This window comes from Manis pentadactyla, chromosome 13 (assembly GCF_030020395.1).
Source record: "Manis pentadactyla isolate mManPen7 chromosome 13, mManPen7.hap1, whole genome shotgun sequence".
NCBI lineage: Eukaryota > Metazoa > Chordata > Mammalia > Pholidota > Manidae > Manis > Manis pentadactyla.
The window spans coordinates 52,426,609-52,498,697 of record NC_080031.1 but is presented as its reverse complement, the minus strand read 5'-3'; the positions used below and the strand labels follow the sequence as shown (position 1 = coordinate 52,498,697).

Sequence of the window (72,089 nt, the reverse complement as noted above, 5' to 3'; positions counted from 1 at the left end):
ATTATATTTCAATAAAAAAATACACTCAGAAACATTAATATCACTGATTTTTATTATCTGAATGTTAAAGGAAAATTAATCTGAAACTGTGGGTAATCTTAGCTGAGTGCTACAATTGATCAGTGGGTTTTGTTCCTTTTTTCTGACGGAAGGTAGAATCGCCCTCCACAGCACTATGAACAAGCATTCTGTCACGTGTGTGTTGAATTTGCCTTATAAAATAAAATGAGAGCTCTAGAAATATCTCTGTATAAGTGGCAAAGTACAATCCCTAACATAGCAACGGAAAGCCGCCTGCACCCGTGACTCTCACTCGTTCTCTACCGAACTTAAACTGCTCTGAAAAGTGACTGCCAAGGAGGGGAGCACGGACTCCTCCAGGCAGGGTTACCTGTGCGCGTGACAGTGCCGGGACCTTGAACGCACTGCCGAAGGACACGTTCGCATCCCTCCGTAAGGCACAGCAGTGCAGCTCTACCCATCTTTTACGACTCTATCACTTAATATTTATTTAAAACACCTGGAATCAATGTTGCATTTCTCCCCTCCTTCACATGCTGATAGAACACTTCCCACAGCATGTTTAATCTCTGTGAGAATGGAGCTTACAGTTCATGCACCTCAAAATTGCTTTCCAATGGCTTCTGCTTCTACCTTACCTATAACTTGAGACTTGGTGACGAAAGAGTGAACTCTGAGCATGGAGATCGATTTGTGTATTGATAGGTACAGTCATATTATCATCCACTGTCAGTTACTGGTGACGGGGAGACCTCAGACCTCACTGGCCATCCCTTCTATTTCCCGTAGCTCTTTGACATTAAGTTGGTCAATTCCTATCTTGAGAAACCTGACCTCTGACATCTAAGGGCCACCGAAAGTGGATCAACCACATTCAAGTTCCACACTCGGCTCAGGTGTGAGATCATTGCAAAAGGACAAGTGCCATCTTCTGCATTAGAACGAACCTTTCACGAACACGCATAATGAGGGACCCATGAGCGGTGTCTCATGGGAGCCTGTCCCCAGGCCTTAACTAACCATAGACCCACAGTCAGTGCAGTGCTGTCAGTAACCTCTTATGAAAAACAATCGCTGCTTTTTATGCTGTTCTGTTGGTTTACAAAGTTAAAAAATTATTGTGATTAGGTCTCTAAGGAAATAGGAAAATAACATAAGATTGACTTGGAAAGTTTCTTTAAAATGAATCATATCTGAGAATACAGTGACTACAGTGATACTCCACAGCACACACATGAGAAAGTGTTCACTGGGCAGAGAAAAGCAGTAGCTACTACTCCCACCTGAAATCTTTCCTGCAAATAGAGCAGCAGCTCTGGAGGAAGTGATGGATTCTCCCTGCCCCAGCTGCAAAGCAGAGGTGCAGATTTTGCTCAGTGTGGGAGGCAGATCATGAGAACAGATAGCTCTGAAGCTCCCTCTACAGGAACTGATATTATTTGTAACAAGATGTGAGGAAGTTCAAGTCCCACAGCACTCTTGAAAACAATGGATAATTTGGGGGTAAGAATTTGAAAGAGTTTTACTTATACAGCAGTAACAAGCTAAATTACAGGGCAGGGGTTACACTGTGGAAAACCAAAGACAGATGAGTGCCCCCCTGGATCAGGACAAACTTCAAAATTTAGCCCCAAAAAATACACAAGGTCCCGATTTAATTGGATCATGATGTAGAATAATTTATATCCCAGGTTATAGTAAAAAAATAACAAAATTTTCAACAGGTAATGAATGAAACCTAACAGTTGGTTGGAACATCAACAGAGGGAGACAATTTAAGAGATCCAAGAAAGAGACTAAGGAATCCAGGCTGAAACCCCTGACACCCCAAGACAAACTGTGCATGCCCCAGGAAGCACCCCTCTGAGGGGCACATGCAAGTCTGTATGATGAAAGGAAATAGATGTCACTGAAATACTCCATCCACATCGCTAAACAAATAAGCAAAAACAAGAAGCAGCCCTGGCTTGGGGCCAATGTCCAGAGGTATTACAATATACTATTAAGATTTCCAGTTTTTAAGGACTGAAAAGAAACAGAGAAATGTGACCCCTACACAGGTAAAAATGAAGGCAATGGAAACTACCTGTGTGAAGACCTACACGTTGGAGTTGGCAGACAAATATTTTATAGCAGCTGTTATAAACACGTTAAAGGAAATCAACCTGAAGAAGATGCAGTTATTATGAGCATGTCTCATCAAAAATTTAATACAGAGACACAATTTTTTAAAAACAACCAAATAAAAACTCTGGAGTTGAAAATACCATGAAATGAAAATTATTTACTAGAGGGGATCAACAGTAGATTTTAGTAGGCAGAAGAAAGTATCATTAAACTTGAAACAGGTTGATAAGTTTATACAGTCTGAAGACCAGAAGGAGAGTAAATAGGAAACGGTCTCACGGAGAACATTAATGCACACGTGACGGCGGCATCCGAAGGGGGAGAAGGAAAACAGAGAAATGATGGCAACATTCCTCACTGGATGAAAATTTAACCTGAACGCCTGCAAACCTCTATTTACTCCAAGAAGGACAAACACAATGAGACTAACACCCAGAAGAATTTTTAAATCCAATAACAGAGAAACACTGAACAAGGAAAATCTGACTCCTTATACACAAGTGCATTCAAATTAACAGATGACTTTTCAGCAGAATAATGGAGAAGGCAGTGGAGGGAAGTATGCAGTGTGTTGAAATAATAAAAAAATACCAAAGATCATAATATCCAGCAAGATTATCTTTAAAACCAAAGTTGGTATAGATGTTTTCACTGGTGAATTTTAACAAAAAAAAAAATAATATAATAATGGAAGACATGAGATTAATTCTCCACAATTTTTTTTCAAAAAATTTAAGCATAAGGGACTTTCTCTAATTCATTATTTTAAGCCCAGAATTACCCTCAAAGTTCTGAAAAAGTCACTGTTAAAAAGAAAACAGATTAATATTTCTCATGAACAGTGGTATTAAAATCCTCAATAAAATATTAGTTAAACACAACTACATATAAAATTCAACCATGCATAAATGTATAAAATATATAAAGGGAATCGTATCATACAAGAAGACCAAGTGGCTATTGCTAATATTCAAGCTCATTGAAAACCTGAAAATCAGTAAACCAAAGATAAATTGTACACCTCAATAACTATAGAAATACCTTTTGAAAAAATCCAACACTTAACATACCCTCAACAAATGATTAATAGAAGAGAAACTTTGAACTACATGAATAACTACAAAAAAGCTGACAGCTAACATCATTCATAATAAGAGACTGGTCTCTTCTCCCAAAAATAGGAAGCAAGACAAAGGTCTCCTTTATCAATACTTCTAGTCAACATCATACTAGAAGTCCTATGTTAGTAAATAAGATAAGAAAACTAAATAAAATCAATAAAGATTGGTAAAGAATAGGTAAACCCATTTTGTGAGAATGAGGTAGAGTAAATTGGGAGTGGGAGCCAAGTGGGTGGAGGATGTATTCCTGAGGTGATGAGAATGGACTGCAATTACAGGGTGGAAACAGCCATACATCAATGTGAATATGTTAAAGACCATGGAAGTGTGCACTGTAAATAAATTGAAATTGTTAACTTTATGTTATGTGAATTTCATTTCCATGAAAAGATTAGGCCTCCAATATTTGACTGCATACCAATAATGAACAATTGGAATTTTAGGTAAAAAGGCATTAAAACTAACACCTGAAAATGAAAAAAAATAGCTAAAAATTAGCAAAATATAGGATCTATACGCAGAGAATGACTATACTGAAAGTAAGCAAATACAATATAAATAAATGGAGAGACATCCTATGTATGTGATTTGGGGAAACAATATAGTTAAGATATTAATTGCTCATTGATCTACATACTCAATGCAATCACAATAAAAAAACTAAAATGTTTTGCAGATATGGACAGATCAATATAAGGTTTATATGGAAAAGCAAAAGACCTACAAGAACCAATAAAATATAGAAGACAAAAATAAAGTTGGACAACTCATAGTACTAGATTTAAAGATTTACTATAACTCTTCCATAAACCAAAAGCATAGTATAGTTGAAAGACTAGTAACATCAATAAATGGAAGGGACTAAGAACACAGACAAACACACAAATATAGTCAACTGAAATTTGGTGAAATAATACAGTCAATACAAAAGAAAAATAATTCTTTCAACAAACAATATTGGAAAAATTGGATATTCATGAGCAAAAATTTAATGTAAAACACAGACCTTTCACCTTGCACAAAAATTAACGCAAAATAGATAATAGATCTAAATGTAAAACATACAATTATAAAAATTCTAGAAGAAATCAAAGGAGAAAATCTAGGTAATGTTGGGTTTGGCCATGAAGTTTAAAATACAAAACAAAAACCAGGACCCAGACCCATGAAAGAAAAAAATTAATAAAATGGATTTTTATCATTAAAAAATTCTCTTAGGAAGACACTGCTAATGTAATTGAACAACAAGCTATAGACAGACATAAATTCATTCATAACACATATCTGATAGGGGATTTGCATGTAAAGTATAGAAATATCTTTATAGATCTAAAATAAGAAGTGAGTTCATTAAAAATGGGAATTGTAAAACTCCGTATCTTCATTAAATCAAACTAAACATGAAAAACCTGTTCTTATCCAATGTTTTGAAACTCTTTTATCTAATAAGTAACAAAACTACTAGAGAAATACCTGAAGTAGAAAGAAGCTGCTGAAATTTAGTCATAATATGTGGCTACGTATGTGCCTACTATTACATATTTGTAATGTGCCTGCTATTCCTCTCTCATCAATACAGCAGAAAACATGGAATGGCAGCCTGTGTTCCTACTGCAGCCTGCTGACAGAGGAAGGTGTGCAGATTTTGTTATCAGATAATTGAGGTTGTCTGAGCTGACCTGGTTGTCTTTTGTTTCCCTGAGTGACCAGCCAAAGACTCACCACAGTTTTGACAACCTTGGACCTTTTCATGTGTATGCACCATTACCTGGCAGCACTCCTTGACAACATTTCAAGGAAAATATTCTAGCTTTAGCTACCTTAGCAAAGTAAAACCCAATGGGGCAGCAATAGACAAACTAAAATAAGTGTAAAAGGAGAGACTGGAAAGAAAAACATGAGGGAGCAAGGGCTTTGAATCTCTGCTTTACTGATTTTTGCATATAGTTGATTTTGCTTATTTTCTTCTGTCTTAATTTCACACTTGCTTGGCAATTAATTGGTCTACTACCGTTACTGTGGGTTTATTTTCACTGGAGAAAGCTATTTAGCCTTAGGGACAGTTCCATCTACAGCAGTTCCTTTAAACATATCCTGTAAGGCTAGCTTAGTGGTGGTGAATTCCTTCAACTTTGGTGTATCTGGAGATTGTTTAATACGTGCCTCAAATTTAAATGATAGTCTTTCCTGGTAGAGGATTCTTGGTTGGAGGCCCTTCTGTTTCATTACATTAAATATGTCATGTCACTCCCTTCTGGCCTGTGAAGTTTCTTCTAAGAAGTCTGCTGTCAGCCTGATTGGCTTTCCCTTGTACATGACCTTTCTTTTCTCTCTGGCTGCTTTAATACTCTCTCTTTATCCTTGATCTTTGCCATTTTAAATATTATATGTCTTCCTAGGTCCTGTATGGACAACACTATATGTCCAGGTGTTGTCTCCCTGGGGTTCCTTCTGTTAGGGGATTTCTGTGCTTCCATGACCTAAGTGTCTATTTCCTTCCCAAGATTGAGGAAGTTTTCAACAATTATTTCTTCAGAGACTTTTTATCAATTTGTCTTTCTCTTCTCCTGGTATCCCTATTATGTGAATATTGTTCCTTTTGGATTGGTCACACAGCTCTCTTAACATTCTTTCATTCCTAGAGATCTTTTTCCTCTCTGTTCCTCAGCTTCATTGTGTTCCTTTTCTCCAATTTCCATCTCATCCACTGCCTCTTCTACCTGTAATGATCTACTTTTAAATCCCTCCATTGTATGTTTCATTTCAGATACTGTATTCTTCAGCTCTGAGTGGCCTTTTTTCAGTCTTCTATCTCTTTGTTGAGATCCTGAATACTTTTCTACAGATCAGTGATCATATTTATGACTTTCACTTGGAAATCATTATAAAAAAGATCGGTGATCTCTGTTTCATTTAGCCCTCTTTCTGGTGTCTTATTCTGTAGTTTTGTTTGGAACATATTCCTGTACCTCATCATTTTGTCAGGGTTTCTGTGTTTCTTTGTTTGTATTAGATAGCTCTGCTATGCTTCCTGTCCTATAGAATAGCAGCTTTATGAAGAATGCACCCTATAGTGCCCAGTAGCTCAGGATTATTGACTCTCTAGTTCCTGGTTCTACTATGCAGGAGCCCCAGCTGTTGACAAGCTGTGGGTGAGGCCACTTTTTTGTCTGTGCAGGCAGTTTGCTTCAGCTGCCACCTTTGGGATGAGCACAGGAGTCTCTGCTGAGCTCACTGCAGACAGGGATACCCTCTGCTTGTCCTGCAGCAATGGCAGGCCTGCAGGTTCAGTGGGGTGGGCAGGCTGATGTGTGGCTCTGCCTGGACCAGATGTGCAGCTCTGGGTTTGCACACCCACAGGGAGGAAGGAGCTCTTGGGTCTGGCTTCTGCAGGCACCTCTCAGGTTGGGCCGAAGCAAAGCTGAGAAAGCTGAGAGTCTTCCTCTGCCCACCATGCAGCAAAGTCTGATACTGCTGCTGGGCCATGTGGACTGGCTGGCAGGCAAGTGCATGCAGGGAGGAGCCTCAGGGCTGCATTGCCAGCAAGGGGGATGGAGCGTCTGGGGCTCCCTAGAATTCCTGACCTGTTGGGTCAAGGAGGGCTTGGGAGGTATCGTCTACCTGCCCTTTCTCCTGAGGAAAGAGCTCTGTCTAACCCTCAGGCCTCTGCTACCCCTCCCACTGCAGACAAGGCTTTCAAACTGCTACCTCTGCTTTGGGTCTCAGGACTGGTGGAACATGTCACCTGTTAAATTTTTATGGATATTAAGATATAGATATTATGGGACATTTCACACTCATTGTTTAATATCTTCTCATTTTTAGGTGTTTTGTCCTTAATTTCTCATAACATCACCAATTATCAGCTAGAAGTAGAGACTTAGAGATATTGAAAAGAATTTGCTCAAATCCACTTGGCTTGTAAATGGCACTTCTAAGAATTGACCCATGAAAAACATAATCTCTAAACTATACTGACCTATATTCAGTAATTATTTTCTGAACCTGCTTTCTTTAAGAAAATATTTTACATAGTTCTATAGCTTTTAGAGTGGTGTTTGTCATGTAGCCTCTCAGATTTTCTCAAATATGAACATGACTGGCATAAATAACTGTCTTCTACAGATACAACAACTGAAAGGAATATCTTATTTATCAGGTAAAGTCAGACACAAGTTTTATGAATGCTTTAGAATGTAAGATGTTATATCTTTGATCCATGCATAAGTCTCATATCAACTCCCTGTGCTTAATACATTTTATGTTCTTTAATTTCATCTGTTCATTAACAATGATTTACACACACAGGTGGCACTATTTTTGATGTTCAATGTTCACTCTTGTATTTTCACTGGGTCCCATTTACATGTGGCATGATAATTACCTGCCCAAATCCAAACTTGGGCACTGGCTGTTGCTGGATGGTAACAATTATGTCCCCAGAGGCTTTGCAGCTGATGACACAGGCATGCCCACCATTTAAAATACATCAGAGTATGACTGACCTGTTTGTACAACATAATGGTGCTTTGTTCATATGAAGACATTCTCAGATCCTGTCCACATAGGACAATTTGGTTAAATCATCTTTATGACTATGATTTTGTAACATTAACAAGAGGCATTTTTTCAAGTTGAAAACACAAAATACTCAATAGTGAGTACTCCGTGGTTACTGTTGTTTATGTCCTTCTTATTCTCCTCCAAACTCTGATTTTTCTGTAGGCATTTGCTTCACTTAATATCTTCATTTTATTTAGAAATGTAAATGTATTTTGAATGGAAAATATGGATAGAGCCCAACTGTCTTTTTTCTCTTAAACAATATATTCATTAAAGGAATAATTCAGACCATTAAATAATTACATTTTATAGAATATAGTAAGAAAAGAGAATTCTATTTTATTGTTTCTGTAATTTCTAATATCATAGCAGTATTTTATGATATCCCTGCTGACTGAAAATTCTTATTTTCAAACATTTATTGATGCATATTATTGAAAAATGTACAGAAGTATGTATACAGAAGTTACACAAGATACTAAGGCATCAATATAAAAGCAGAATTGATAACACATAAAGCTGTTGCCATATAGAAGCACATATTATATATTTATATGTAAAATAAGAAAATAAAATATTTCAATATTGTATAACTTTTTTAAATGTACTACTTTAGAAGTAATTCTATAATGTTGACTTCCTCTTTTGCTATTGATAACATATGGACTGTTTCAATAACTGAAAATCAGGACTTTGCCCAGTGTCTGCCCTTTCTGGCATTTCCATTACAGTTGAATTATTTATTTAAATATCATTAAATTCACAAGGTACTCATTTTTTATTAAAAGATAAGTGATGTTTAAATATGTTAAGTATATTGAACTGGGCTAAATAATTATTTAGCTAAATAAAAGTAATAAGACTGCAAATTTATATCTCTTAAATTTGTCTCTTTAAATTCTGTATATACTATATTTAAATGCCACCAGAACACTCAAATTAAGTTCCTTTAGCTGCTTTTTATTAAGGAGCCAAAAAAAGATTCATAGTGCCTATGTTTATTGACAACCATTTAGGAAAAGCTGATACATCCATTACTTATGGGATATTAATAAATAGTAAATGTGGACTCCATTATATAAAGGTCAAGTATTATACACAAGGAACCAAATATTTTAGTTAAAAAAATCCCAACAACACTGGATTATGGATCCTCTTATGTCTAGTGGCTTGACCATTTTGTCTAAGTTAGACATAAAGTACTATCAAATACACTAATTAAATTGTTATCTACAGAAAAAATCCCTAGTGAGCAATTAGTAACTGCCCTCAAACACGATTTTAAATATAATAAATATTACAACTACTAAGCAATAATAAATCCTCACCTATATTGTATAATTGACTATCACCCTCTCACTTTAATATCCAGGTCTATAAAACAATCTTTAATTTAGTTCAATGTCTGTTTGTTCTTGACTATAGCAAAGTAAGTATATCATACTGACATTAGAAGACTCACTCTGCTTGCCATGTCAGTTTAGGAAATGATATGACTTGTAAACATAGTCCTGATTTTTGCAGGACTGCATTCACATCTTGGAACCTTTTTGATTGTCTTTATTCTAACACTTTTATGCTAAAGGATAATATCAAGAACTCACTACATCCTCCACTGAAGGATAATCCTACACTCAAGGGTTATACACACACAACACATACACAGTTTATATACACATGTGTGCCTGTTTAAAATTTGTAAGTATATGAAAATATGAATCTGATGCTTTGAAAGAACCTTTACAATTTCAGGATGTGATAAGGTTCATTATTCCTTAAATGTTTAATTCTAACACTAAGACTATGCTTTTATCCTAAATAAATGTACATTAGAAAGTATTTATAATGTGTAATCTTTCAACTCAAATAATTCTTGTTAATATTTGAAAAGATGTACATTTCTTCATTTTAAAATATAAACAACACAATGTGAAAACTGTAAGTTCCTTACCTTTACCAATTACTAGCACAGAAAGGAATACATTGGGGGCCTTCTCTTTTACTATTTTTGGTATTTGTGATTATTTTTAGTCTAAAAGTACAGAAAGATAAATAACATGAAGTCTAATCTTCAGGGAGTTCTTACAAATGTCTGGGGGTGATAAATGCATGCTGTGCTTTGTAATTAAATACAATTTGTTGATTCATTAAAGAAAATATTAAAATAGCTAAATTAATTTGGAATTTTTCAAAGAAGTTTCCAGGATAAAAGTAGTATTTGGTTTGGTTTAAAATCTTATATTTCATATTGGAAGTTGATATTATGGGTTGTTTGGTTTAAAATATTATACATCATATTGGAAGTTGATATTATGTTTGAGAAAGGAAAGTGGCCCATGAGTAAAAGGTTAAAATTCTAGACGTTTTTGGTATTTAAAATTCACTGATGTAACTCAATTAGTGAAGGACTGGGAATTGGTAAGAATAATATTTTATGTACTGCTTGTAAAAAAATGACTAATTCAGACAGTATAAAACAAAGGATAAGCAATTTAAGGCTACACATGAACACAACTTTGGAAAATGCATGCATTTTCAGAGACGTTTTAGAAAAGCTGAAGAAGAAAATAGCCATTTGGGTGAGACTGTGGTTCATGTGGGATGATGCAAATGGCGAAGTTCAGGCGTGGGGCGGGTGGGGCGCCGAGGAAATAGCCAGCCTGGCTCATCTGTGCCGATTAATAATTGCAAGAGCTGTTTCAGAAGTAGTATACTTTTTCAATGACCCTTGTGAAAATTTGAAAAAAAATAATGAAAATTATCAACAGGTGCAATATGAATCAATTTTTATTCACAAAAGAACCTGAGCTTTCTGTAGGTAAAAGCATTGAGTAGACATTCAAAGTAAGAAAACGGTGAGGAAGAAAATCAGCACCAGTTGAGGAAAAGTGTGAGGAGGATCAAGATATTTGGGCAGCCTGATCTTAGAAATCTGAACTTGGTTTCAGTCTGGGAAAGAAGAGGAAAACATTGATGAAATTATTTAAGGGAAATTTCTATTATGAGTATTCAAACTACTGTTGTAATTTAAATTTTAAATTTTAAAGAAAGGTTCAAAAGGATTATGATGTATATTTTTGGAATATAAGCTACTTTAAAGCTATTTAAGAGAAAATTCAGTAAATATACTAAATAATTCTGAGCGGAGTCATATGCTAAGTTTGAATGAAACAGTGAAATCCAAGGTTTGAGAAATATTTAAAATTCGGAGTATAGGAACAAAGAAAAACTGAAGGAAGAATACAGCAGCAGAATCACAGAACCCAAGAATAGACCAACAGTTACCAAAAGGAAAGGGACTGGGGAGGATGGGTGGGAAGGGAGGGATAAGGGCAGGGAAAAAGAAAGGGGGCATTACGATTAGCATGTATCATGTGTGGGGGGGGGCATAGGGAGGGCTGTGCAACACAGAGAAGACAAGTAGTGACTCTACAGCATCTTACTATGCTGATGGACAGTGACTGCAATGGGGTTTGTGGGGGGTACTTGGTGAAGGGGAGAGCCTAGTAAACATAATGTTCTTCATGTAACTGTAGATTAATGATAACAAAATTAAAAATTAAAAAATTAAAAAATGGAAAAATGGCTCTACTGAGAGTAGAAAAACATGAAAAAGAATGGATCCAAACAAGAGGCTTCCAAAATCTAGTATCTTTTTGAAAGGAGGGAAAAACACAAAATATTGATAACCCAGAGTCACTGATTGACATGCATTTCCATGAAATGTTGAGAAGTTTCTAGAGGATTCTATGTGTCAAAAGTGGAAATTGTTGAAAGATTGGAGCTTTTAAAAAGTCAGTCTTAGGTTGAGCCAAACCTCAGACTTACACTTATTTAGATGTAAAAGTTTACTTAGTTTTTTGAGATTATTTCTTCATTTATAAATTGTTTATATTAAATTATATATTTAAATATAATACAGTATGGATGATTTCCTATTAGTTAAAATACTGATGGTAACAACTGTAGTCATTAAACAGTTTAAAATCATGTGGGATCTAAGTGATAGTAAAATTTTAATTTGTTAGGGAAAAGAAGAGCTTAAAAATAAGGTCACTGTTTAACATGAATTTTTTAACTTATTATCTTAGTGAGGTAATTTCTGTGAGGGATTCATGCCAAAATTAACAGTAATTTAAGAAAGCAATGCAGTTGTTTAAAAAACAAGATTTACAATGCGGAAAATAACATTCAGAAAATAAATATGGGAAAACAGGTCACTTTTTTGTTGTTTTGTTTGACAACCATATTTGATTAACTTCAGGCTGTGTCAACATGTAGACCAAAATTCATAAAATCTATCATAGTAAAAACTTAGAATATTTTGTAAATTGATCACACATTAATCTTTTTTTCTTTTTTTTTCCAAAATATATATTTACTTTACCTACATTTTTAAAATTCATTTTATTATCATTAATCTACAATTACATGAAGAACATTATGGTTATTAGACTCCTCCCCTTCACCAAGTCCCACCCCACAAACCCCATTACAGTCACTGTCCAAAAGCATAGTAAGATGCTGTAGACTCACTGCTTGTCTTCTCTGTGTTGCACATCCCTCCCTATCCTCCCCCACACATTATACATGCTAATTGTAAGGCCCCCTTTCTTGTTCCCTGCCCTTATCCCTCCCTTCCCACCCCTCCTGCCCAGTCCCTTTCCCTTTGGTAACCGTTAGTCCATTCTTGGGTTCTGTGATTCTTCTGTTGTTTTGTTCCTTCAGTTTTTCTTTGTTACTATACTCCACATATGAGTGAAATCATTTGCTACTTGTCTTTCTCTGCCTGGCTTATTTCACTGAGCATAATACCTTCTAGCTCCATCAATGTTGTTGCAAATGGTAGGATTTGTTTTCCTTTTTTTAATTTTAATTTTAATTTTGGTATCATTAATCTACAATTACATGAAGAACATTATGTTTACTAGGCTTCCCCCTTCATCAAGTCCCTCCCACATAACCCCTCACAGTCACAGTCCATCTGCATAGTAAGATGCTGCAAAATCACTACTTGTCTTCTCTGTGTTGCACAGCCCTCCCTGTGCCCCCATGCACTATACATGCTAATCCTAATGCTCTCTTTCTTTTTCCATGCCCTTATCCTTCCCTTCCCACCCATCCTCCCCAGTCCCTTTCCCTTTGGTAACTGTTAGTCCATTCTTGGGTTCTGTGATTCTGCTGCTGTTTTGTTCCTTCAGTTTTCCTTTGTTCTTATACTCCACATATGAGTGAAATCATTTGGTACTTGTTTTTCTCTGCATGTCTTATTTCACTGAGCATAATACCCTCTAGCTCCATCCATGTTGTTGTGAACGGTAGGATCTGTTTTTTTCTTATGGCTGAATAATATCCCATTGTGTATATGTACCACATCTTCTTTATTCATTCATCTACTGATGGACATTTAGGTTGCTTCCATGTCTTGGCTATTGTAAATAGTGCAGCGATAAACATAGGGGTGCATCTGTCTTTTTCAAACTGGAGTGCTGCACTCTTAGGGTAAATTCCTAGAAGTGGAATTCCAGGGTCAAATGGTATTTCTATTAGAGCTTTTTGAGAAACCTCAATACTGCTTTCCACAATGGTGGAACTAATTTGCATTCCCACCAGCAGTGTAGCAGGGTTTCCCTTTCTCTGCAACCTCGCCAACATTTGTTGTTGTTTGTCTTTTGTATGGTGGTGATCCTTACAGGTGTGAGGTGAGATCTCATTGTGGTTTTAATTTGCATTTCTCTGACAAGCGATGTGGAGCATCTTTTCATGTGTCTGTTGGCCATCTGATTTCTTCTTTGGAGAACTGTCTGTTCAGCTCCTCTGCCCATTTTTTAATTGAATTATTTCCTTTTGTTTTTTGAGGTGCATGAGCTCTTTACATATTTTGGATGTCAACCCTTTATTGGATCTGTCGTTTGTGAATGTATTCTCCCATACTGTAGGGTACCTTTTTGTTCTATTGATGGTGTCCTTTGCTGTACAAAAGATTTTCAGCTTGATATAGTCCCATTTTTTTCATTTTTGCCTTTGTTTCCCTTGCCCGGGAAGTTATGTTCATGAAGAAGTCACTCATGTTTATGTCCATGAGATTTTTGGCTGTTTTTTTGTAAGAGTTTTATGGTTTCATGACTTACATTCAGTTCTTTGATCCATTTTGAATTTACTTTTGTGTATGGGGTTAGACAGTGATCCAGTTTCATTCTCTTACATGTAGCTGTCCAGTTTTTCCAGCACCACCTGTTGAAGAGAATGTCATTTCCCCATTTTATGTCCATGGCTCCTTTTTCATATATTAATTGACCATATATGTTTGGGTTAATGTTTGGAGTCTCTATTCTGTTCCACTGGTCTGTGGCTCTGCTCTTATGCCAGTACCAAACTGTCCTGATTACTGTGACTTTGTAGGAGAGCTTGAATTTGGGGAGCAAGATCCCTGCCACTTTATTCTTCCTTCTCAGGATTGCTTTGGCTATTCAGGGTCCTTGGGTGGTTTCATATGAATTTTTCAACTATTTGTTCTATTTCCTTGAAGAATGCTGTTGGTAATTTGACAGGGATAGCTTCAACTCTGTATATTGCTTTGGGCAGGATGCCCATTTTGACTATATTAATTCTTCCTAGTCAAGAGCATGGGATGAGTTTCCATTTGCTAGTGTCCTCTTTAGTTTCTCTTAAAGACTGTCTTATAGTTTTCAGGGTATAGGTCTTTCACTTCCTTGGTAAGGTTTATTCCTAAGTATTTTATTCTTTTTGATGCAATTGGGAATGGAATTCCTTTCCTGATTTCTCTTTCTATTAGTTCATTGTTAGGGTATAGGAAAGCCACAGATTTCTGTGTGTTAATTTTGTATCCTACAACTCTGCTGTATTCTGATATCAGTTCTACTAGTTTTGGAGTGGAGTCTTTAGGGTTTTTTATGTACAATATCATGTCTTCTGCAAATAGTGGCAGTTTGACTTCTTCTTTACCAGTTTGGATTCCTTGTATTTCTTTGTTTTGTCTAATTGCTGTGGCTAGGACCTCCAGTACTATGTTGAATACCATGGGGAGAGTGGGCATCCCTGTCTTGTTCCCAATCTCAGAGGAAAAGCTTTCAGATTTTCACTGTTCAGTATGATGTTGGCTGTGGGTTTATCATATATGGCCTTTGTTATGCTGAGGTACTTGCCCTCTATACCCATTTTGTTGAGAATTTTTATCATGAATGGATGTTCAATTTTGTTGAATGCTTTTTCAGCATCTATGCAGATGATCATGTGGTTTTTGTCTTTCTTTTTGTTGATGTGGTGGATGATGTTGATGGATTTTCGAATGTTGTACCATCTTTGCATCCCTGGGATGAATCCCACTTGGTCATGTTGTATGATCCTTTTGATGTATTTTTGAATTCAGTTTGCTAATATTTTGTTGAGTATTTTTGCATCTACGTTCATCAGGGATATTGGTCTGCAATTTTCTTTTTTGGTGGGGTCTTTGCCTGGTTTTGGTATTAGGGTGATGTTGGCTTCATAGAATGAGTTTGGGAGTATTCCCTCCTCTTCTATTTTATCGAAAACTTTGAGGAGTATGGGTATTATGTCTTTGTATGTCTGATAAAATTCCAAGGTAAATCCAACTGGCATGGGGATTTTGTTCTTGGGTAGTTTTTTGATTCCCACTTCAATTTCTTTTCTGGTTGTTCGTTTATTTAGATTTTTTGTTTCTTCCTTGGTCAGTCTTGGAAGGTTGTATTTTTTCTAGGAAGTTGTCCATTTCTTCTAGGTTTTCCAGCTTCTTAGCATATAGGTTTTCATAGTAGTCTCTAATAATTCTTTGTATTTCTGATGGGTCCATTGTGATGTTTCCTTTCTCATCTCTGATTCTGTTGATGTGTATTGATTCTCTTTTTCTCTTAATAAGTCTGGCTAGATGTTTATCTATTTTGTTTATTTTCTCAAAGAACCAGCTCTTGGTTTCATTGATTTTTGCTATTGTTTTATTCTTCTCAATTTTGTTTATTTCTTCTCTGATATTTATTATGTCCCTCCTTCTGCTGACTCTAGGCGTCATTTGTTATTCTTTTTCCTATTTTAATATTGTAACATTAGACTATTCATTTGGATTTGTTCTTCCTTCTTTAAATATGCCTGGATTGCTATATACTTTCCTCTTAAGACTGCTTTCACTGCGTCCCACAGAAGTTGGGGCTTTGTGTTGTTGTTGTCACTTATTTCCATATATTGCTGTATCTCCATTTTAATTTGGTCGTCGATCCATTGACTATTTAGAAGCATGTTCTTAAACCTCCATGTGTTTGTGAGTCTTTTTGCATTCTTTGTACTATTTATTTCTAGTTTTTTACCTTTGTGGTCTGAAAAGTTGGTTGGTAGAATTTCAATCTTTTGGAATTTACTAAGGCTCTTTTTGTGGCCTAGTATGTGGTCTATTCTGGAGAATGTTCCATGTGCACTTGAAAAGAATGTGTGTCCTGTTGCTTTTGGGTGCAGAGTTCTACAGATATCTGTTAGGTCCATCTGTTCTAGTGTGTTGTTCAGTGCCTCTGTGTCCTTACTTATTTTCTGTCTGGTGGATCTGTCCTTTTGAGTGAATGGTGTGTTGAAGTCTCCTAAAATGAATGCATTGCATTCTATTTCCTTCTTTAGTTCTGTTAGTATTTTTTTCACATATATTGGTGCTCCTGTGTTGGTTGCATATATATTTATAATGGTTATATCCTCTTTTTGGACTGAGCCCTTTATCATTATGTAATGTCATTCTTTATCTCTTGTTGCTTTTTTTGTTTTGGAGTCTATTTTGTCTGATACAAGTACTGCAATACCTGATTTTTTCTCCTTGTTGTTTGCATGAAATATCTTTTTCCATCCCTTGACTTTTAGTCTGTACATGCTTTTGAGTTTGAGGTGAGTCTCTTGTAAGCGGCATATAGATGGGTCTTGTTTTTTTATCCATTCACTGACTCTATGTCTTTTGATCAGTGCATTCAGTCCATTGACATTTAGGGTGATTATCGATAGGTATGTACTTATTGCCATTTCAAGCTTTAGATTTGTGGTTACCAATGGTTCCAGGTTACTTTCCTTACTATCTAAGAGTCTAACTTAACTCAGTACGCTGTTACAAACACAATCTAAGGGTTCTTTTCTGTTTCTCCTCCTTCATTCTTTATATATTAGGTATCAAATTCTGTACTTTTTGTCTATCCCTTGATTGACTTTGGGGATAGTCAATTTAATTTTGCATTTGCCTCACAAACAGCTGCTCCACCCTCCCTATCATGTTTTTACTACCTCTGATGACAGCTATTCAACCCTAGGAACACTTCCATCTATAGCAGTCCCTGCAAAATAGACTGCAGAGATGGTTTGTGGGAGGTAAACTCTCTCAGCTTTTGCTTATCTGGAAATTGTTTAATCCCTCCTTCAAATTTAAATGATAATCTTGCTGGATAAAGTAATCTTGGTTCCAGGCCCTTCTGCTTCATTGCATTAAATACATCATGCCAGTCTCTTCTAGCCTGTAAATTTTCTGCTGAGCAGTCTGGTATTGGCCTGATGGGCTTTCCTTTGTATGTGAGCTTATTTCTGCCTCTGGCTGCTTTTAACAGTCTGTCCTTATCCTTCATCTTTCCCATTTTAATTACTCTGTGTCTTGGTGTTGTCTTCCTTGGGTCCCTTGTGTTGGAAGATCTGTGGATATCCATGGCCTGAGAGACTATCTCCTTCCTCAGATTGGGGAAGTTTTCAGCAACTACCTCCTCAAAGACACTTTCTATCCCTTTCTTGCTGTCTTCTTCTTCTGGTATCCCTATAATGCAAATATTGTTCCGCTTGGATTGGTCACATAGTTCTTTCTATTTTCTTTCATTCTCAGAGATCCTTTTTTCTCTCTCTGCCTCAGCTTCTTTGTATTCCTCTTCTCTAGTTTATATTTCATTTATCGTCTCCTCCACCGTATCCAACCTGCTTTTAATACCCTCCATCGTGCTCTTAGATGATTGGATCTCCAACCTGAATTCATTCCTGAGTTCTTGGATGTCTTTCTGTACCTCCATTAGAATGTTGATGATTTTTATTTTGAACTCCCTTTCAGGAAGAGTCACAAGTTCTATATCATTTAAATCTTTCTCAGGAATTGTATTAATAATTTTACTCTGGACAAGGTTCCTTTGGCATTTCATGTTTGTATATATCATCCTCTAGTGTCCAGAAGCTCTATTCTGGAGCTGCTCAACCCCTGAAGCAATGTTGGAGTCACAGGGGAGTGGTACTGGTGCCTGTGGGGAGGAAAGAGGTGTTCCCCGCCTCCTGGCTGCTTTGCCTGTCTCCACTGCCTGAGCCAGTTGGCCAGGCACACAGGTAAAAGTTTTTGTCCCAGAGCAGCCACATATGGATCCCTGCCTTCCACAAGCAGCCAGAATCCCAGTCTCCCCAGGAACTCTGCCTGTATTAACTTTCCAACCCGTTAGTCATTCGAGTCTCATGAAACACCATGAAGTGTTTGTTTGTGCACCCAGAGCACATCTCCGGAGCTAGGTATTCAGCAGTACCAAGCCTTCCACACCCTCCCTGCCCTATTTCTCTTCCTCCCACTGGTGAACTGGGGTGGGGGAGGGTCTCGGGTCCCATGGAGCCTCAGCTCTGGTACATTACCCCGTTTGGTGATGTCTGCTCTTTTCTCCAGGTGTGTGCAGTCTGATGCCGTCCTCTTTCCTGTTGCTCTCTCAGGATTAGTTGTGCCAACTATATTTTCTTATTATATCCTGTTTCAGGAGGAAGCCTCTGTCTCTCCTCTCACGCCACCATCTTTAATCCATTCCTGATCTCACATTAATCTTTAACTACCAAAGAGTTCACTTCAGCTAGACAGGTGCCTCTTGAACATGCTCTCATGAAGTTTTATTTTTCTTCCAAACATTTAGTAAGTGATTCTTTTCAAAAATTTAAATAACTTTCTGGTAAAATTATATTTGAAAATGTTACAAACTATAAATCTATCGGTTCCAGCTTTGGATATCATGGCAATGCCAAGATTTTATAAAAGCGTAGAAATTCTTAATCTTAATTTCCCTTATGTTGATAAATCTAGTTACGGATTTACACTCATCCATAGACAGAAAAGCTCTGAACAACTCTCTCTGAGAACTTACTTCAAGTAAAAGATCTTTTTATAAATGTCAGTGTTGACCTTCATTAAGCAACATACTCCATTAGCCAGATGCAAGTGCAGTGAGGGGTCCACAGACTGTGTGTCCCGGCCAAGCAGCAGGATCCAAGAACCCAGCCCTCAGAGCCCTGCTCCTTTCCTCTGCTCCAGACAAAGAATGAGACAAGCAGGCCAGGAGTCCAAAGGTGGAACTTCCCACAACAAAAATTCCAACAGAATAAAACAGAAGTAAGCACTGTGAAAGAAACTCAGACAATTTTATTATTTATTTTTCTATTTCCTGTCTTTCATTGTTTAACCCTTTTGTGTTCCAGCACATTTGTGTCAACCAGCATTTCCAGAAATGGCCAATTCCACCATGGTACCTGAATTTCTCCTCGTGGGCTTTGCTGAGATGCTGGAGTTAAGTGTCCTACATGCCCTGTTATTCCTACTGATGTACTTAGCCACCCTTTTGGGGAATCTTCTCATCATCACTGCCACCACTCTGGACCAGAACCTTCACACGCCCATGTACTTCTTCCTCAGGAACATGTCCATCTTAGACATGTGCTACATTTCTGTCACTGTGCCCAATGCCTGTGTCAACTCCCTCACTGACAACAGGGTCATTTCAGTGCCTGGCTGTGCAGCTCAGATCTTCCTGGTCATTTATTGTGTATTTGTGGAGCTTCTGTTCCTCACCATCATGGCCCGTGACCGCTATGTGGCCATCTGCCAGCCCCTCCACTACCCCGTCATCATGAACCACCAATTCTGTGTCTGGACAACACTGGTCTCCCTGCTCATTGGGTTCATCTATGCAGCTGTGCACACAGGGAACACATTCCAGCTGTCCTTCTGTCAGTACAACGTGGTCCGTCAGTTCTTCTGTGACATCCCCTCTCTGTTGAGCCTCTCCTGCTCTGACACTTTCATCAATGAGCTCTTAATTTTTATCTCCGCCATGGGGATTTATGGTGGCTGCTTCATCTTCATTGCCATGTCATACTTTCACATACTTTCCACTGTGCTCAAGTTTCCGCCCAGAGAGCGAGGCAAGGCCTTCTCTACGTGTGTCCCTCACATCCTTGTGTTCTCTGTCTTCCTCGGTTCTGGCAGCTGTGTGTATCTAAGGCCTTCAGGAGCCTCTGACACAGTTCTGGACATGATTCTTTCTGTATTTTATACCATAGTTCCCCCATTCTTGAATCCTATCATCTACAGTCTTAGAAACAAACAAGTAAAGAAAGCCGTAAGGAAAGTAATATCAAGGAAGTTTTATTCAGGAAAATTATAAAGATTATCTTTGGATTTATTCAAATGTCTCTTAGTAAGACTCAAACTTCTGTAAAATCCACTAATTTCTGTGTTTTGCACATTAGATTGCCTACCCCTAAATTACATTATCTAAACCTGAGTGTTTGATCTTATAAAATAATTATTTTGTGTTTTGCATCACTCTATTTTCTAAAAAAAATGAGTAGGGATTTCCAAGTGAAATCCAAGGTTTGAGAAATATTTAAAATTCTTAGATATTTTCCATACACTATAAAAATGGAAAAATGGCTCTACCAAGAGTAGAAAAACATGAAAAAAGAATGTATCCAAAGACGAGTCTTCCAAAATCTAATATCTTTTTGAAAGGAGGGAAAAACACACACAAAAAAGTTAATTTTCTTCTCAGATATGTCATCTATCAGGGTTTTTTTTAGTAAAATATCACATCTGGCATATATGAAAACATGACTACTATTTATTATTACTAGTATTAACTAATTACTTATTAGTATCAACATACAAATTGGCTATGTCAATTTGAAATTTATTTTAGTTTATTTCTATAGCATAATCCTCTATCTGTACCTGTGGACTAAGAACCTGTATAAATATTTCCTTAACATTGTATATTTTATAAATCTTTCATAACATTGCATATTTCCCTAAACTTTTTGTTTTACAAACTGGCATACACTTTTGCCTCATTAATTCATAACAATATTGACACATATTCAAGAACAAAGGAGAAGGAATTGAGTTCATATAAATTCATGCCTAACACAAAAAATCCCAATAAAAATGTATTGTTTCCAGGTCAGGAGTCTAGAGGTCAGATGCCACAAGTGTCAGCAGGCTTGGCTGTCTCCTAGGGCTGTGAAGAGAATCTGTTCTGTGCCTCTAGGCTGGGTTCTTCTGGCTTTCTAGCAAGCTTTGGCATTTGCCACTCTCTGCTGCATAACCCCCATCACGGCTGAATAAACTCCCATGTGGTGCTCTGTGTGTGTGTGTCTGCTCCCAAACCTCACTTTTTGGTAAGAATGCCAGTCACACCAGAAGTTAGGGCTTCAACATATGAATTTTGGGAGAACACAACTGAACCCATAACATCAATTAAAAAAGTAACTGAGTAGTTAGCTGATGGAGGAAAGTAAGGGATGTTTGAATAATAAAAATGAGCTGTTCGTGATGGCCACGGTAATTTATTTTCACTGTGTAAAACACTGAATGAATCCAGGGGTTCCTTCACAGTGAGTTAAACGAGTCCTACTGTGCCCAGGGGGGTGCTGGTTTCCTGAGGTCACGCAGAGTTCAACGGTCCCTTGTCTGTCTCAGTGGGTTAGAATTTGTTTGTGGTGAAATACAATGACCAGTTTTAATATCTTCAATAAAAGTGCTATGTTATGTGCCTCCCTTTACCAGACTTCTCTTGCCCCCCTTCTTGAGTATCAACAGGGTGGCCGCAGAAGGGCTAGGCAGATGATCCGGCTTCAGGTCCGGACCGCCGCCTCGCTTTCACTCGGCGTTCTCATGGCGTTTTCTTTTGTTTGTTTTCATGTCTTTCATACTCTGTTTGATACCGAATCAACTGATGGTTAAGCTAACAGGATGGCGGCTACTACGCCACAGTACTCAAGATCTGTGAACTATACACCTGAGGAACAATTAGGATCAAACAACATAACAAATATTTTTGGAGTGACCTCTTTAAAACAGCTTCCTTGAGGTACAATTGATATGTAAAGAACATGTTTAATGTGCATACTGTGATGAGTTTCGACATAAGCAAACACCGGTCGTGCCATCATCACAAGATATATCCAGCGTGCATAATGTTTACTTGTGTGTCCTTGTTTCTTTTTTTGTTTAATTTCTTATGGTCACAACACTTAACATGAGACACACCCTCTTAACAAATTTTGAAGTATACATTAAGTATACAATGCCATATTGTTTACTATAGACACTACATTGTCGAGATCACTAGAACTTTTTCACCTAGCAGAACTGAAATTTTACTCCTGTTGAACAACAGACCTTCATTTCCCCCGCCCATCTTGAAGAGCCGTCTGCTTCCCCACGTTCACTGCAGCACGAGTCACGTGGCCAGGATGTAGAGGCAAACCTTAAGTGCCCACTGACACACAAACGGAGAAACAAAATATGGTATATACGTGCAGTGGTTGTTAAGTCTTAAAACAATGTGATCGTCCTGGAGGACGTCATACTGGTGTGACAAGCTGGTCGGGGAAGGGTAAATACTGCATGACTCTGCTTCCGTATTTATAGCGGCCAAACTCATACAGCACAGCAGCCTTTTAACCAGACTCTTTTGGTCAAGAGCTGATCATGTGACTAGTTTTCACAAGCTGGTTTTTCTAACTTTAGTTAATATGGGGTTAATTTTTGCACAGAACCTTAGGTAATAGGAAACTTCAGCCAACATACATCCATCATTAGATGTGGTCCAGAAATAATTAGATCAAACCTATTGTCCATCCAGCCACGTTGCAGCAAGCGGTTAAAGTATTTTTGTTGAGAAATGTCAACTATTCAATTTTGTGCAATTTTATTTAAGGGAAATTTAAAACACCGCATTCTAATTCAGTGACTTCTGTCCCCCTCACCACCCTCCCAACAAAGAACAAGAAGCTATGGAAACCAGTGTATCTGAGACTCTCAGGAAATTTGACCCATATCGTAATGAAAAATATCAAGTCATTTGAGAAAATATGTATGTAAGTTGTAGAACATCAAAATTGCAAGTACGCCTTACCTAGGTGACAGACTCTTTCCTCTTCCAAAAACTGAAGCTGATGGTCTGTATTACAGGATGCACATCCTCTAGCTGTGGAAAATTCTGTTACGTACTTCTCAAATATCTGATGGCCTTCAGCCAAAAATTTCTAGATTTATAGCAGAAGAAAAGATCTACACAAAAACATTTTCCTCTAATGAGTAAAAAATTATTTTAATTATTTTATTCTGCAATATTGTATAGTATATGGCTTTACTGAAAAGCTCTTATACTTTATGATTTATTTATGAGGAGCAACCATTATACACCTTATGCTATTCTAGAGCATTGCAGTTAGTTTGAATTTATTTGTTCTGTTTTATTTTAGTGTCCTCAAAATGGTTGCTTCAGATGATTACACTGTAAAATTTTACAGATAACATTATCACTTATGAATGGATCTAACATATAAAGGAACTTCCATGGATAAAGACCATAGAAGAATTGCACCTGGATCAGACTGTTAAAATACAATTTTAGATCTACAGAATATTTTCAGTATTCCAGAAAAAAATGTAAACTCTACTTTTGCATACATTTCCTGATACAACTATAATTTCCCTGAATCCATTAGGGGGATAGCCTTTATAAATATTTTGTAATGAATTAGGGTGGTCAGAACAATGAATTGTATGTTTCACATTTAAAACAGCAATAAATTAAATGTTATTCATTAGCACTGTTGAAAGGCATCTGTTTTGATGAAAGACTTTTTGGGTGTTTTATCTAGTGTTATGATGTTTTATAATAAACTACCTGGCAGCATGATGAGATGGGAATAGGAATAATTGTGTTGCAAGGACATTACCATTTCCATATCTTGTCTAATGTAAAGGAATGTAAAACTCTTTTCCGATTGGAACATAGTGGATATACCATATTATATTGGTTTCAGAAAGAATGCAAAGCTCTTGTGGATGACTCCCTTAAAGGCCAAGATGGAGAGCATGAGGAAAATATACTGCTCTCAAAAGACTTCTTCATATATACAAGCATACATGACTCCTTTTGGCTATTCTCAATTTACTTTTTTTCATGGGACTGGAATATTTTGAGATGTTACTGATTCAGAATACATTAGATAAAAGAATACACGTAAAAATCATAACAAAAATGTTATCTCTTCAATTAAATTTTGATCCACAACATGTAGGATTTTTCTATTAATTGTAACTTTTTAAAAGTGCAAATAAGAGGACATAAGGAAGAAGAAAGTGGTCTTGAATTACCATTTAGTAGATAAATGTTATTATATTATATTATATCAAGACCTTATTTTCTCTCTCTTGAGGTAAGATATCAAACATCTGTTTTTATGGCAGAAGAAATCAGCCAAAATGGATCATTGGTATTCTCAGGGATTTTCCTGAAGACAGGCATCAATTTACTGAAAAATGCAAATTCCTCTCTAATTTTTTGAGTAGTAACAATAAGTGTTTTTGTGTCGAAATCCAAATACCATTAACTGGAGGAGAAGCAAAGACAGGTCTTTCTGGTCAAAATGACATAATGGTATCCAATGAAACAGTTTTGATACCACCCACAAGAATGCTCTCCTACACGGTGACAATATTCACAGTAGGATGGTCACCAAGCAGTACAAAGGCAAAAATGGAAAAATTGGACTTAATTGGAGTGAGCTTAGATTGTGAGTTCTGTCAAATAAGGGAATTTCCAAATGTCCAGCATCATTCATGCAGCCCTTCTGTGAGCTCGATTTCTGTGAAGACCAGGCTGAACTAGCAAGCCCTCAAAGAAAGGACACAGATGGCATCTCACTGCAGATAGGAACCTCCTACACCAGCTGTGACACAGCAGGTATTTCAGATTTCTGGCTGCTTGCCTTTGGTGATGTTTGCAGTCTAAAAAGTCACTTATCACTTGAATGAAATTAATTAAAGAAAACAAGTTATTGATCTTCAGTTTTTGACACCAAAGAGAGTTATGGCACAACCAATGGGTAAGTACAAATACATTAGGCTTGATTGTCTTAACCAAATCTGTGTATGTTATCCAGATTTTGGATGCATAACAAGGAGATAATAGGAATTAAAAGGCCAAAATGAAGGACAGGATGCTTAAAGAGTAACAAGTGTCAGTAAGTGATTTCTTCTGTAATTGAAAACCTGAGATTGCTTAATTGGCATCTGATGCTGGCAACAGCTAGTACAAGAGTCTGTTCTAGTACAAACTGAAGGACAGGATGCTTAAAGAGTAATAAGTGTCAGTAAGTGATTCAAAATCAGAAATCATCATAGGGAAAAGAATAGCTAAGGAAATAGAAAAGAGCATTTGTCTTAAAGTATGATTACCTGTAGCTTTACTCATCTGATTTTGTTCTGTGGTTCCTGGAAAGGATTCTCCTTTATATAGTCATCTACCTAGTGTGAATGTTTTGTCTGCAAGCTGACTTCTACTTTTCCTACAGCTTCATTTGACATATAGAAATACTTCTTGAGGAAAAATCCGCTTTGAATTATTCTTAATGATTCTCAGTTTGAGCTATCTATCAGGGACAACCTCCCATCATTTCCAGAATGACCCATTTATCTTTAAAAGAAGGATCTATGGAACAGTATTTGGGGTTTTGTGATGTGTCTCTTAAAAGTATCTAGTATTGTCTTTCTAGTGTTCTTTTAAATCAGCCTTTCTCTGATTTCTCTTCTAGAACACAAAATGTCCTGCATATTCCCTAATTTTGTTTATAACTCATGAGTATTTCCATAATTTTAACACCGTTTGACATCTGGAGAGGCTAATAATTGTCAAAACCATAAATTTCTGTTCACATTTTTCCTTTACTTTTTTGTTAGATCCCTTTGTTGAGTTCCCTGTTTTTGTCTAGAAGGGCCAGTGAGTGTGGGCTTAGGCTGTGTCCTTAGGAGTGATAAGGGGAAAAGCCACTTGACTTGAAAGCTAAGTGCTCACCAGAGGACAATAAACTTTTCTTTTCAAAAGCAAAGAATAAAGCTTATTTAAACAAAACAAAAACTACAACATGTTGGATGGAGATGGAGTAGATGACTCACTCATTTCCAGAAGACATTTAACTTCCCTTTTGGGTGTGTTTGGTTTTTAGCCTGTTGCCAGCCTTTCCCTATTTATCCAACCTTCTGTCCTGGCAAATACTTTTCTGCTCTCTCTGTGAGTTTCCCTTTATTTTTTTTTAGATTCCAAGTATAAGTGATACCATTCAGTGCAATGATCTCCATTCGTGCCCACATTGTCACAAATTACAGGATTTCCTTCTTTTTTTAAGGTTAAAAAGATATGCCTATATATGTGATACATAGGTATATATGCACATATATGTTACATGTTATTGATTCATCATCCCTTAATGGATGCTTAGATTGTTTCCAATACTTTAACTATTGTGACTAAGGATGAAGTGAATATGGGAGCAGAGATGTCTTCAAGACAATGATTTTGTTTCATTCAGATATATACCAGGAAGTGGGATTGCTGGGTCATATGATAGTTCTATTTTAAATTTTTTAACAAACCTCCATAGTTTTCCATAGTGGCAGATTGAGTATACATTCCCACCATAGTATACAAGGGCTCATACATTTTGTTACTTCCATTGTAACTTCCTCTTTTTAAAATAATTTTACTAATATTATTATGGAAAATACTGAAAAAACCTGGACTGGATCAATGACAGAAGAACCAAGCAGCACTCGGAGGTCTTGGAGTGTTGAGAGTTTATTTCACACCAGCGGACTTAGAGGGGTGTAATCTCCCAAAAGTTGGAGCCCTGAACAAAGGCAAAGGGAGCAATATATATCTTTCTGCTTCTGTATCTGTAACATTCCTATGGGCACAGCAAGCTAGCAGGCAAGGGGGAGGGAGTTTAGGGAGTAAGCGCCTGGCAGAGCGGGGAGTGAAGAGGAGGGGGAAGTGAAGGGAGTTTCTGTTGTCTTTGCTAAGAAGAGCCGCAGAAGGGAGCCACCTGGGCTCGACTGCTGTCCTTGTAAGTTGTTGTCCTTGTAAATTTTTCCTTATCACTTCCCCCTCTGAGGCCCCTTTAAACACTATGTTTTAGGGGGCATCAACTCCCTGGTTTATGACAGGGTAACAGTGGCTCTGCATATACATGAGCTGTAAAGAGGAAACGCATTCCTTGATAAAGTTAATGAGCCAGTTAAATATGAAGGGTCCCACTAATAGTCTAAGGAACAGCAGAACCGCTGGCCCAGCAAGGCCAGTTAGAAGAGTTGTTAGCCATGAATTCCATTCAAACCATCCTTGGAATCAAGACTTTTTGTTTTTTAACATCATATTCCTATGCTGGATGTTTTCTTTTACTTTGGCTAGAGAGCTTCTAACTATCCCAGACCTATTTGCATAAAAATAACAATCTCCTCCAAGGGCTACACATAAGCCTCCCTGGGACATGGACAGGAGGTCCAGTCCTCTACGATTCTGTAACACTACTTAAGCCAGGGGGTCAATATGATCTTGCAGCTGAATCGTGGTGGTTTCAAGCTGCTCTAAATCTTGAACAACTTCTTCTGTTGGGGCAGCAAGCCCTAAGCCTCCTTTTATTAGCACCGCTGTGCCTACTGCAGCTGATTCATCTACACTGAGCCCAACTAGAGCAGGGAACAGCAAGGGGGCAGCCGTTTCGCCTGGGAAATCTCACCGGGAAGAAGGAGGTAGCTCCCTTCAGGCTCACTATGCACTTCATAACTTTTGTACAGTTGAACATTACAGAGAGGTACTTTGGAAATGCAGGCTGAGACTTGAGTCCGGCTAGGAGAGACAGGTAAGCCCAGTAAAACAGCTTAACGATTACCCAACAGACAATAGAAAGGGCAACTTTTTTGAGAAATAGCCCAGTCCAGGGGTGAAACATCAGAGTCCAATGCCCAGAATAAAAGACACCTCTCCGACAATAGCCAGGATCCACGGCTTGCAGGTGTCCGTTAGTCAGAGGGCAATCATCATGTGGAGGCAGAGAGGATGCTGGAGGTGTGGCTGGGCCTCCCACTGATGTGCTTCCTCATCAGGGTGGCGGGCCCTTTTCACTCAGGAATGATGCACCCCTGAGTGATGCCTGCAACCTTGAGGGCAGTAGGAGTGGTTAGAACAACAATGTGGGGGCAAGTCTGCTGAGGTTTGAGGGGATCCTTTTTCCAACCTTTAACTCAGACTGAGTCCCCAGCCTGGAAGGAATGTACTGCGGTTCCTAGAGAGATTGGGGCTCTTTCTATGATGTATTGTTGTAGCTTATTTAGGGTGGCTCCCAAGGCTTGGAGCTGTTCTCTTGCTCCCTTATCTCCTATTTGGTGTAGGTTCCCTGGGATGCTTCCTAGACATGGGGGAGGGCGTCCATACACTAATTCAAAAGGGAAAAACCTTGAGTCCCAGGTGTGCAGCGAGCCTGGGACAGTGAATCTGGCCACGGGAGGCCAGGTTCTTGGCAAAACTTAGCTAGGATTCCCTTGAGGGTGCGATGAATTCACTCTACCTTCCCTGAACTCTGTAACCTGCAAGCTGTGTTAAGTTTCCAGGTAATGTTGGGGGATTTAGTTGACATTTGTACTACTTCTGCCACAAAGGCAGGACCATTGTCACTGTGGATTGTGGATGGTAGGCCAAACTGTGGCACGATTTTTCTCAGGAGGACTTTGGCTACTTCCCAGCTTCATTCTGTCGTGGTTGGGAAGGCTTCAGCCCAGCCAGAGTATGTATATACTATTACTAGGAGATATCTGAGCCTTCTACTTGGCTGGACATCTGTGAAGTCTATCTCAAGGTTTTCAAAAGTGGGCACCTCCTGCTCTTTGGACACTGGGTGGGGGTCATGGTGTGGATTGAGTGTTATTTATGGCACAAGTCATGCACTGCTCACTTACTGCTTAGCATATGCTGACAACTGCCTGATGTGGTATCGCTTTTTTTTTTTTTTTAGTTAGGGTGGCTCCTTCAGCTATGGCTCAATCTTTTTCTTTTTTTTAGTGTGCTTGGGTGGAGGGGCCTCCACTGGGGGTGTTAGGGCCATAATGAGGGAAGGAGATTTATCTGTTTTTTTTATTGGCTGCTGTTTTAGCTGCTTTATCTGCTAGCTGGTTCCTCTGTGTTATAGGATTGTTTTTCTTTTGACGTTTTTTGCAATGCAGAATTGCTACTTTTTTATATATGAAGAGATTGAAGGGCCTTTTTGTCTGTCAGGCCCAAGACTGGTGTCTGTTCTGAAGCAGCTTTTATTTCCAGGAAGGTTGCTTTTGCCTCTTTTGTCCAGACAGGGGCTTTCAGTCTGCCCCCGCCCCCACCCAGGAGGTTGCAGAGGGGCCTTGCTATTGCTGAGAATCCAGGAATCCAGATTTCTGCAGAACCCTGTGGCCTCTAGGAATTCTCAAATGCCCCTGCTCATCCGGGGCTGGGGAAAGGAGACAACGACCTTTTACCTCTCTGTCTCTAGCACCCCTTTCTCCCTGGGTGAGGAGGAAGCCCAAGTACTGGACTTGCTGCTGGTAGATTTGTGCTTTTTTTCTATGAGGCTCAGTATCCTGGGTCTGCCAGGAGTTACAGAACGGCCCTTGTGCCTTTCATACAATTTTTCAGGGTGTCACTGGCAAGGAGGAGGTAATTTACATACTGGAGGAAGGCGCAGTGTATAGCTTCCCTCAGAAAGCTGGCAAGGTCTACGGCCAGTGCCTCTCCAAGGAGAGTGGGTGAGCTCTTGAGCCCTTGTGAAAGCGATGTCAAGGTTAACTGCATCTGCTGCCCTGTGTCTGGTTTAGTCCATTCAAAGGCAAACAAGAGCTGGCTTTGGAGGGCAAGCCGGAGGCAGAAAAAGGCATCCTTTAAGTCCAGGGAAGTGAACCATTTGGCAGACTCTGGGATCTAGCTGAGGAGGGTGTATGGGTTTGGGACCACTGGGTGTAAAGAAACAGTCACTTTGTAATGGCTCACAGGTCTTGAACAGGCCAGTTCTCTCCTCCTGGCCTTTTGACTGGTAGAAGCGGGGTGTCCCAGGGTGACTGACACTCAGTTAGTGGCAAGGGCCATGCTACTCATGCTGTTTGACAATATCCAGGCATGAGGAGGAATCGTGAAAATCAGGAAACCTCACAGCTGGCCCCTGCTAGTCCCTGTATTTGTTTTTGCATTTATGATGCTGATAATTGGATTCATGTAAGGGGAAAATTTTCATGACAAATATTTTGACTAACAATCTGACCCTTGTAGAAGAGAATAATCTGACCTAAAGCTATGATCAAAGCAATAGTGCCAGGAACAAAAGCAGTGTTCCAGGACCTACTGTCCCAGGCATGCTGCCATGGGCATTTACATTAGAACAACCTGGAATATTCATGGAATTACATATGGAGTGTCCCCCTTTTTTGCAATAATACAAACATGACTAATGAAGAGTTCTTTACTGGATTGGCTAAGAAAGAATTATGGGAACCTGGGCCATGGAAAATCCCATTTTTATTAGAAAGTTATATGAAACAGCAAAGTGAAACTAAAAAAGATCAAATAACCTCCAGGGTTCAGGGGCCTCCCCATGTTGTTTATAAAACAAGGGGATGCCTCTGGTATCCACCTAGGGCTAAGAAGTCTATGGGCAAAATAGACAGATGGACATTTACAGAAATCCCTTACACAGGAATGTATGATGAAAACATGATAAAATACTATTACATCGATGGCCAAGTAGTACGTGCAGACTCTGTGTCACTATATGAGAGTATAAAAAGAGCTAGGAAACATCCTACCTATGGACACGAGAGGAAAGGTGCAAGGAGTTAAAAATGTGGAGTGATTATTATGACAGAATAAAGTGTTTGTACTGTATATGGAAATTAGATCCAGATTGTGAGAGCCCATACCTTAAAATAGGATGGGGATGGACAACTTTTGGGTGTAAACACAAGTAGTAGACAATGAGTATAAGATGGTATTATCTTAGAAAAGAATCTTATAACTTGAGTATCTTATAACCTCAGATTCTAAATATGAACTATATAAGTAAACTTTATATATAACCTCACATGCTCAAAAGCAAAAGCAGACATTATAAACCACACGTTGTCACATGCCATTTACGTCTTGCACCAAGCACATAATCTACATCTCTGGCCAAATAGGTTAGGGGAAAGTTAAACATTAAATGTTACAAGGAAGCTGTTCAAAGAAATCTTTGTACAGATTAACATCTGTAATGAGCCGGAATTATACAAAAACTAAGGGAAAAAACATTGTATCATCCATGATCAAAGTTTAACATTATATAAGACCTAAAGATGTAAAAATAAAGACCTTGATATCAGGAGATACTTCATGCTGACTCTAAGTCTTGTCTCCTTATTTGTCGACACTGTCCTTTCCTTCATGGCTCCCACCCCAGTTGAAGCTGGACTCCGGCAGGTTAGAATGCCTGCCTCTTTGAGTCTGGTCAGGTGTTCCTGGATGCTTGCTCTCTTGTCTTGTGAGAGGGGATACTGCTGCTGTCTTTGTGGGTTGGCCCTCAGAGTCAATTTTACAATGACAGGGGTTCAGTTATGAGCAAGTCCAGGTGAGTTGTCTTCAGCCCATACCAAGGTGAAGGCAGCTCTGAATTCAGGTGGGCTACTTGAGAGGGTCTGGGTGCAGAATAGCCTCCACTCCTCTTCTCTGGGTGTGGTTATTGCCAGTATGAGGGACCCTGGATCTTCTTGTCCTGGGTTTATTTTGAGGTTAGTGTGCCCAGTTGGTTCAAAAGTTATTTGGGCTCTGAACTTTGAGAGTATGTCTCAGCTGAAGAAGGGAACAGGGCACTTGGGCAGGTAGAAAAACTTACGTCAGGCCTTGTAGCCTCCAAGTTCACATTGGCGGGCTTGGTGAAAGTGCTGCTGGACTGCTTATGTCCCAGTAACTCCTAGAAGAGTTGCAGTCTTTTTCCTGAGGGGAGTTACAGTGAGGGTGACCAAAGAGTTTTCTGCCCCTGTGTCAACCATAAAAGTCATCTGTTGTCTCCCCACTTTGACTGTGGGCTCATGGGGGCTGAGCGTGAGAAAGCCTGGTCTTTGTCAGTCTGAGTCTGTTCCTGCCAGACTGATGAGCCTTTCCCTGTGAGGCTCCTCCTGGCAGTGACTGGGCTTTGGGCCTTTACCTCGGTAGGGGCATTCATTCTTCCAATGCCCCCTCTCTTCACAGTAAGTACACTGGTCCCTGGCTAGGGGCATCCTAGGCTTCCCCCTCTTGGCAGCCAGCTTTTCTCTGCCTTTTGGTCATCTTTCTTTCTTTAAGGGCAGCTGCCAGGAAGCTGGCCTTTTTCTTCATTTTTCTTTCAGCCTCTCTCTCAGCCTGAACTTCTCTGTTTAGATATACTTTGTTGGCAATTTTAATCAGTTGAGTGACATTTATCCCAGCAAAACCTTCAAGTTTTTGGAGCTTTTGTCTGATGTCTGGTGTGGCTTGAGCTACGAATGAGGCGTTGGCCATTTGGTGACTCCCTGGTGATTCAGGATTTAAGGGGGTGTAGATGTGATAAGCTTCACACTGTTTTTCATAATAGTCCCCTCGAGACTCTTCTGGTTTTTGAGTGACTGAAGAGACTTTGGTCATATTCATAGACTTTTTGAACCTGGTTTTCATCCTCTGGAGGAGGGCATCCTGATATCAGCAGATCTGGTTCTGTCCCTCAGGGGTGGTGAGGTCCCACTCAGGGCGCTACTCAGGAACAGGGATTTCAGCCCATGCACCCCAATCAAAGACCCTGGCTGCCTCCTCTCTTCTATTGTGAACAAGGTGTGGAGAAGCTATTGACAGTTTTTCAGGTCAGCTGATGGATTTGCAAGAGGGATTCCATGAGATTAACCAGGGCTTGTGGCTTTTCTGATGGGGTGTCAGTTGTGGGGAAGGGTTGATAGTAAAACATGGACTGGCTGGGCTGGATGGTCCCATACTTATTATGTCTTTCAGTCTCCCACATCTCTTGCACTGGCATCTGAAGGGCACCTGCTCCTGGCTGTGGGTGCAGTCTGCTGCTGTTCCAGGGGAGAGTGCTTTCACTGGTTTTGGAGTTAGCAGGGAGGCTGACAGTGGCAGGGTGTCTTGGATCAGGGGGCTGGGTGCTGATGGCCTTGGAGGCACATAAGGTGGGGGCAATATTAGTTCTTTCTCCATGTCACCAGCAAGAATTTGCGGAGGCTTAGGCTTCTGCTGATTATTTGTAGGCTTCTTTGTTGAGGCAACTAAGATCCTACCCTGTCCCTGCCTGTTGCAAGTGAATTGCACCCAATGGGGAAGAATCTGGGCAACTCCTAACCAGGAGTCAATGTATGGTAACCGGTCAGGATAACCTGGATCTCCAGTGAGGACCCACCAGACCTGGAGGACTGTTGGGGCATTAGGGATCCTTCTGGAGGCCGTCCTACACTGAAGGTGGGCTATTCAGATTCACACAGGGTTTTTAACCAGCTGGGAGTTAATTTCACTCCATAGTCTTCTGAAAATCCCTTCCTGAAATTCTTGATCATAATGTCAAGGACTGTGGGTTTACTATACCCTGACCCCATAATGTGTCCATGGATGGTGCCGCGACAACAGACAAGGGAGGGATGCCTCCTCTAGAAAGGAGACCAGTCAGATGCCCATCTATTCGCACTCCTTGCAGAGACTTTGGCCAGTCTTGACTAAGGTGCACCCATAGAAGTCCCAGGCCAGGTCAGCCAAAGTTGAATCATCGATATGCCGTGATGGCTGAACCACAAAAGTGGATGAGGGCCCACTCAGATTCTGTAGTGCAGGCCATGGAATCACAGATTCAGGGCAGACTGAATGACTTCAGCCGCCCTGCACACTCTCACACACACACACCCAGGCAGACCAGAGTTTAAACATTCCCCCCATGGGAAATGTCTACCTGTGAGACTTCTAAGAAGTCTCTGGGAGGTGATCAGGCTCCCCTTCCACTGCAACGGGTGGGAGTGGCTGGGTCAAGTGCCCTGGGGCCTTACCAGATTCCACATCAGAACCACGTCCTCACCTCTCCTGCCTCCTTGAGTCTGGCAGGAACCGCAGAGCAGGGCTGGCCTGGCCCAGGACGACCGGGTGGGAGACTGCTGAGAGATTAGGCAGAGCGTGCCTTCTCCATTGCAATCACCTGTTCCATCACTGCCCCGCTCCTACCATTTGCCACAAAACCAGTGGCAACAAAGGGCCAGCACAGTTGGGTTTCTCAGCCAAGGAACTAAATGTTATGGAAAATACTGAAAAAACCTGGACTGGATCACTAACAGAATAACCAAGCAGCACTTGGAGGTCTTGGAGTGTTGAGAGTTTATTTCACACCAGCGGGCTCAGAGGGGAGTAATCTCCCAAAAGTCTGAGCCCTGAACAAAGGCAAAGGGAGCAATATATATCTTTCTGCTTCTGTATCTGTAACATTCCTATGGGCACAGCAAGCTAGCAGGCAAGGGGGAGGGAGTTTAGGGAGTAATCACCTGGCAGAGTGGGGAGTGAAGGGGAGGAGGAGGTGAATGGAGTTTCTGTTGTCTTTGCTAAGAATAGCAGCAGAAGGGAACCACCTGGGCTAGACTGCTGTCCTTGTAAACTTTTCCTTATCAGTTCTTGTTCAGGAAGCCAAAGAATGAGCTTCACAAATTGTCAAGATAGGAGAGCCAGGGAGAGGATTTTATTTAGAGATACAGTGAGAGAATAGAGCTCCTGGCTCACACCAAAAAGGGACAAGAGAGTCTGTGGTGGTGCGTTGTCTAGGGGTTTCATAGGCATTTGAGGATATTTGGGAACGTGAAAAAAAAGCTTAGGGGTGTGGACTTGTTAAGTGGACCCTGAATATTAAAAAGTAACTTAACATGAGGAATATCCTGACTTGATTTCTCTCTGGGATAGCGGAGTCTTGGTCTGGGAGCATATCAAAAGGCCGCCTGCCCAGCTCCCAAGGTGGGCTGAGGTATTGCCTGTTCGCTAAAGAGTAAGTTAAGATTCTTACTTCTTAAACTTCCTGGGTGTTAAAATGCGATCTTATATTTAAGGTGTAATCCTTCCTGCCTTTTACTATGTTGTTTACATCTGGGTCTGCATGCTAAATTAGTTGCCCAGTTTGCAAATCACTTCATCAGGTCTGAAGTATGAAAGACAGCACATAGGCCTTGGCCTTTTAGCATGCTAAAGTGAATGTTACATATGATTACAAATGATTAGCATAATAAAAACCTGTGCTACTCTTCTTTATCTGGGGAATATTAACTGATTTCATTGAAGAATAACCCTAGAGCTTAATGTTTAACACAGAGTTTCGGTAGGGGTTTCCTTGCATGTAGTTACATTGCTCTGACTGTCAATATCCTGTCTTGCTTTTTCCAGAGGCCCTCACCCTATTCTGTCTAAGCCCATGATCCCTGTCTCAAGAGGGTTCAAAATGTGCCACACCAAAATATGACATTTTGGCACAAGGATTATTTTCAGATGAAAACCGCAAAGACACAGCAGACCCAAGAAAATCTCTTATCTCCCATTTAACTGCCTAAAAGAAAGTGTGTTTCCCTGTTTGTCTGAGAAATCTGCAATTACAAAAGAAATTTACATTAGAAAAGGTGCCTGCACTAGGAAGAGAGCTATTATCAGAGTTAACTTCTTGACCTAAGAAACTTACCTATACAACAGGCCATTTGTGGCTGAGCAAATGTTTCCTCCTCTTGCTCCCCTTGGAGTTGCTTCCCCCACCCCAGAAGCCTCAAACTCTGCCTCTTTCCTGAGCTCAGGTGGTATATAAAGTCTCAGGTCTCTGTGCACCTTTTGGGTCTCATATTTTTGTGAGACTCCTGTATGTACATAATTAAGATTATTTTTTATTTATCCTGTTAACCTGTTTTATGTCAAATTAATTCTTAGACATGTGTACTTCTACAAAGGTAGAAAGGAAAAAAAATTTCCTCCCCTGCATGGGTATGTTCTGCCAGCTTTGTGATCTTTTAAGGACAGAGTCTAGTAAGAGGACAGATGTCCTACCAGTGACTTTAACAGAGAGAATAGATGAAGAATTATTTTTTTTTTTTAGTATAAAGTATCATTAACTGGCTGAGTGAAAGGGAAAAGCATGTCACCAATATACGTAACTTGCTAACTTGTAGTTAGCACCTGCGGAAGGCATCCAGTACCCCAAGAGCAACAAGAAGATGTTGGAATAATAAATTCTTTAATCTCGGGCTTACGTCATCCTGCTGCTGCAGTTCTCTGAGTTACAGTACAGGATAATCCCCCCTGCTCTTTAATTACTTAATGTCTTGTTGCTTTGAACAATATGCTATAACTTTCTCCACACATTTTTCATGTTTTACTTTGAATTCCATTTCCCATGATTTTAGTACTTCTATAACCAATGTTTAATGAGGGTGAGACAGTGATGGTGGGTTTAGGCAGAATAGGGTGAGGGCCTCCGGAGAAGAAAAGCAGAGCAAGATAATTTCAGTGGAAACAATGTAACAATGTGCAAAGAAGCCCCTATCAAAATAATGTGTTAAGCATTTAGTCAAAGTCACACTGATGCTGTAGGGTAAAGATACCAGACTAGGAATATAGACATCTTCAGTGAGATCAGTTAAAGCTCGAAAGGCCAGCAGCAACTCGGCCTGGAATGTATGAGTGTTCTGCAGATAAAGTGTCTCAGCATAACCGGTGACTTCACTGTATCAGTTAGATCATGATACTGTAAAATTTACCTTAGCCTGCAAAAAGGCCCAGCTTATTTTTAACTGTACCTATATGCTGTGTTCCCTTCTCTGATCCTAATCAAGTAATCAGCAACCTGAGAAAAGATTAACTTAGTAAATGAGCACAGCTATAAACATCCCAAAAAGTTAAGAAGTAAGATTCTTAACACACTTTAGCAAACAGGCAACAGCCAAGCCCACCTTGGGGGCAGGGCAGGCGGTCTTAATGGACATGCTCCCAGAGGGAAACTGCTATCCTGAGAAAGAATCAGGGCAGCAAATTTCTTCTGTTACTCATCAAAAATGAATATTTTGGGACCACTCAACTAGTCTGCACCCCTAGCCCTTTACCCCCATTCCTGAAAATCCTCAACTGACTATAAAAACTCTAGGTGACGAGCCAACCACGGACTCTCTTGTCCCCTCCTGGCATGAGCCAGGAGCTCTGTCCCATCACTTTACCACTAAATAAAAGCCTCTACCTTGCTCTCCTACCTTGAGTGTCTGCAAATTTCATTCTTTGGCTCCATGAACAAGAACCGCGGCATCGAGTAGATACTACTTACACAGCCTTCCACTGGCTTATCCGTCTGCAGGTCCTTTCTGGACAGCACATATGATCTTTCAGTCTCCTTCACAAAGCAGGTCTTGTCATGATCTGCATGAACTGTGATTGAATGCATTGTGCTTTATGCAGCAAAACTATCTTCCCTCATTCTGTGAGCTCCTGTGTGTCCTAAGCTCTGTCGTTCCATCCTCTCCTTGCTTCGCACCACTTGGAGCCATCATGTGCACCGTGTTCTGTTTCAGAGGAGGTTTTCAGGAGTTATGATGCCAGGGTTCTTGTTCTTGGAGTTGAAGAGTGAACTTCGTGAATGGACAAGGCAGGAGATTTACAGAGAGCTTTATTCAGGATAAGAGAAAGTATGGAACTCCCTGCAGGTGCAGGGAGGGCAAGGTTGTTGCTTGGGGTCTTGGTTTCTAACGTTTTATGCTTGCTGCAGTGGGAATTTTCTATAGATTCAGCCAGAATGCTACTTATATTTTAACCTTTGTCGGTGAAGGTTTCCCAGATACTCTATTGTAAACTAACTGGCCTTCCCGATTATGAGCAATGAGCTCTTCCATGCCACTGGGTCCCCATGGGAAATAAATTGTTACATTGTTTCAATGTCAAGTGCCCTGTTTTGTAAGACTTTGTCCTTTTCCAGGGCCCACACCTACTCTAACTGGGCAGAGGTTGTGCCCTGCTGCCTTCCTATCTCAGTGAGACATTGAGGCAGGAGTCGGGAGATGGAAGGAGTGCCAGGATCCTTGTTAGGAGATGCATCTGTGCATGCGAGGAAGGCAGGCATGGGCCAGGGGCGAAGCTGTGCAATCCATGGGAAACTGGGCAGGAGGACAAGTCTTTCCACCCAGTTTGTGGATAGGTTGCCCCCTCAGAGGGCATAAACTCTGACAGCAGCCCAGGGCGTGTCCCACAGACAGGCTCTGCCATGAGCCATCAGCCTGGGCATCTCAGCCTGAGGAGGGAGGCTGGGTGTAACACCTACAGTCCACTCCACACAAAAATCCACTCGTTATTGGTCACCTCATATATGTAGAGTTCCCTCGAGGACTTTACATAGGAGCCAGTGTGGAATAGACGTTATGTTCCTTCTTTTGAAATTTGAGTTACTTAAGGGTGACATTGGTAAATAGCACGCACCAGGCCACGCTCCCTGTGTGTAGAAGAGCTGGAACTGGAGCAAATGACCATCTGGTTTGGTAGCATGCCATCCTGACAGACGAGTCATGTAGGCAGTATTTACTGAAGCACCAGGCCCTAAAGGAACTGGCAATCTAGTCAGCCCAAATCAAATACCAAGAGGAGGGGATTTTCCAGGATTCACTGATCATAAATCTTTATTTCCAATGGACAGACACCACCCTCTCAAAACCCATTCTAATACCTTAGCATTGCTGGGGACTTATGTGCTGGATGGAGACAGAGTTCTAAGTCCAGAAACTTAAATCATTTGTGGGGTTATTTTCCAATATTTGTTTTAAGTTTTTAATGAGGAGCTTTGACTCTGAATTCCTTCCATGGAAGCATAGTGGGGCACGGGATGCGGGAGCCGGTTCCCCAGCCATGGAAAGCTGAGGCTGTGCGCGCAGAGGACGTTAGACAACTACAGCTCAATGAATCATCAATGTGGTCTGTGGGGAGAAGGAACAATAAAAATGCAGGGTGCAGCAGCTGAGATAGAAACCAACAGATCCTTTTAAAAACCACGAGCAAGCAGGAAAGTGCTGAACCATGGACTGTTGCTTTTAGGTGCGCGCTGGCTGTTATTTATTTTATTTGTTTTTATAGAGTCGGGTGAGCTTGGGGCTAAAAGACTCCTGAGTCTACAAAGCTGAGGCAAAGGATATGGCCAGGGAGAGCTGAGAGCCTTGGTGGAAAAGGAAGGGTAGGGAAGAAAATGTGGATGCATGACTGCACCTTTGACATTAAATACAGTTGTCTTTGAAATTATCTCTTCCATTAGCTTCTAGAAGAAACTGTACTGTTCATTGTTTTCCCATGTATTTATGCAATTAGTATTTATTGGGCATCCATAGGTGCCAGTCACTTTTCAAGGTACTGGGGATACAGCACTGAACAAAATGGAAAAATCATCTCTCTGTCCACATGTGCTGACATTCTCTGTCACTGTTCCTCTTTCATTCATTTTGCTCTTTTTTTCTCCTTTTTAATTAAATATACTTACTACAAGCTGGAACCTGTATCAAATATGTGCTATTAGTTCATTTATTCCTCTGAACATCCCTGCAGGAGTGGCACTAACAATGTGCTCCTATTTTACAGGAACTTTGGCACAGAAAGGTGACACCACTTCCTTTAAGCCCCTATGGCTAGCAAGCGGCAGGATCTTCAGCCTGGGACCAGGGTCTGCTTTTCTATCGGGGACGCTCTGCCCTTTTACTTTTTTTTTAACATCACATCTTTGATTTTGCTCTTACATGTTTCTGTTTGTTCTTAAAGAATTATCTGCCTAAACATCAGGGAGATGACCTCAAAACCCTTTCGACCCTGCCCTCAGCCCTAGAATAAGGACCCACAAACTGCACAGAAGCCACAAGGACCTAAGTCATCAGTGGCTTTCTCCCTGGGCCCTTATCAGTGGCCATGCATCCTCATATGCCCAAACACCAGCCTGCCTGGCCGTATCTGCTCACCATGGTGCATCCTGCTCCCTCCCTCCATAGTTCATGTCCTGTGTGCTGTGTCCTCTGACTGCTCCTCTTGCCAAACTCTGCTTTGGGCTTGTGCTCACTCACTCTTCATTTAGCTCAGAGACCTGGAGGACCTGAATGCCCCTGCAGGCTGGTTCAGTCCATCACATCCTGGCAGCACCAGTGAGGGCCCTTTTCCCCAGTTGTTAGTTGGCCTGACTTCTCCTGGAGGACCTTAAGGCTCCTTGAGAGCTAGGCCATATGTCTTGTGCTCGTGTTGGCGGCTGAGCTCATGTTTGTGGCTGAGACTCCTGGCCCCAACATATGCTGAGGAATAACTGGCTACAGGCATGCCCACCAGGGCTTCCAACTCAGATTGGAAATTACATTTTGCTCAGGTGGCAGGCGCTGTCACACTTGTTTTCCCAGGGGACCTGAGGAGCCCACCACGCCCATCCTGAGTAGGGCTCACATCCTCTCTGTGAAATCATGTGGCACCTTCTGCGTCTTTCCCAGCCTCCCCCACCTCACAGAAGCCACAGTACTGACGGACTCTGCTGGAGTTATTCCTTCTAAGGAATGCCTTGGCCCACAGTCTTGTAGGCAGAAAGAGCTCCGCAACAACAGAAACATGCCTGCAGGCCTTACAGGATCCTCGCTGAAATGGGCCAGATAGTTAAATATGGATTAGTCATGGATGAAGCCCAGCCGGGGAGGAATGCAGTCCATGGTTCCACAGCATCCTTCTGCGGTGACAGTAGCTGTGCCAGTGGGGCAAGGGTTTAATAGTGTGGGTCACTGTGGAATCAGCGTGTTGTGCACTTGAAACCAGTGAAATACTGTGTTCCAAGTATATGTCAAAAAAAACAGGAATGTTCCCAATTGTTGCAGGGCTGTAGGTCTATCCTGACTGTACACATACTTCTCATTCCTTCATCATGAGCTAACTGGGGAGGCAGAAAATGGGAGTTTGGAAAAAGTTTATGAAATCATTATGCCTCACAAGGATGAGAAGTCCGTGGGGTCGTCCCAAAACTAGCGCAGGAAGGTGCTGCGGCTCCCCGAGTGAGTCACGCACAGGAGCCCGGGGAGCAGGGGCTGTCCCGGGGCTGTGGCGGTGATGCCGGGTTCTTGTTTGCGGAGGAGTCGTAGCACACCCAGGGTAGGAGTCAGGGCAGAGGCTTCTATTGAGAGATACAGTGAGAGGACAGAGCTCCTGGCTCGCCCCAGGAGGGGACAAGAGAGCCAGGGTGGTGCACTCTCTGGGGGATTTATAGGCAGTTGGGAATTTTTTGGGGGAACCGGATAAAGGCTTAGGGGTATGGACTTGGTAAGTGCTCCCTGAATATTTACAATTAACTTAACACAAGCAACTTCCTGCTCTGATGATTTTTTTCCCTGAGATACCAGCTGCCTGCCCAGCCCCTAAGGTGGTCTGAGGTATTGTTTGCTAAAAAGTTAAGGTTCTTACTTCTTAAACTTCCCAGATGTTAAAATGCAATCTCATCTTTAAGGTGGAATCCTTCCTGCCTGGCACGGTGAGGAGCTCAGCGGCTTCTGCGAGGATGACGGGGCGGCGCTGTGCTGGGTGTGCGACTCCAGCCCCGAGCACCGAGGCCACCGCACGGCGCCGCTGCAGGAGGCCGCCCGGGACTACCAGGTGAGGCCGCCGGGGCACCAGGCGAGGCCACCCGTGGGGACCAGGGGAGGCCCTCACCCGGCCGCTGCGCTTGGCGGCTGCGCGGGCCGAGGGCGCCCCCTGCCCTCCGGGCACACAGGGCGGGGCCGCTTGCCTGGCGCCGGGGTGGCCCCTTTGGGACCCCCGCTCAGGCGCTCTGGTGCATCGCCACACCGACCGACCCTTTCTATGAGGTCTCCCCTTTAATTTCACCCTGGTGGTGGTTTGACAGGAGATGATGGTCTGGGGTACAGTAGGCTCTGGATTACAGCCGTACGTCTGGACTGCAAACGCTTCCTGATAGCTCATGTAATGCCTTGCTTCTGCGTACATTTCTCTCTCTGTGAATTAGTATGGCCACCAACACAGCCCTGCGGTCTGAACATTTGTTAGAATAGTGTCAGGCTGGACGCTCAGGCCTGGTCACCTTTCAAGCCTGTGTGCCCTCAGGTAGGGATCCAGGAGCCAAGAACGCAGGCTGCTCTCCGTGCAGCGGCTTTTGGGGACCTACCCTGTGAGCATCCTCAATAAAGGGGCAACTGAAACTGAAGTATTTGATCCCTGAAAGTGACATCTGTGGAGGTCTAGAGAATAGAATCTCCAAACTTGTGTTCTTCACAAGTTCTTGGACGTGTCTCATTTAAGTCCATACCAACCTCTGGAATAGCTCTGGCACAAAAGAGGCACATTCATCTTTTGACTCTGACATCTACTGACATATTTAACTCAAGTATTAGATGGCAAATATTAACTTTCTAAAATTAATGTGATGATGACTTTGATTGCTTTAAATCGAAGTTGGGGTATTTCCCCCGTCTTCCCTCTGTCCCTGCCTGAAAATACCTTAATTTTCCTTCCTGTTTTCGGTTGTCATCTACAAATTCAGGTGCTGGCTGTATTCCAGCTAGACGTTTGAAGTACGATCTTCCTGCCTTCTTTTTACGCAGAAGTTACCATTCAGCATGGCTGATGTGATATTTCTAAAAAGAACTTCCCTATGTTTAGTCCTTAATTAAATAACGTAAATTCTTCTGAACCCATTAGCCTGTCAATCAAGACTTTCCAGGGGCCTAAGTTCTGTGTTTACAGGGCTCCTGTCCTAGTCAAACTTGAGATCCAGCAAAGTTTGCCTACTCGTGGTTGTCCCCAAACATGCCACACCTTTTTTATCTCCTTGCTTTTGCTCAGTTTCCTCATCTAGGGGAGCTTTTCTCCGTCTGTAAGTGTCCAAGTGTTTTATTCCTTGAAAACACCAAACAAATGCTAGTTCCCCCATCTCATCTAATGAGTCTATGAATTTTACTGCTATTTTACATGAAGCATTTTGCTTAGCATTATAATATTCTCTCTTTAAAAGCATTTGTTGTGTAGGACTTATTGAATGACTCTGGGAAGAGAGTTTTGGAGGTTTTTTTTTTTCTATTTTTTCCTAAGATTTATTGAATGACTTTGGGAAGAATTTCAAAATTGTGTGCATGTCTGTTGCCTTGTGGATGTTCTCTGTCAATAAAATATGTGTTTACATTTAGCAGAGGTTCTAGTATTGAATAGTGTCTATTAAATGATTATTTTTGTGTTTCTTGTAAGATTTATGACTTTCTGTATTTCTTTTTTCATTTAATAATTACTAACTTACAAGACTCCATCTGGTCAAATAATAATAAAAAATTATCTTCTAATAAAGTAGTAAATCACTTTAAGAAGTTGAAATATATCATTATAAGGAATAATATCACTTTTCAGTCAAATGTTAGTAAATTTGATCTCATGTATTGAATTGATACCTACTTTTGAAGATATTCATTATAAGCACTATTTTTTTCAAAACTGGTGTTCACATTACATAAAATATATTTATTTTGACCTTATAATTGTATTTCTTGTCATAAAATATTCTGTATTTATTGTAATTCCATTCTGTTAATATAAAATAAATTCAGTCCCACTCCCTGATTTTTAACATTTTAGTTACAGTTTTACTATGTTCAATAATGCTGCAATGAACATACTTTAGATAAATCTTTGACTATATCTGGTACTAAACTTATATACATAATTTAAATATTTATATTTAATTTAAATACAGAAACTTAAAATACATATTAATATGTTTATTTTTAACTTAGTTATCAATGAGGTTGGACATTTTTAGGTGCTTACTAGGGTCTGTTTGATTGATCTATTTTCTGACATACCTGGTGGGTGGTAGGTCCTGAAGGAGAGCATCTGTAATGGACTCAGCATATCTTCTTAAACAGGCAAAACTCCAGATGGCCCTAGAGCTCATGAGGAAAGAGATGGAGGAGGTCTTGTCTCAGGAGACCCATGTGGGGAAGAAAACTGTCATTTGGAAGGTAGGGGAATATTGGCATGTTAGGTGGTTTGCCTATCTGAAAGGTCCAATTTCCTGTCATTAAATCACTCTTCAACCATTCTCCTTGCTCCAAAGCTTTTGTTCTGCTCACGTAAAACATCTCATTGTCATCTGGTCCCTTCAAATTTCATTGTGTATCTGTGTTCTTTTAATGTCTATTAACACTACCCCAGTCCAGATTATAAAATAACAGCCTTCCTTGTCTTACTGTAATTCACTGTTGTGTTCTTAGCACCTAGACAGGGTCTCATACTGTCAGTACTGGTCTAAAATTTGTGAATGAAATAATAAACATTTCACAGCATTGATGTGTGTAACAGAAAGCTGAAAGTGATCACCCCACATATAAGAGGATAATCTAACTTTCAGCCTTTTTTCAGACATCCATGTATGCTATTATTACCTATTTTTTCTCTTTTCTCTACCTCATCAGCTCTTTTTCCTCCTATTTGCACACAAACACACACACACACACACACACACACACACACACACACACACACACTTGCATGGTTCCCAACCTAGGGCAATTTTCCCCTCCAAAGGATATTTTGCAATATCTATAGATATTTTTGTTGTCACACCTGGGCTTGTGCAGGTGTATTACAGGCATCTCATGGTACCTGGAAAGCCAGGAAACACTGTACAATGCACAGGACAGCCCCCTGCCCCCCAAAAAAGAAGAACACACACACAAAAGAAAAGATTTAAGAATGAGAAATTATATATAGAAACTATATGTATAGTTCTACATATTTACATAATGTACATTACATATAAGATTTATTTTATAGAGTATTTCTATTCTTTGTCCTTTTCCTAATAACTCTTCTTCTCTGATTGTTGTATGTATTTTCCTAATTCTTTTCTTCCTCTTTTCTCGAAAATTTTGTCTTACACTCTATCCTCAGACATTTCCATAAAGATCATTTTTGCTATATTTTTCTTCTTTTGTAAGTCTTATGATCTTTTCCCTTAGCTAAGTGTATTGTATGTAAAGTTAAATATTTATTGATAATGTTTGTCTTTTTAACTAATAATTCAGGTCAATTATTTTGGTCATGACCTGACCACAGATTTTCAGAATTAGGAACTTCATATCTAAGATTTGGGCTCCTGTATTTTTTTACCCCCTCCACTGATTATTCTACATAGAGATGATTCCATTATCCCTGTTCCAGGTCAAGGAAACTTGCATGATCTCTGCCATTGAGGATGTACCTTCGAGAATGGAACAAAACATGGCTTGATGAGATTAATTCTGGATTCTAGGAAAACCATTATTTCTATATCCGTAGACATAACTGTGTTACTCAAAAGGGAGATGTAAGAGAAAGACAAATCACAGCTGCACCCCCCAACCATGACAGTTCTCATGCCCAGATGTGATTCCATTTTCAAGACTGCCTGTTCATTAGCCCCGCTCTTGGTGGCCCAACCTGCATGATGGCGAGAAATTAAAGGAGTCATTTTCAGACCAAGACACAGAGTTCAGGGCTGGTGGATTTAAAGGACGAAGGATTTTAGGAGGCTAGTGGTTTAGAAAGTGGGAGTATGAGATAGATATGGGAAATTTGAAGATGATATTGGGTCTTACTTGGGGAGAAACATTATTAATATTTATTGATTTCTAGGAAAAGAGCATGGCTTGTGCCCATTAATCAAATGAACACTTGTCAGTGGGCCAGGAAATCCAAATGTGGAGATACTGTGCGAGAATAATATGCTTCCTATATTGAGTGTAAAGCTAGTTATCCACATACAAGTCTCACGAGAATAAAATTTAGAATGGTAATGCTGTCTGAAAGTATGCCCCTTAGGTCAACTCAAAAACTGTAGATGTGAGATTTGGGTAGAAATCAAGGTTGATTTCCTGAATTCTTGATTATCCCTTGGCTCTGCTGGGGACATCAGCCTTCTGGTTTCATGATCACCATATCACCTACTCACATTTTTCTTACATGCACAAACCCAGGCCTCTCTAATCTCTCTTCATGATTCATTCGTATCCATCCTGCTCTTCTGGTGACTGATGATACATTTTCACCTCCGTTGTGCAGCTATTCTGTTAGCCACTCTGCTTAACAGTTTAATGGATATTTAATTACAATCCCCATACTCCTCTTTTCCCACACACTTTATATTTGGTAATATATAATGTGTAAAATATAATACAAAAGTTCCCTGTCCCCAAGTCCGTGGCAAAATGGAACCCAAATCGAAAGCCCTTCTCAGACTCTAGGTTTGAAACCTGTATGAAGCTACTTCTCATACGAGTGGCCTCTGGTTTTGCATGTTGCTAAAAACGCAGACATCTGGGCAGTGAGCACTCTGGACGTTGCTTCCCGGCTTAGCCATCCTGTCCGTGAAGCAGGAGCCAGGCACTGGGCCCCCACTGACGATGACCGGGCCCCCTGTGTCCCTCCTGGAGAAGGTGGAGGTGCAGAGGCAGCACTTCAAGTTGGAGTATGAGAAGTCCCGCGGCTTCCTGGCCCGGGAGGAGCGGCTGCAGCTGAGGCGGCTGGAGGAGGAGGAACGAGCCACCCTGCATGGACTTCGGGAGGGCAGGGCCCGGCTGGCCCAGCAGGGCAGGGCCCTGAAGGAGTTGGCCGAAGAGCTGGAGGAGAGGTGCCAGCGTCCCGCCGCGGCTCTGCTGGAGGTGAGGCTGGCTGCCTGGGTAGAGAGGGGCAGACAGGGGCAGACAGGGGCCTTCTGAGACAATCCAGGCAGGCGTTTATGCTCTGCAGGGAAAGGGTACCCTACAAGGTACAGAGAAAGCATCTCATTCTAAATCCTTGCATCAGAATTAGAAGGGAAACAAGAGAATCACAAAGTAGTTCATGTTAAAAGAATTATAAAAGTTCATACTAAGTTTCTAAGACAGAAACCTAAATATTTCTTATATTTTAACTTTTAAATTTCTGACATGTGTGTACACTCATAACCATCACCCAGATCATGATATCAAACATTCTCACTAAACCTACATATTTAAAAAAATTAATTCAGTGATTTACAGAAAAAGGACAACTTACACTCTGTTGGCTGAAAAACCCTTCTTTAAACCTTGGGGTCAGTTGGTCAATGACTATATTGCTGTGCTCAGTGCTGGCCAATCCCGAAAGTCTTTGGTAAGTTTCAGTTAATAGCCAAGCTTGAAATGTTCATGTTGAATTTTGAGGCAGATGCTAATTCACTAGCCCCTATGGCTTGCCTCATCCAGGCACCATGGGTAGGAGTTATGTGGGATCCAAGGAGCTTTCTTACCATCTTTTTGGTTTTACAGAAAAGACAAATAACCCAGGAAAGGAAATAATTTTTTCTTTATCCTCTGTGAGGGCGTTAAATCCCAGGAGAACTGGGAAGGCGTCATTGACGGCTGTGTGTCGCCGTGATAGAACACACCGTGGTGGGAATTCCCTGGCACGCCTCATCTGTCTCCTCGCTGATGCACGTAGGGGATTCCGAACTGACTCCATTCACATACCCGGAAGGAGAGTGACTGGGCAGCACTGGTCACGTAGTGGGGGTGGGGGCGGTCATGTAATGAATAAAATTTACGAAGCACTTTTCTTTCATTTGTCCCATTTTGTCTTTGTTTTATCTATACATCAGTAAAACTTATTATTATCATCGTCGTCATTATTACTACGCCCATTTCCTTGTGAGCCAGCTAATAGTCAGACAGGAATTGCGTCTCTACATTTCAGACAGTAAATGTAAACTTCAGCATATTCAGTTACATTCATCCTCTTATTTTACCATATATTGAAGCCCAACTTGTTGAAAAGAAGCATTTCTTAGTGCCAAATAAATATTGTGATTTGCAATACAAATTTTAGAGAGAATATGTTCTCAAATAATTTATTTTCATTTTATACCCACCTTTCCCTTTCTTCCCCAGGACCAAGAAGCAACATTTTGCTCCCAATGGTCCAAAATAAGGCTGCCCTCCCAGAAAAGTAAAGCTAATCATTTCCCTCCTTTTATGCCCTGTCAAAATTTATCTAAGAGTGGCTATTTTTAAAGGGAGAGGGAACATGATGCAGATGGTTTATTTAATAATCTACTTCTAGAGAATGTTAGAGATATGAATTACTTACTTTTTTCCTTTTATCCACTTCAGTAACCTCACCGCATGAGCTCACAGCTCTGGTGTGTTGGTTCAGATGAGTAAGGATTGGGATTCTGTTATGGAGACACTGACAGTAACATTCTACATCTGTGCCTTTCACTGTTCCTCAAATACATTCTGCAAATATTTAATATCTATTTTTACTCTAACTCCATCTACTTTTGACCAGAATACAACACTTCATTAAAAATATCCAAATGTCAGAATTACCAATTCAGAAATTAAACTGACAGATGTCATAGGAATTAACCTAAATGTTGTGTAGTCTGATTCAATTCCAATAGAGACAAACTGATTCTATTATTTTAAGTTCATGAAACCCTTTGATTCATGAGCCTATTTTTGGCTCTTACTAAGAGACATTCATCTCAGGCATAGTTTTATCCTGATGGTCAGTGATTCCCAGTCCTCCCTAGAGAGATGCTCATGGTTTGTCCCCAGTCTGCCCAAAGCTGTTCAGAGGTCTCACACCTGCTGTGTTTCTATTTCACTTTCAGGGGGTGAGAGAAGTCCTGAGGAGGTATGTTTACTTTCTGAATCAGAGAATGGGTTGGGAGATGCTGAGGAGGTTGGCAGGTGACCCTATTGAGAGCTATCGGTCTGTGCTCTTCTCAGAAGTAAGGATGTCCTGCATCTGGATCTGGAGACCGTCCCCATGGAGCTGAAGACAGTGTGCCGCATCCCCGGGATGTGGGAGATGCTGAGGAAGTTCCAAGGTAGGTTGTGTCTTAGACCCTCGGGAACCCTGTGCCTGGGTCTGGCTGTTATCCGGAGTTTGTTATGGCACCAGTCAGGCTGCGGTAACGAAGAAGTCCAAAGCTTCCAGGCTAAAGTCAGCAGAGGTTTGTTTTTAAATCATGTTATTAAAACACCACTGGATTGTGGGGGATTTGTTTCACATCATCTCACTACGGGACCTGTGCAGACAGAGGCTCCCCTCCGTCCTGTTGCTGACAGCTGTGGAAAAGGGCAAGGTAACATAAAATCGCATGCTGGACCTACTAGCGTGCACGCTAAGGGGCGCGTGTGGCTTCCCTGAAGGTACCGACGGAAGTGAGTGCCACGGTCAGAGCAAACTCCAAGGGGGGTAGGGGGGAACCCTGTGCTCAGAAGGAAGGGCTTTAGGGTATTAGTGAATCGTCCTAAAGAATATCAGTCACTGACACCCATTTAATTTACAGTTGTTAGAACAATGGACTGGAATGTGTACTTCATTTTTTATAGCTATGCTATGAGCATTGTTAATTCCAATGAATCTCCATTTCCTTCTTTATAAAATGCTGTTAAAGAATTCGGAGGACTGAATGAGATGTACTTGAAAACAGAAAAAGTCATCAATATGAAAGGGTATCTAATAATGAGAGGTTTGGCTTATTATATTATCTGTCAATTTGATAATTAAATTAGTCAATAAAACAAAATGTTTGGATATTTCTTTTCAATGTAGGAATAACCGTGGTGTCATAAATCAGCTTCTGTGGTCTGATTATGCTGTTTTTTAAAACAGTATAGATTCAATATTTTTAATTTTTCTAATCCAGTTAATGAAGCAGACTGGGAACAAATCATGGTTTTTCTACTTACAGGGAAACAGTTTTGTCCCAAAACAAGAAAACCCAGCTTAGCAGCCCTGTGCAATGACTGTATCCATGTCGCCATGTGCAGGTTAATATATAGGACCTACATGAATTGTTAATTATTGCAGTCATTGTGTGTCATAACCACTGTCCTCCTATCCCCTTTCCTTTTTACTGAATTACACAATTAAATAATCCATCCAACAAACACTGAATATTTTATGCCAGCCACTCTTCTAAGCATTATGATATATTTCACAATAAGAACAAAAATCCCCCAAATCCATAGCTTCATGTTGCAAATATTTACTTAAGTTATGCAAAATGCACAGAATGCTGGAAGGGGTACAGAACGTTGAAAAAAATGAGAATAAGGTAAGGGTGGCCACAAGTGTTGGAAGCAGGGCACCTAATTTTGAATATGATGATCCAGGATGACCTCACCCAGCAGGGAATATAACTCAGCAAATACCTGACCTGGAGGGAAGCATTCCAGGCAGCAGAATAATGAGTGGCAGGCCTGAGATGCATACATGGAAGATGTGTTCCAGGAGCAATGAGAGGGTCTCTGTGGCTGCGGCGGGATGAGTGAGGGGAGGGTCAGAGAGGCCAAGACAAGGCCAAGAGGCTCAGGACCACACAGGCAGGCCACTGAGCAGGTGCATCACCTCTGTGTGAGACTGGAAATCAGTGAGAGGTTGTACATGGAGGACTAACATGATTGGATTTGTGTTTGTGAGGCTCATGCCGTGTGCTGTATTAGAGGAGTGAGGCATGACGTGGGAGGAGGACACGGAAGCCCTTGCGTCATTCAGTCAGGTGACTGTGGATTGGACCAGGGTGGTAGTACCAGACAGAGTCTCCGTCTACGTCAGAGAGACAGCTGGCCAGATCTGCTGTTGGATTAGACAGGAGCTGTCAGAGAAAGAAGTCATGAGTGCTTAAGTCTCCAGAATCGGCCCAGTGAAGTCGCCATTTACATCGATACTTAATGCTGAAGGTGAGGGGAGCTTGGTTTCGGACATACTGATGTTGTGACAAGTGTTAAATACCCAGATGTGGACAACAGAGGCAGGTAAATCTACAGATGGACTTTCAGGAGGAAGGGTCAGGTAGACATAGGCACTCAGAATCAGTAAGCATGTGAATGGCATTTCAGTACAGCTGTGAGCCAGCCAGCCTGAAAACAAGCTGGGAGCCAGCTGAGAAAGGAGGGCCCAGTCTTGAGACCATCAGTCTCTCCAATGTAGTGATAGAGAGAGAGGGGAAAAGCAAAGGAGACCCAGAAGGGGTGGTGAGTTGAACGGGAAGGAAGGCACAACGACTAGTCTCAGAGAAAGAGAAGCTCAGGCTTCTCAAGAGCATCCCAGTGCTTCGGAGGCCTTGTGAGGTGAGCTCCAACAGCTGGCTGCTCCTCAGTTTGGAAGTCCCCGGGAAGATGCACGCAAGCACTTTGCTGAGGTTCTGTTCCATCACGGTGGTAGAGTTCTGCAGATCAGACCTCCAGGGGGACTCAGCTGGTGTCTCTGCTTAGGGCTCCACAAGATCAGTGGAGGTGTTGGCCAGGCTGCCTTCTCTGAGGCATCTGGGGAATCGTCCACCCGCAGGCTTACTCAGCTTGGTGGCCCTATGCAGTCCCTGGTGGTTATGGCACTTTGATCCCCTTTCCTTGCTGGAGGTCAGTTGGAGGTCACTCTCCATCTCCTCAGGTGGCCCACTCCATCCTCAAAGCCAGCATGACACATCAGACCCGAATCCCTGATTTTCCCTTCTGTCCCCAGCCCATAGTCAAAGGCAGTTTTCTGATTTCAAAGGGCTCATGCGATTACCTGAGGCCCACCCAGTCAGCTCCCTCTTGTTGTTTGATATACCGTAATCGTGAGCGTCCCACCAAGGTCTGAATGCTGTAGTGCTTGCCTTAGAATTCTGCTGACCACTGTATCATGGCTTTTAAAGTGGTAGATTTCATCTTAGTGAAATTTTCCTATGGGTTTTGAGAAAGAAAGAAAATCCCAAGGGAGTTGTAAATTTTGTCGTAAATACAGAAGATCTTCCTAAGAGCACCCATGTGCTCTGGATGTAGATGAAAGGCATCTAAACACTTATGCATGTGGTTGTGTTTTTACTGAGCAGTGAGGAACCCTGGCTTCTGCAGAAGTGAATACATCTGAAAGTGATGAAGAATACACTCCGTGCCCTTCAAGGTGAAGTGCGAATTTTGCTTTCTGCAGGAGTTAATAGAGGACAAACAGCAAGACTGCTTTCCTCAACACCTTGGCTTCCTAAGTTTCTACCAGTCTTTTCTGCCCTTTTACTTGGCCCACAACATTCTCTCTACAGTTGATGTAAAGCTGGACCCGTCCACAGCACATCCGAGCCTCCTCCTGACCACCAACCTGCGCAGCGTGCAGGACACAGAGCTCTGGAGAGACGTCCCCAACAATGTGGAGTGATTTGACACATGGCCTTGTGTGCTGGGCTTGCAGGACTTCTCATCAGGGAGGCATTACTGGGAAGTCGTGGTTGGAGAAAGAGCAGAGTGGGGTCTAGGCGTCTGTCAAGACACAGTGTCAAGGAAGGGGGAGAACACTCCGTCCCCGGAGAAGGGGGTATGGGCCGTGTGGCTCCTGAAAGAGAGTGAGTACATGGTCCTCACCTCCCCATCGGTGCCTCTCCACCCAGAGCAGCCTCGCAGGGTTGGGATTTTCTTGGACTATGAAGCAGGCGAAATCTCCTTTTACAATGTCACCAACGGGTCCTACATCTACACATTCAGCCAACTGCTCTCCGGTCTTCTCCGACCTTACTTCTTCATCTGTGACATAATTCCTCTCACTCTACCACCTGTGACAGAGGCAGAGGCAGGAGATCCGGCATTCAGTAGTCGTCTTGTCCATGCTATTAACGTCAGTCCTGAATATTCCTAAAATCCTCTTCCTGAGCATGCTAAGCCTGGCAATGGTGCCGGTGGTGGAGTGGAGCCTCCGGGGACGCCTCCACTCAGAGCAGCACTTTGATCCTTATTGCTGTGCAACTGTTCCCACTGGGACCAAGCAGAAAATACGAAATCCTCGCATATAGAGGGACATCGTGGAACATGATGATTTTAGAAATGGAGGAATCTCATCAGCCTTTTTCCAGATGGCTCCACACATTTTCTTGAGAGTTCCTTCAAATGAATCAACCCTGGATTAAACAAGGATTTCAGGACATCCATTATCATTTCTTATTCCCTTTAAGATGCTTTTGTTCTGAGTCTTTCATATATTATGATATGGAAATGAAAATTCTTGAGTTGGTCCAGAACAGTCCAATATTGTTTCAGCATCAGATCTGTAATTATTTTTCTCCTCCTTACTTTCCTCTTCCCCTCTCTGTCAGTCTCCCATTCTCTGTCTCTCTTTGTCTCTCTGCCTCTGCTTTTGTTTCTCCCTTTCTATCTTGCTCCTGTTTTTTTTAAACCTTCTATTGTTTAACCTTTCATCACCTAGATTACTATATTCAGAACAACTTCTTTTTATACTGTATCTCTCTATGATATGTCGAATTACTTGTTAAGCCTTCTTTATTCTGGGATCAATTTTTAAGGCTTACAAAATTCATTCTGTGAATCTAATATCACTGATTCTAACATCATACCCCTCTGAGATGAAATTTTTCCTTTTTTCTTTGGAGACATATTTCACAGTAGAAATTTCTCAGAATTCTGATTCAACCAGTTCTCTGGACCAGCCATCACTAGTTGTGAGACCTCAAACAGATAACCCTTCTCTCTTTCAGACTTAACTAGTTGATATGGTTCCTACATGTGGAATAACAATATTGCCCTCAAAATGTTATGGTAAATTTTTAATACCATAATTGATATGATTGGTTTAAATTGAAATTTTATACTTGAATATAACATGAAGATGAAGGTTATGATGATGAACCAATAATATTTGACTTATTTTTAAAGTACATTCTGTACCTTCCTAACAGATTTCTTAAAAGTTGTTGAAGGCTAATTTTGCTGCCATCTTTCTCCAAATCTGTGCTTAATAAATAAGTGCCAAACAAATGCTAAATAATTAATAATTAATGGAAAACTTATTTAACATTATCTTGATGATAATCTTCCAAGACATTAATCTTCCATTTTAATAACTCTACCTTGAATTTTAAGGTGGTTCCCTCTTCCAGGGAGATTCCTTTGACTAAAATCTTTCATTTATTTTCCAGGGACATAGTTAACATAGCTTTATTTCTAGATTTTTCAACATTTTTCTTTCCAGGCTTTTTGCATCTGGAGGAGCATTATGCAGTATAATAATTTTATAAATGGATCAATCTCATCAAACTATTTTCAGATGACTTTACATACTCTACTGGTGAATCCTTGTATTAAAGATTTCTGTACATTCATGTTTGATACATTTAGGTGTGATCATAAGCAGACAATTCCCCTCTTCATCTCTCATTTGCAAACAGAGATAATAATGTATCTTTACATGCCCCTTTTTGATGTTTCACAGACAGGCCTGCCCCAGGCCCCTGCCATGCATGATCTGGGAGGAGAAGAGGCTCCCACTCTGGGTCACAGCCCATGCTTCCCCTCATCAGGTGCCAAAGGGGGTGGGCACCTTATTTTAATATTTGAGTGTTTGTGTCCCAGGAAGGCCCGTGCTCTATGACAGGAGTCATGGCAGAGAGTGTACACTCGGAGCTGCAGAGCCCTTTCCGGTGGGGATCGGGAGGGGCAGCCACTGGTGTGAGAGCACCCTGTCCCTGGGGTCTCTGCCCACTCCCTGGGACAAGGAAGCCTCATGAGCAGCAGACCACCGCACAGAATGAGGCCTCCGGTCTTCAGCAGGTGGAGGGGAGACTCGGGAAAGCTCCCTCCCTGCCCGGAAAGCTCATGCTCTGGTCCCCCTGACTCCCCTGAGCCCTGTCACTTCATAGTGCTTCTTGTCACAATTTTCATTGTGATATTAAACCAACTTGCCTCTTCATGCCTTGCATTCCAAGCCTCACAAAGGTTTGCGGATGTCCTATTATGAGCCCCTCCTTTCCCTTTCCAATTCCTGAGAGGTTTCTACTCTTCTTTCTGGAATTCAGGTTATTAAAAGAAAAATTGTTTAAATCCACACCTATTGCCCCCTTCCCTTTACTTTCTTCTGCAGACATTGTTCTGATACAAACATACACACACACACACACACACACACACACACACATACACACAACACACACACACACATACACACACAACACAGGCTTTTCCGTCACAGTAGACAGCAACTCCAATTGTTCAAGACAGGGGCCTGCTTGACCTCTCTATGTCTCCAGCCCACACCTAGTCCATCAGCAAAACTTGCTGGCTCAACCTGCAGAAAATGCCCAGTGTTCAGTCTACCCTCACCTCTCGGCAACTATAACCATTGTAAAATTTGCCATCCTCTCCATCTAGGTTATGATATTAATGTCCTGAAAGTCATCCTGGCCATTCTCCAGCCCTCCCACCCACATCCACTCTCAATGCAGTACTTTGACTGATCCTTTTAGCATCCAGGATTGCAGAAGTGCCATAGCTATGAACTCCATTCAACTTGCAATTCAAGTCAGGATCTACAGTGAGTCCCCAGGGCCTAGAGGATCAGTTCCTCCTCTGATTCTGTCCCCCTCTCCTGACTTCCCTTTTCATCCCCGTCCCCCTCCCCCGGCCTTCTCTCTGGGTTTACACCATACCAGGCACTTCCCACCATGGGGCTCTTCTCCCAGCTGTGCCCTCTACCTGCCATTCCCCTTTTCTAGACATCTTTTCTTTACCTATTCCCTTTCTTCCTTTAAACCTGCTCAAATCCAGCTTCTTGGTAAGAACTATCAAGCCTGCCCCAACCCAGAGCCCATGCAGAGCTCCCCTCACTGGGCCCAGGAGGCTCTTTCTCCCAGTTACAGTGCTTACTCACTCCTAGTGTATTATACTGTTACTTTATTTATTAGGTTTGGTTTTTTGTTTCTTCTTTTTCCTTTTTTTCCTTTTCTTGGTAGAATGTAAGCACTCTGAGGGGAGGGAGCCTTTGCCAATTGATAAGGATATGGTCTGCATATCTCAGGTACCTCAAATACTGGTTTGTATGTGATTATCACTCCATGCACACTTGGTGAATGAATACATGATTGGCTTCTGGGTGGCAGAGTTAAAGGTTGGATCTTAAACTGTTTTTTAAAATATAAGATGTTATAGTATTGTTATTACTTATAAGTAGATAACCACTGATCAATAAAATGTAATGTCAACTGATAAATGAGTAAAATTAATTTTGGGGTATTGAGAAAATTTGAATGGAAGGCTAAATTGTAGAGTTGATGGATTCTAGTGACATGGTGACTTGTCATGCCCAAACGTGGTCCCCTTGAGCCCCTGTAGCTTTGATTCCCTGTGACAACACTATGGTGCTTTTGAGTCATGCATTGTCTCAAATGCACACATTTCACATCAGTCATACTCAGTAGGAGTGTGTGGAATGTTCTATGAAATTAAATGAGTTCAAACAGTTTATTAAAATTGGGTCTTTGATGCTTTTTGAGCCCCTTTTCATCTAAGTTGAAGAGCAGAGCCCCCTCCTCTCCCTACGGCCGTCTTCGGTCGGCTGTCCTCCCCTTCCCTTCCCTGCTACCATGCGTCTCTGTTACTATGCACTGGACTTTTACTCTAGCCCAAACTCTTACAAAGAATTACTAAAATCAAGAATGATTGAAGAGTCAACCCCAACCTTAGATTCTAGTTTTTCCAAAGCTAGAATTCTCCAGAGCTATGTTTAGTTTAGCAGAAAACTGGATGATTTATCAAAGTAGCTCATTTGATTATTTTCACTCCCCACCCCCCCAGTCAGGTGACTGGTTTATTAAGTGAATTGACTGACTAAGGTAAATTCCAGGATGCTGGGAAGGCCTTGAATGAAGGGAACTGAGAAGAGGGTTCTATGTGGGGCTGGTTGGGGACAGGAAGGTAAAGTCGCTCCATTAGCAGGCAGAAGGGACTTGACATATCTCAACTGGTGAGTCAACTCTTAGTGTCCCAAAAGGCAGAGAAATTGGGAACACTGGGATTTGTTAAATCCATTTGCTCGCCAAGTGCCAGTCCCTCCATGCATACTTTCTGTGTGCCACTGGGACTCTGTGGATCTGCCCCTGCTATTTTACAGGGAAAAGGGAGGGATGAAGGTGGTCTAAACATGTATAAAATACATATTCTACAAATCTTTAAGTTATTCATGTTCAATTTATGGAATATTCTCTTCACTCCCTGATTCTGTAACTATTTCTATTCCGAAATACCCAAATAATGGTAAGTTCCACAGCCAATTGACTCAGACTCACCTGCTTTTCTTCTGAGTTTGCCTGGCTGATCATGGTGACTCAATTAATTTTCACTTATTTACTTTTTTATCATAGAAAAAATATCCATCCTTGTGACACCATATTTGACTTTACAAATGCATTAAATATGTCATCTGTATATACAACTAAAAAATGTGGGGTTCATGACACTTGGTAAGTTCCCCTCTAGTTAATTTTTGAAACTAAAGTATAAATAAGTATATGCTGACATCTTCCTTTCAAATCAAAAAATTAAAAAATGCATAAATCAATGAAACAAAATAATTCACCCTATTACCTCCTTCAATTTATCATAAACTTTCTATCAATCAATGCACCTATGACATTTTTCTACTATCTAGGACAATGAATTATTTCTTTCACATAAATTTGTTTTAGTTAAAGAATGGTCAAGAACAGTTTTGCCCTATTTTCAGTAGCTCTAAGGAGGAAAGAAAGAAAGAAAGAGAAAAGCGTTCTTCTGTTCCAGTAGGCTGGGACTCATTATGACTCACTTGTTTAGACTCATAATAATTCTTGGAAATAGGGGAAGGGAGCAAATGGCCCATCAGTATTACGTTTATATAACAAAGGAATGAGTCCCCAGTTTTACTTACATGAAGTAATGAATCCTTTTTATATCAAGGGATACATTTCCACAGGCCTCATTTGCTGTATGGACCCTATGGGAGATTGGGCAGTTTCATGAGATACATGCCTGCTGTGTATATACTAATGACTCCCAGGGATTCAGAGCTTTCCCCAGAGTTTGAGACTGTTGATGGACCCAGACCAGTTTCAGAGTTCCTCTCTAGCCTTTCCCCAGGAGAGCTGAGGAAAGTACTATCACTGCCATAAGTCCCTCCCTCCAACACACACATGCACCCAAATAGCATGGCCCAGAGGAGAGATGACTTCATGTTCTCAAACACCAGGATTTGTATGTGGGTAGAGCACCTGTGTGGACTCAGGCAGGGAGAAGTCTTTGAGAGACCTGATAGAAGTCCTCCAGCTGGGTCTGCACCTTCTGACTTCTGACTTTTAATGGTCTCTGGTAGCATGCATGTAAAAATGGTGAGTATATTTCTGGGTTTAGGAGCTCAGTTTTTAAATCTGAACTTCTTTGTTGCTTTGTTAAGTAAAAAAAGCATGTACAATTCTCAAAGGGATAGAGAAATAGAAAATGAGCATTCATTTTGCTCTTGGAAAGTTAAGGATTATGACATGCATACATCACAACCACTATTAATTGTAACAAAGCAGCAAACTTTCCAATGCAAATGATTTTTAAAGGTGATATATACAATTCTAAAAAGGAAAAGTATGAAGAAACACAAAATGAAAGTTATTTTATTGCTGGGGATGGAGTTTATTAAGAAAGATTTGTCAGAAGAACAATCCCAAATGAATAGTCTAAACTCACAATTAATGAAACTAGGAAAGGAAGAACAAATGAGGCCAAAAGTCAGTAGAAGGAGGGACATAATAAAGCTTAAAGTAGAAATAAATAAAATTGAGAAGAATAAAACAATAGAAAGAATCAATGAAAGCAGGAGCTGCTTCGTTGAGAAAATAAGCAAAATAGATAAACCCCTAGCCAGAGTTATTAAGAAAAAAGAGAGTCTACACACACGTACACAGAATCAGAAATGAGAAAAGAAAAATCACTCTGGATATCACAGAAATACAAAGAATTAGGAGAGAATACTATGAAAAATTATAACAAACTGGATAACCTAGAAGAAATCGACAACTACTTAGAAAAATAGAACCATCCAAGGCTGACCAAAGAAGAAACAGAAAATCTGAATAGCCCGACTACCAGCAAAGGTCTTGAATTGGTAATCAAAAAAGTACCTAAGAAATAAACCACTGGATCAGATGGTTTCACTGCTGAATTTTATCAAACATTTAGTGAATAATTAATACCCATCCTACTTAAAGTTTTCCAAAAAGTAGAAGAGGAGGGAATCCTCCCAAACTCATTCTATAAGGCCAACATCACTCTAATACCAAAACCAGGCAAAGACACCACATAAAAATAAAATTACAGACCAATATCCCTGATGAACATAGATGCAAAAATACTCAACAAAATATTAGCAAACCGAATTCAAAAATACATCAAAAAGATTATCCATCATGATCGAGTGGGATTCATCCCAGGGATGCAAGGATGGTACAAAATTAGAAAATCCATCAACATCATCCACTGCATCAACAAAAAGAAGCACAAAAATCACACAATCGTCTCTATAGATTCTGGAAAAGCATTCAAAAAAATTCAACATCCATTCATGATAAAAACTCTCAACCAAATGGGTATAGACGGCAAGTACCTCAGCATAATAAAGGCCATATTTGACAAACCCACAGCCAACATTATACTTAACAGTGAGAAGAAGAAAGCTTTTCTTGTAAGATTGGGAACAAGACAAGGATGCCCACTCTCCCCACTTTTATTCAACATAGTTCTAGAGGTCCTAGCCACAGCAATCAGACAACACAAAGAAATAAAAGGCATCCAGATTGGTAAAGAAGAAATCAAACTGTACCTGTTTGCAGATGTCATGATACTGTACATAAAAAACCCTAAAGAAACCACTCCAAAACTACTATATCTAATATCTGAGTTCAGTAAACTTGCAGGGTACAAAATTAATAAAAAGAAATCAGTTGCATACTTATACACTAACAATGCACTAGCAGAAAGACAAATCAGGAAAACAATTCCATTCACAATTGCATAAAAAAGAATAAAATACCTAGGAATAAACCTAACCAAGGAACTGAAAGACTTATACTCTGAAAAATACAAGACAGTCATGAGAGAAATTAAAGAAGAAACCAATAAATGGAAACACATCCCATGCTTATGGGTAGGAAGAATTAATATTGTCAAAATGGCCATCCTGCCTAAGACATATGCACCCTTATGTTTATCTAGCACTGTTTACAATAGCGAAGAAATGGAGGGCGGACCAAGATGGCGGCGTGAGTAGGACAGTGGGAATCTCCTCCCAAAAACATATATATTTTTGAAAATACAACAAATACAACTATTCCTAAAAGAGAGACCAGAAGACACAGGAAAACAGCCAGACTACATCCATACCTGCAAGAACCCAGCTCCTGGTGAAAGGGGTAAGATACAAGCCACAGCCCGGCGGGACCCAAGGCCCCCACCCCAGCTCCCGGTGGGAGGAGAGGAGTCAGAGCGAGGAGGGAGAGGGAGCCCAGGACTGCTAAACACCCAGCCCTAGCCATCCAGACCAGATTACACACACAGTGCATGCATGGGGTGCTGGAAAATAGGGAAACAGGACAGTAAGACCTTTGAGTGGGTCCTGAAGCTGGCGCCCCTGAGACAAAGAAAAGCAATTGTTTTTTGAAAGTCTTAAAGGGACAGGGACTTAACAGCTTGACGGAAACAACCCAGGTCACAGTACAGCAGCTGGAAATTACAGGGAAAACCGGGTGCACTAACCCCCTGGGCAACAGCTCTGAGACCCCTCACGGAGGCAAACAGTCAAGCAGCCCCCCCATCCATCACCCCACTGGGCGCTGCGAAAGCAGAGAAGCAGCCTGAGACAAATTCCGCCCACAGAAAGGGAAATTTCTCCCTTCCGGCCAGGCAAGACACAAAGACCCAGTCTACACGCAATTGCCCAACATAAGCCACCAGGGATCGCAGTTGTCCCAGTAAAGAAAGGCCAGGAGCAAGTGGAAAGTCTTGGCTCTACCAGCTGACAGACGAGTCAATAGCTCATCATTGCACCTACCAACATGAAAAGGAAAAAAAATTTGATCCAGACAAGAGTAACCCAGACAGCTTCGACATATTCTACATCTTCCCCTGAGAAGGAACCTAGGGAGATAGATTTAACCAGTCTTCTTGAAAAAGAATTCAAAACAAAAGTCATAAACATGCAGATGGACTTGCAGAGAAATATGTAAGAACTAAGAAAGGAGAAAACAGAAACACAACAAGCTCTGGAAGGACTTCATAAAGAATGGACGAGATGAAAGAGACCATTAATGGATTAGAAAACAGAGAAGAGGAATGCAGAGAAGCTGATGCAGAGAGAGATAAAAGGATCTCCAGGAATGAAAGAATTTTAAGAGAACTGTGTGACCAATCAAAACGAAACAATATCTGCATTATAGGGGTACCAGAAGAAGAGACAGAAAAAGGGATAGAAAGTGTCTTTGAAGGAATAATTGCTGAAAACTACCCAGAACTAGGGGAGGAAATGGCCTCTAAGACCACAGAGGTACACAGAACTCCCATGAAAAGGGATCCAAGGAGGGAAACACCAAGACACATAATAATTAAAATGGCAAAGATCAAACACAAGGACAAAGTATTAAAGGCAGCCAGAGAGGAAAAAAAAGGTCACCTACAAAGGAAAACCCATCAGGCTATCATCAGACTTCTCAACAGTATCCCTACAGGCCAGAAGAGAATGGCATGATGTACTTAATGCAAAGAAACAGAAGGGCCTCGAACCAAGAATACTGTATTCAGCACGATTATCATTTAAATATGAAGGAGGGATTAAACAATTCCCAGACAAGCAAAAGTTGAGGGAATTTGCCTCCCACAAACCACCTCTATAGGGCATCTTACAGGGACTGATCTAGATGGGAGCACTCCTAAAAAGAGCACAGAACAAAACACCCAACATATGAGGAACAGAGGAGGAGGAATAAGAAGGGAGGGAAATAAAGAATCTTCAGACCGTGTTAATAAAAGCTCAATAAGCTACTTAAGATAGACAGTAAGATAGTAAAGAAGCTAACCTTGAACCTTTGGTAACCACAAACTTAAAGCCTGCAATGGCAATAAGTACATACCTTTCAATAATCACCCTAAATGTAAATGGAATGAATGCACCAATCAAAAGACACAGTAATAGAATGGATAAAAATCCAACACCCATCCATATGCTGCTTACAAGAGACTCACCTCAAACTCAAAGACATGCACAGACTTAAAGTCAAGGGATGGAAAAAGATATTTCATGCAAACAACAGAGAGAAAAAAGCAGGTGTTGCAATATTATCAGACAAAATAGACTTCAAAATAAAGAAAGTAAAAAATGATAAAGAAGGACATTACATAATTATAAAGGGCTCAGTCCAACAAGAGGATATAAACATTGTAAATATATATGCACCCCATACAGGAGTACCAACATATGTGAAAGAAATACAAACAGAATTAAAGGAGGAAATAGAATGCAATGCATTCATTTTGGGAGACTTCAACACACCACACACCACAAAGGACAGATCCACCAGACAGAAAATAAATAAGGACGCAGAGGCACTGAACAACACACTAGAACAGATGGACCTAATAGACATCTACAGAACTCTACATCCAAAAGCAACAGGATACACATTCTTCTCAAGTGCACATGGAACATTCTCCAGAATAGACCACATACTAGGCCACAAAAAGAGCCTCAGTAAATTCAAAAAGATTGAAATCCTACCAACCAACTTTTTAGACCACAAAGGCATAAAACTAGAAATAAATTGTACAAAGAAAGCAAAAAGGCTCAAAAACACATGGAGGCTTAACAACATGCTCCTAAATAATCAATGGATCAATGACCAAATCAAAATGGAGATCCAGCAATATATGGAAACAAACGACACCAACAAAACAAAGCCCCAACTACTGTGGGACACAGCAAACGCAGTCTTACGAGGAAAGTATATAGCAATCCAGGCATATTTAAAGAAGGAAGAACAATCCCAAATGAATGGTCTAATGTCACAATTATCGAAATTGGAAAAAGAAGAACAAATGAGGTCTAAGGTCAGCAGAAGGAGGGACATAATAAAAATCAGAGAAGAAATAAATAAAACTGGGAAGAATAAAAGAATAGCAAAAATCAATGAAACAAAGAGCTGGTTCTTTGAGAAAATAAACAAAATAGATAAGCCCCTAGCCAGACTTATTAAGAGGAAAAGAGGGTCAACACACATCAACGGAATCAGAAATGAGAAAGGAAAAATCACAACAGACCCTACAGAAATACAAAGAATTATTAGAAAGTACTATGAAAACCTATATGCTAACAAGCTGGGAAACCTAGGAGAAATGGACAACTTCCTAGAAAAATACAACCTTCCAAGACTGACCCAGAAAGAAACAGAAAAACTAAACAGACCAATTACCAGCAACGAAATTGAAGGGGTAATAAAAAAACTACCAAAGAACAAAACCCCCTGGCCAGATGGATTTACCTCAGAATTTTATCAGACATACAGAGAAGACATAAAACCCATCCTCCTTAAAGTTTTCCAAAAAATGGAAGAGGAGGGAATACTCCCAAAGTCATTCTATGAAGCCAACATCACCCTAATACCAAAACCAGTCAAAGACCCCACGAAAAAGAAAACTACAGACCAATATCCCTGATGAACATAGATGCAAAAATACTCAACAAAATATTAGCAAACTGAATTCAAAAATACATCAAAAGGATCATACAGCATGACCAAGTGGGATTCATTCCAGGAATGCAAAGATGGTACAACATTCGAAAATCCATCAACATCATCCACCACATCAACAAAAACAAAGACAAAAACCACATGATCATCTCCATAGATGCTGAAAAAGCATTCAATAAAATTCAACATCCATTCATGATAAAAACTCTCAACAAAATGGGTATAGAGGGCAAGTACCTCAACATAATAAAGGCCATATATGATAAACCCACAGCCAACATCATACTGAACAGCGAGAAGATGAAAGTTTTTCCTCTGCAATCGGGAACAAGATAGGGATGCCCACTCTCCCCACTGTAATTTAACATAGTACTGGAGGTCTTAGCCATTGCAATTAAACAAAACAAAGAAATACAAGGAATCCAGTTTGGTAAAGAAGTTAAACTGTCACTACTTGCAGATGACATGATACTGTACATAGAAAACCCTTAAGACTGCACTCTGAAACTACTAGAGCTAATATTGGAATTCAGCAAAGTTGCAGGATACAAAATTAACACTCAGAAATCTTTGGCTTTCCTATACACTAACAATAAACTAATAGAAAGAGAAATCAGGAAGACAATTCCATTCACAATAGCATCAAAAAGAATAAAATACCTAGGAATAAACCTAACCAAGGAAGTGAATGACCTATACCCTGAAAACTATAAGACACTCTTAAGAGAAATTAAGGAGGTCACTAACAAATGGAAACTCATCCCATGCTGCTGGCTAGGAAGAATTAATATCGTCAGAATGGCCATCCTGCCCAAAGCAATACACAGATTCGATGCAATCCCTATCAAACTACCAACAGCGTTCTTCAATGAACTGAAACAAATAGTTCAAAAATTCATATGGAAACACCAAAGACCCCAAATAGCTAAAACAATCCTGAGAAGGAAGAATAAAGTGGGCGGAATCTCACTCCCCAACTTCAAGCTCTACTACAAAGCCACAGTAATCACAACAATTTGGTACTGACACAAGAACAGAGCCACAGACCAATGAAACAGAATAGAGACTCCAAACATTAACCCAAACATATATGTTCAACTAATATCCGATAAAGGGTCCATGGACATACAATGAGGAAATGACAGTCTCTTCAACAGATGGTGCTGGTCAAACTGGACAGCTACATGTAAGAGAATGAAACTGGATCACTGTCTAACCCCATGCACTAAAGTAAATTCAAAATGGATCAAAGACTTGAATGTAAGTCATGAAACCATAAAACTCTTAGACAAAAACATAGGCAAAAATCTCTTCGACATAAACATGAGTGACCTCTTCTTGAACATATCTCCCTGGGCAAGGGAAACAAATGCAAAAATGAACAAATGGGACTATATCAAGCTGAAAATCTTTTGTAGAGCAAAGGACACCATCAATAGAACAAAAAGGTATCCTACAGTATGGGAGAATATATTCTTAAATGACAGATCCGATAAAGGGTTGACATCCAAAATATATAAAGAGCTCACACACCTCAACAAACAAAAAGAAAATTATCCAATTAAAAAATTTGCAGAGTTGCTGAATAGACAGTTTTCTAAAAGAAGAAATTCAGATGGCCAACTGGCACATGAAAAGATGCTCCACATCGTTTGTCATCAGAGAAATGCAAATTGAAACCACAATGAGATATCTCACACCAGTAAGGATGGCTACCATCCAAAAGACAAACAACAACAAATGTTGTCGAGGTTGTGGAGAAAGGGGAACCATCCTACACTGCTAGTGGGAATGTAAATTAGTTCAACCATTGTGGAAAGCAGTATGGAGGTTCCTTAAAATGCTTAAAATAGAAATACCATTTGACCCAGGAATTCCACTTCTAAGAATTTACCCCAAGAATGCATCACTCCAGTTTGAAAAAGACAGATGCACCCCTATGTTTATCGCTGCCCTATTTACAATAGCCAAGATATGGAAGCAACCTAAATGTCCATCAGTAGATGAATGGATAAAGAAGATGTGGTACATATACACAATGGAATACTACTCAGCGATAAGAAAAAAACAAATCCTACCGTTCACAACAACATGGATGGAGCTAGAGGGTATTATGCTCAGTGAAATAAGCCAGGTGGAGAAAGACAAGTACCAAATGATTTCATTCATATGTGGAGTATAAGAACAAAAGAAAACTGAAGGAACAAAACAGCAGCAGACTCACAGAACCCAAGAATGGACTAACAGTTTCCAAAGGGGAAGGGACTGGGGAGGATGGGTGGGAAGGGAGGGATAAGGGGGAAAAAGGGGTATTAAAATTAGCACACATAATGTAGCTGGGTGGGGTGGGGGGCAGGAAGTGGAAGGCAGTATAACCCAGAGAAGACAACTAATGATTCTATAGCATCTTACTATGCTGATGGACAGTTACTGTAATGGAGTATGTGGGGGTGACTTGATAATAAAGGGAATCTAGTAACCATAATGTAGCTCATGTAATTGTACATTTATAATACCTAAATAAAAAGTAAATGAATGAAAGACCAATTTGTCAGGCAAATGTGAGAAAATGAGTAAGGTGAGTTTCATTCTGAAAAAAATAGCATTGAAAAGCATATTCTTAGCCTCGTGGAAGCAGATGGGGAAACGCCAGCTCTCGACTGGGAAGATTTAAGTCTGTTCCTGCTCTAAGAACATCAGCCCCATTTTCCATCATCTGCCATTATAGCCATGCTTTTTGTGAGTCTAAAGGTCTTTGATCTTCAGGATTAAAAATGCTTTATAAATAAATTAAAATCTTTAACATTCTTCCCTAAGGAAGAATATACACATCTTTCACTTGCAGTTTGCATGTAGGCATTTCTGAAGAGGAATGATGCATTCGGGAGCAATAGTGTTCACACCGTTTGACCAGCACCTACAGGGAAAAATATAATTTTCCTCCTGGTACACTCAGCATATGCACTCCTAAATACACAAGTTAAGTTATTGGTTTACAAAACAATAATGTCTTTCATGCAGGCAAGCTTCTCTATCTCCAATTCATACAATTTTCATGTCTGAAAAACTGCCTTTTCAGTCACTGGATTAATTTCCTGACCTTTTCATGAGTCTCCTTCCATGGCCCGGGAAAGCTCTGGCCTCTCCGGTATAGTGACTAATTCTGTGTTTCAGTTTTCCCTGCTTTGAGCAATGACATGGAAATGCTTCCTCAAGGTAGAGAAGACTCAAATTGTCACATTAAGCAAATAATTGTTCATTCTTTGAGCTCCTATGCTGTGTCCATGTAGAAAATATTTAAAAATGGATATTGCCCAATCTCTCCTCTCACTAGGAGAGTGGTGACAGATTTACATGACATACATTTGCTATGTGCAAGAACAGGTGCACAGATAGGTTAAACATGAAGATACGGTGGCTGTAGAAGGTACTTATAAATCTGTAAACTGTGGATGGGGAGGTGAGATCTCCCAGACCGTTAATACTGGACCAGTATCCTGAGAAGGACTTCTACACAGAGAAAAGGAAATTGATTATATTCCTTCCAAAGGTTGAATTTAAGGGGAGAAAAGATCTGTCCCTTTCCAGAACCATTCAGAAAGTGATGGTACTTTGTGTCCCGTGTGAAACCCTTTCTTCCGTGGGAGGAGGTGCTCCAGATGCAGGACTTGTGGGCACCCTGTCTCCGAACCCCGGTAGTGGTGCAAGTTCTCTTGACCTGTTCCAAAGAGGAGGAGAGAGGCAGCACCTTGGTTAGAATGTGACAAGAGGTGGGGGATTAGCATTAACATTATCTTTAAATTGTCTAAAATATCCCTGTGAAGAAATTATACTTACCTCCATGTTCAAGTTGTGAAAAATATTCTGAAGTAGATTAATTCCAGTTATCTTGAAAATTAAACTCATATGGAAGAAACTGGAATGCCCCCCAATAGAGGAATGCATACAAAGATAGAGTGCATGTATATGATTGAATATTACTCAGCTGTGAAAAAGAATAAAATCATGACATTTCTGACAACATGGATGGACTTAGAGGGTATTATGCTAACTGAAGTCAGATAGAGAAAAACAAACACCATATCATTTCACTTATGTGTGAAATCTAACAAAACAGAATAAATGAACAAAGTGCATCTTGACTGACCCATAAATACCAAGAGCAAACTTTTGGGTGCCAGGGGGAGTGGGTTGGGGAACAGGTGAAGGAGCAAGAGGAGAGTAAGTGGGGCAAACTTCCAGTTATAAACTAAACCAGTCACAAGGGTGAAAAGCACAGTATAGGGAATATTGTCAGTAATATCTTAGTGACTGTGTGTGGTGACAGACGGTAACTGCACTTACTGTGGTGAGCATTTAGTAATCTACAGGTGTCAAATCACCATGTCGTACATCTGAAATGAATATAACTTTATGTCTACTATACTTCAATAAAAAAATTAAAGAAAAAGAAAACCAAACTCATGCCCTTTCACTGCATTTGGCTTATTTTCAGCTCCTTGTTCTCACTTTTATTTCATAAAATTCACAATTTTAGGACCAGGAAATTGTGCAGCAATTTGTAGTGACTGAAAATTTGTTTCACTCAGTCTCTTCCTTCTTAACTTCCTGTCTTTCTTCCTACTTTTAATCCTTTTTTAGTTTGTTAATTTAAAACAAAAAGGATTTACTAAGCGGGGTGGGGCAGTGATACTTGTGAAGGAGGAATGATAATATTGAAGAGATATAGTAACAGATTCAGAAAAAAAATTCTTAGGGAAATTTCCTAAGTATTATTCTATGTACATACATATATATGTACTCTTTACAAATTTTGTGTAATTTGTGATCATTTATTACTATTTAATAAGGAAGAAATAATGTAAAAATGAAAGTCCCCATCTCATACTTTAGAAGTGATTCTTTAATAATTCAGTGTATACTCCCAGATATTTTTTCTATTGTAATATAAACATAAACAATAAGTTTATGACTGAAAAATTGGGATCACACTACATCTTTTCTCACTCTACATTATGTTTTACTTTACACTGATTTGAAGTTAACATGATCTTTGGGAAAAAATGCAGGTGAAATCATATACATATATTTATTTCCATATAGCAGTTGTTTGAAGTTTATAGAGTTGTCATTATTTATTAAATCATTTCAATAACTTTAGATATTATATATATATACTTTTTCTGATTGTTATCCATTTATTCAATGCAATAATGAAAATTCTTGAAGATGTATATTTATCTACTGCAGGTTAATGAATATGGGATGGATTGCTAGGTGCAGAATAAATGGGTCAAAAAATGAAATGTTTTAAATTTTATAGAGGACAGATATTTATTTTGTTAAAATATACAATGTCAAGATATGTGCATATTTTGAAATTATCTTTTCATAGATTCCTCCCAAGATTCCAATTTAAATTTCTATTTAGAACAAATGGGATAATTTCCTTTTATTTTCCCTGGCCCAGTTTATATGACATTTAAAAATATTTAAATCTACAAAAGGAAAGATCTCTTTTTCCAAATATCTTTATATTTATATTTTAATTTTGTATTGCTAATCATCAATAAGAAACGTTCCGTTTTTAAATCACACTTTGGTATATCATTTGTTTTCCTGTGAACTTATTATCTATTTTTGGTTTTTTTTACATATTTTGTTAGTATTTTTATGTCAGTTTCTTGAAAAAAATTATTAAACAGGATCATCTTTCAATTGTCATGTTGAAATTCTCTAGTATCATTATTCTTTTGACTTTGTTAGTAATATTTCTTATGTATTTTCTTTAATACACAATCAGCATGTATTTGTATTTGGCTTCAAAGTTTTTGAGAATTGCACCTTGCCCAGTGACATCTACCTAAATTCAAGGTGATTAGGGAAAAAAAGAGAGAACAACCCTATGCTTTCTTATAGTTTTATTTTTTTAATGTTTAAATATTTTATTTGTTATTTGTTTTGGTGAAAGGAATGAATTTGGGATTCACACTTCCCCACCTCAAGTGCCTTGTCAATGACCATGTTTTAATTATTATATTTTTGACTTATTTTTTTCTTCAGAATTTCCCTGCCTAGTCTCAGGAGTCTCTTATCTTCTCTTGTATTCCATTTCCCTGTTTGTATGACATGTAAACCTTATGTAACATTCATATACACTCTATTTACCAACTTTCTTTCATATTTAAAAAATCTTAAAACATACCTCTAAAATAAATAACATAGTTTGATTATTACCATTTTAGATGAGAAAACTCTGGAAAGGTAAATAAGCTTTTGAAGATTTCTAATTCTATCTTATTGGTTAAAAGATTTTAACAAGGGGCATTGATGCTGTAGCCCAAGATGTTTTAAATCTATTCCTCCTTATTTGTCTAAATCTATTCCTGCTATGTAAGATGTGTGGTTTATATCCTCAAACATATTCTGCTTTAATCTTATGCCTTCTTGGAATTGCAGTTTGAAAGAGGTTTCTGCACATATATGTGAATTAATTGCATTAAAGCTCTATTTTCTGTTCCAAAATCTCATGATTTCTTTTCCTCAAGCAGTATATAGTATTCTGGATGAAAAAAAAATGCTCAATTCCTTCAATACTCAGACCCAATTGAGGGAGAGAGATTAATTGTATGTGTATGCTCCTTTAGCAATATTCTATTGTCTCATGCATTTTCTACTCAGGTACTTTAAAATCACCCAAGAATGATGATCAAATGAACAAGATGTGTCTTTGGGATAAAGAGTATATTAAGCATTCTGCATATAATGGATATTTCCTAAATACTAGTAATAAGTTATTCTGGGGCTTAACTTGGTTAGGTCTTGGAGGTTTTAGCAGGAGTTTAGGAACATTGATTCTCAACAAGAGTCGATCGTTGGGCCACATCTCTCCTGTGCCTGGAGTCAGAGGAAGTACCGGCAGGGAAGGATGAGACCCTGCACTCCATTGTCCAGGCTCAGAATCAACTGTTCCCCTTTCCACAGCCTGATCATTTGCTTACAGCACATCTGCCTCAGTTTCCTTTTCTGTTGACAATCAGAGTGCCAACTCCATGTCACTGCAGTCAGAGTTAAATGAGTAACTAATTGTAAAAAGCGGAGAAGGATGCCTGGCTCGAATCAAGTGCTCCATTAGATTGTCTGTTGCCATTACTACACTTGATATGCCTCCTCAGGTGCAGTAGAGATGGACGGCGCCAATGAGTGCCCAGGGGAGCTTCATCCTTTTGGGGTTTTGTGGCCACCCCCATCTGGAGAGGATCCTCTTCGTGGTCATCTTGATTGCATATCTCCTGACCCTCATGGGCAACACCACCACTGTCCTGGTGTCCCGGCCAGACCCCCACCTCCACACCCCCATGTACTTCTTCCTCAGCCACCTGTCCTTCCTCGGCTTCAGTTTCACCAGCAGCTCCAGCCCCCAGCTGCTCTACAACCTGAGTTCACACGAGAAGACCATCAGCTCCCTGGGCTGTGCCCTTCAGCTCTTCCTCTCCCTGGCCTGGGAGGCGAGGAGTGCCTGCTCCTGGCCGTCATGGCCCACGACCGCTCCACTGCAGTCTGCAAGCCCCCGCACTGCACGGAGATCATGAATCCGCGCCTCGGTGTGGACCACTTCCTCTGTGAGATGCCTTCCTCAATCTGGATGGCCTGTGCCAACGCAGCTGCCGTCGAGGGCGCCATCGCTGTCCTGGCAGCGGGCACTGTGCTGCCCCCCGTGATGTTCATCCCGGGCTCCCATGACCACACCGTGAGGGCTGTGTGAGAAATTCAGTCTTCCTCAGGGAGGCGGAAAGCCTTCGACACCTGTGACTCCCATCTCACCGTGGTCTCTCTTTCCTATGGGAGTATCATTTACATGTACATGCAGCCAGGAAAGAGCTCCTCCCAGGACCAGGACAAGTTCCTTACCCTCTTCTACAACATAGTCACCTTGCTCCTGAGCCCCTGATCTACATCCTCTGAAACAAAGAGGTGAAGGGGGCATTGAGGAGGCTGCTGCTGCGTAACAGGTCAGAAAGGATCGAGCAAGAATGAATGGGAGACACAGGCATCTCCAGCCTGACTGTCAGCTCAGCTGCATCAGGGACCACTGGGGTGGAGCCCCAGGTGCTGTTGGTGAGCAGTAGGCGAAGCTGCCTCTCTGCCTGCCTGCCAGCAGTGGTTGATCTGTGTCAGCCAAGCCACTGTTGGGCTGTGCAACTGTGCTCTAGCTCGGATTGTTGCAGGAGGGACTGCCGTCTGCTTGTCCCACAGGGATGTGGTGCTGCTGGGCTGACTGGTGGGGGGGGGTGCAAGGGGAGCACATCACATGGGGCTGGGCTGCCAGCAAGGAGGAAGGAGTGTTTGGAACTGGCTCCCTCAGGTACCTCCCCAGCTGGACTGAGAGGAGTCAGGAAAGCTGGGCCTCCTTTCACTTTCCTGGTGGCAAAGTCTGAGGCTGCTGTGTGAGCAGGTGGGCGGGTGCGCTGAGAAGCTCCTCAGGGCTGAGAGACCAGCAAGGAGGATGGAGCGTTTGGGCTGGCTCCCAGGAGCGCCTGACCAGTTGGGCTG

The 72,089-nt window shown here is 40.6% G+C and overlaps 2 protein-coding genes and 1 pseudogene across 2 annotated transcripts; all 3 read left to right on the top strand.

The window, feature by feature from the left end:
* The first annotated feature begins 19,336 nt into the window (after positions 1 to 19,336).
* On the top strand, positions 19,337 to 20,272 carry LOC130680396 (olfactory receptor 14C36-like). Its single transcript, XM_057490800.1, has one exon. It carries the CDS (start codon positions 19,337 to 19,339, stop codon positions 20,270 to 20,272), a length of 936 nt encoding a protein of 311 aa, XP_057346783.1.
* Positions 20,273 to 41,059: 20,787 nt separating this feature from the next.
* LOC130680191 (E3 ubiquitin-protein ligase TRIM58-like) lies at positions 41,060 to 53,011 on the top strand. The gene is given in 7 exon segments (XM_057490465.1): positions 41,060 to 41,138; positions 41,454 to 41,599; positions 43,876 to 43,971; positions 46,423 to 46,650; positions 48,624 to 48,646; positions 48,742 to 48,842; positions 52,044 to 53,011. Coding segments are annotated over 7 exon segments (1,260 nt in total). The 3' UTR covers positions 52,631 to 53,011.
* Positions 53,012 to 70,735: 17,724 nt separating this feature from the next.
* On the top strand, positions 70,736 to 71,573 carry LOC118931257 (olfactory receptor 2W3-like; annotated as a pseudogene).
* Positions 71,574 to 72,089: the final 516 nt, after the last annotated feature.

Bases quoted from the DNA above. Each gene is read 5' to 3' on its own strand.
- LOC130680396 (XM_057490800.1), top strand. From the start codon at position 19,337: ATGGCCAATTCCACCATGGTACCTGAATTTCTCCTCGTGGGCTTTGCT.